At 35.3% G+C, this 60,948-nt stretch overlaps 3 protein-coding genes, 1 long non-coding RNA gene and 2 other non-coding genes across 7 annotated transcripts; 2 read left to right on the top strand and 4 right to left on the bottom strand.

Annotated features, from left to right (window-relative positions):
* The first annotated feature begins 4,729 nt into the window (after window positions 1-4,729).
* Window positions 4,730-5,546, top strand: LOC149413360 (uncharacterized). Its single transcript, XR_016304256.1, has 3 exons — window positions 4,730-4,813; window positions 4,913-5,092; window positions 5,301-5,546. It is a non-coding gene; the product is annotated as an uncharacterized LOC149413360 (long non-coding RNA).
* A 2,521-nt stretch (window positions 5,547-8,067) lies between these two features.
* Window positions 8,068-16,095, bottom strand: LOC149413359 (dnaJ homolog subfamily C member 30, mitochondrial-like). Of its 2 annotated transcripts, none has more exons than XM_089644870.1 (5): window positions 15,760-16,095; window positions 13,519-13,715; window positions 10,896-10,983; window positions 9,955-10,090; window positions 8,068-8,925 (listed from the first exon to the last, which is right to left on the bottom strand). In XM_089644870.1, exons 2-5 carry the CDS (start codon window positions 13,699-13,701, stop codon window positions 8,709-8,711), a joined length of 624 nt encoding a protein of 207 aa, XP_089500996.1. In that variant the 5' UTR covers window positions 13,702-13,715; window positions 15,760-16,095; the 3' UTR covers window positions 8,068-8,708. The 2 variants fall into 2 exon arrangements, with proteins under 2 accessions (XP_089500996.1, XP_089500998.1); XM_089644872.1 differs by having other exon boundaries at window positions 15,929-16,095.
* A 1,086-nt stretch (window positions 16,096-17,181) lies between these two features.
* beag (IC cytokine homolog beag) lies at window positions 17,182-32,481 on the top strand. Its single transcript, XM_089644914.1, has 9 exons — window positions 17,182-17,462; window positions 18,196-18,469; window positions 20,468-20,638; window positions 21,738-21,802; window positions 26,326-26,578; window positions 28,362-28,551; window positions 29,106-29,279; window positions 30,743-30,912; window positions 32,308-32,481. Exons 1-9 carry the CDS (start codon window positions 17,305-17,307, stop codon window positions 32,392-32,394), a joined length of 1,542 nt encoding a protein of 513 aa, XP_089501040.1. The 5' UTR covers window positions 17,182-17,304; the 3' UTR covers window positions 32,395-32,481.
* Window positions 32,482-35,398: 2,917 nt separating this feature from the next.
* Window positions 35,399-35,517, bottom strand: LOC149413357 (5S ribosomal RNA). Its single transcript, XR_016304483.1, has one exon. It is a non-coding gene; the product is annotated as a 5S ribosomal RNA (ribosomal RNA).
* A 323-nt stretch (window positions 35,518-35,840) lies between these two features.
* Window positions 35,841-35,959, bottom strand: LOC149413356 (5S ribosomal RNA). The gene has a single exon (XR_016304482.1). It is a non-coding gene; the product is annotated as a 5S ribosomal RNA (ribosomal RNA).
* A 5,555-nt stretch (window positions 35,960-41,514) lies between these two features.
* On the bottom strand, window positions 41,515-57,812 carry LOC149413355 (macrophage migration inhibitory factor homolog). Its single transcript, XM_089645325.1, has 3 exons — window positions 57,506-57,812; window positions 44,418-44,590; window positions 41,515-43,782 (listed from the first exon to the last, which is right to left on the bottom strand). The coding sequence occupies exons 1-3, from the start codon at window positions 57,611-57,613 to the stop codon at window positions 43,704-43,706; spliced, it is 360 nt and encodes a 119-aa protein (XP_089501451.1). The 5' UTR covers window positions 57,614-57,812; the 3' UTR covers window positions 41,515-43,703.
* Window positions 57,813-60,948: the final 3,136 nt, after the last annotated feature.

Here is a 60,948-nt window from a genome sequence, read left to right as displayed (position 1 = left end):
GGCGATAAGGTTTGAATTCCCGATTAACACAAGCTGCCTGTTTTGATTTATGCTAGAAAAAACATCACCAAATAGTGTGTTTTATTTTGAGAAATTCAGGCACAAATATTTAAATGTTTTTCAATTATTTTCTAAAGAAATTAATTTGCCACATTGTTTAAAATTCTTCACCGATTGCTTTGAAATTTTGACACAGCTTTGCATTCGAATACGCATGTGTTTTTAACTACATACCTATATTATATAGATGTCACCTGTGACAGGAAAAAAGAGGGGTTTTTTTTTGTAAAAGAGCGCCATCTGCTGTACGTAAAAGCAACTCGCGCTATTGTTTCTCTATCAGGCACATACAAACTAAGCCACAGCAATACGTGGCGGGGTACGTTATACAATAAAACCGTAACCGGAAAGGGGTTTGTAAGTAAGAGTAAACTTTAAAGCTTTTTTTATAGGCCTAATACTTTATTTTTCTCTGGTTTTATAAAAAAACTTTTTAAAAAAATGCTCGATTAATTTGAAGGCCGAGATGAGTTTTACTCGCAGTATTTAATTAAATTTCTAAGCAATCAAATTTTCAAATCAAAAACATGTGATTTTGTATTACTTCGTGGTGCTTCGCCTTAAATAAATTGCATAAAAAGTGTGTTTAAAAATTACTATGGTATAAATTAATTTATTAAGTTATCTTATAATGTAACACATCTTCTTTTAATTCTTAGAAAAGATTATATAATCTAGTTTTATTTGGATGTGTATGTGGGATGAAGGTGCGAGAGTTACTGATGTTGAAATTAAGAAAATACATATAATGGGCACACTTATATCTATTTTTATTTATTTATATAATAGTATGAGTGGGCTATAGGTCTCACAGTTAGAGTTGAGACAAAAAACGCGTCCTGTGTATTGGTGTATGCATTGCCGTCAGGCTTTTGTCTTGCTTGTGTCTACTCATTGTTACTAGCTAGACAAAGACAGCAGGTGTAACAATAATATAATTTATATAATAATATTAATCTTTTCATTCAATCTTTTGAATATTGTGATGTATGGTAATAAGTTGGGTATTCAAGCGATAGATGGCACTAGTCATAAAGCTTACTCCAGAGTCTGACAGATGTCACTAGAGTGTAGCAATTGCCTGTGGGATATTATTGACAGACAACAAGCTTCTAGAAACAGAGAATTACCAACCCTCGGGTAATGAACAGTGTAGCTAAATCCAGACTTAATTATTGAACGTAAATAAAGACAATTACAAGTAGAACCTTTTACTTTATCAAAGAGTTCCCAACACAGAAATCTGCAAGTAAAGCAGAGACATAACAAATGTTAATATTCAAAAAGCTTTTGGAATGTTTAAAAGCGTGTTCTTTTACTAATTATTATATACTACCACCTTACTACGCCCTTGAGGTGATTTCTCACAGAAAAGGCGCTATATAAATTAGCCAAATATTATTACCAGTGAAAAATCACAATATATCTGAATTCTTGACAAATCAGTTCCAATTTTGAAAACGCCAATTAACCGCTTTGTGCTTTTGAACGAGTCACGCTCGCGCGCTAAATGCGTTGCAATTTCTGCTAGCCAGAGTGACGCTCGCCGGTTTCGACTCGCAGCGTTCTATTTTTAGCTAACACGAGTAAGGCTTGTCAAAGTTAGCGATGTATTTTACGCAGTTTAAATTTGCCTCAGAGATCGGTCGTCTTTTTGAACGGCTTATATCATTTTTACCATATTGTTATAAAAAAAACCCTAGCATTAAGTGGTTAAAATATTATATTGCAGGTACCTACTTTATCTCATATCTGAATTCTTCCATACATTGATTCCAATTTTGAAAACGACACTTAAATTTAAAGCAAATTTGAGTTCATCGAATGAGATCTTATGCAGGAATTAGTAACACTTAATAGCATCACAAATATCCAAAATTTGTTTTTTTGATAGGTAGGTACCTACATTATTGCTTATATGAATCCTTCACATAATCAATTCCAATTTTGGAAATGATACTTAAATTAAAGTCAAATAACAATGTTAATAATTGAAACATGATCTACGCAAGCAATGCATCTGTGTTAGGAGGTACTTTGTTCAAGTCAACTCTGCTTGTGATACCTATTGATTTATTTTTAATTTAAGTTTGATAATAATGATGAATACTATTCAAAACGTAATTAATGATTAAAATAATGATAATCTGAATTATTGTTTTTTATTTATACATGTTCTCCGCGCTAATTTGTGAATAGTGAAGATTACAAATTTGAGGTAAAAGTAAGTATAAAAGTTCATGTGAGCAGTTTTACTGTTTTGCAACATGCATAAAAGATAGTTGCTGAACTGTCTGTAAGTGACGTTAAAAATGTCGATTGTCAATGCAGAATCGTTACGCAGTTAAGTCGCTCTGTTGATTGGCGCGTTCTGATTGACAAAAGTCCTCGCTTTCGGAGTATAAAAATATTTCAAGCTGTAAACATATTTTGTCGATCGCTCACGTTTCCATAATGTTATGTTTGCACTATATTGTGTAAAATCCGTTTTCTGAACCAGCGAAAATTCTGGCATTCTGAAATTTGCATGACTTTTTATATATTGAATTTCTAGGTCGAATCAGCTGTTTTTTTAATTTTCATTCCGTTGCATATATTAAATAAAACAATGTTTCTATTGAAAATATGATTTTTTATTTTTATTTATTAATATTATTTACAGTAATTACATACATTCATATTTTATTTACAATTTATATTATTATTTCTAACTAATACTAATATGTGCAATTTGACAAAATATATAGCAGATTTTGATAAATCTTTGTATAGCACAAGAGTCCAACTGCTGGGAGTCGAGGTGGAAAGAACCTGGCTATTAAGATCCGGTCACCAAACACATGTAAAGCCATTTCAAGCTATGTTTCGATTCTGATGGTGGTCTTTCACCAGAGCGTTTTTGATACTGTAAGTATCTACCACTTTGAATTATGCGACACAAAATTTGTAATGCACTTTTCATAGATAAAATAAATATGTTTACAAGTGACGAAATGACAAGCAAGGTTATTATTAAGATACATTATTTCATTGCCAAGCGAATAAAGTATATTTTAGTATGCTAGGAGCATTTTGTAAGGTACAAAGAATCATAAAATCGAAGACAGTGCGTTGAGATACCAGCATATCCGCTACAGGTATATTGGCACACCAAAGGTTAAAGCCAATGAATCCACCTGTGTTTCACCGAATTATCACCACCCAAATGTGGGTAGCGATCGCTCAAGGGCATTAGTGGTGCTACCCAAATATGGGTAGCTATCTCTCAAGTGCATTACAGTGCTACCCAAATATGGGTAGCTATCGCTCAAGTGCATTACAGTGCTACCCAAATATGGGTAGCTATCGCTCAAGTGCATTACAGTGCTACCCAAATATGGGTAGCTATCGCTCAAGGGCATTACAGTGCTACCCAAATATGGGTAGCTATCGCTGGAGTGAATTACATGCCAGTTGTTAGGTTTATTTTATTTTTATGTGATTCCTCACATCAGAACTAGAAGGACTATTGCAACCATAGTTTTTGAAAATGTTACGAGGCTGAAGGAAGAGGAAGGTAGTTGTACAGATTTGGTTACTAAACATAGATAAAGTCATTTTAATCGGTATTTAGGTTCTATAAATGATGGTATCTCACCAGGATAATATTGAAATATTATTATGTAGGTATGTATGATGAAAAATAATTCATTAAAATTACAATTGTGATTTTTTTAAAGATAGACTAAGGACGGGTTGTTTCGGAGAATTTGAACAATTCATCAAATTTCAACGTTCATTTTCGGGTTCTGTGAAAGTTCTATTCAAGTTCTGTTACCATATCATTATAGGCTAGTTGCTTAACATAACTTAAATAATAACAGAACTTGAAAAAATCTTTCACAGAACTTGAAAATTAACTTTGAAATTTGAAGAATTGTTCAAATTCTCCGAAACAATCCGTCCTAACATTCCTGGGTTACAAATAACCTGACAATATTTGAAAATCTCCTAGTACCACCACACTAAGCGGAAAATGTTGATTTCGTTGTGATGGATGACTTAGCCAGCCGAGGAATTGAACACAGTGCACCTGGGTGGGACCCAAATGCGATTCCAACTCAGCCACTGACCGCTTTTCATATTTTTTATCATCATCTCATTGAGATCAACATCACAATCACAACTCTTGGGCCCAGAGCAAAGCATCTTCATGTTCTGCCACAGACATAATCTTCATATTATTTATTTGAGATATTTATGATAATTTTAATCGACAAACATAATCTAGCTAATTAGATAAAAATAAATATCTTGAAAGCAGTAATATTTACATAAACATCTTAGTTAGTTTTGGGTGTTTCATAAAAAATCGAATGTAACGTTTTCATCAAAGTGCCAATCAGCCCCATTTTGTATTTTTGACATTTGTAAAGTCCCCGATTCTTGAATACTTAGGGCGAGTTGTTTCGGAAAAGCTGAACAATTATTCAGATTCCCGAGTTCTATTCAAATGTAAGAAAATCTTCACGTCGATTTTATTCAAATACAAATTGGGTTGTTTCAACTCCGAAAAAGCTTCCGTTATATTTGAATAATCCGTTCCAGTGTTCCCCGCCGAATCGGACAATTATTGCAGAGAGTTCGATAGGAATTCATTTTTAGGCCGCAACACTCACAAGTTGTCTATGGAAGGCGGGCAAAGGTCCGTCTTCTGTCAGATTTCTTTGCTCGTATGTTGTGCGTAATATTTTTTTACAAAATAAATAAAACAGTGAGTATAGTTTTTATTGGTATTCAGTTAATAACGTATTTAGTAAAGTTAATATGGTAATATGCAATCGTATTACTGATTTATTCTATCTTTTTCCAGGATGGGAAGTTCTTCCTAAACATAACCTAAAAGCCACTGAAGAAAATGGTGCTCAAATGACACCAGAATCGTGGAAACAGATAGGAAATCAATATAATGCCCAGGGAAACTATAGTTAAACCAAACTATAGGACTGTAAAACATTTAAACGCTGTTTATGTAGTTAAAACTTTGTGCCAGGTTGGTAACAATTGATATATACTTGATATTTCTAATGCTTTATTGAATTTCCCTAACGTTATTAATAATTAACGCCCTACGAATAACTTTACTGAGAGCACCCTCAGTTTCTTGTTATTATCTGACATAATTCTTAATTTTGTGTTTTTTTTTTATCATGTACCATATAATATATTACATTATATTATATTATTAATACTTGTTTTAGCGTCATCGCAGTCCAAGAGATAAAAAAATACATATGTACTGAAGGAATGCGACAGAGTTTATGATGTTATGACAAGTCTGTGTTTTGGATGATGGCTGTTCCTATGCAGAAACCAAATTATCTCCATGTGTCCATATCAACTCTCAAATTAAACGTTCAAGGGAAATGAACAAAACTGTTTTCGTCAGCAAGAACCGTATTATTATGTACTGTTAATTTGATATAAGTGCTATATTATTTTGATATTCACTCTCAATGTATTATGGCAAATAAACATTGTACCGTCTACCCACATACAACTACATATATATATAAAACATATTGTACCGATGTTACTTATAATTTACAACGTGGAAGTTTTTCCCCTATAAATAAATAAGCATTTGAAATTATATAACATGGTTTCGTTTTATTTCTTATTTATCAGAAGTTGTAATATTGAGAACAATAGTCTTTTTATTATAATATATTTATTTTATTTTTTATTGATACATCAGAATAACTTTTTTATAAAGTATGATTTGGTAATGTGAGCCTCACTCTGTACGCAACCCGTGCTGAGGCCCTCATTTCATTTAATAATTTTATGTATTTGTAAATTTTATACAGCCATGACTAGTGGTAATGAAACTTTGATATTGCTTCTCAACACATATTTTATATCTGAAATTAAAGAAATTTGTTTTTAACTGTCTTCTAAAAATTTTAATGCCAGTTACAGGTTTATGCTAATTATGCAACATCCCAAACTATGAAACATTCATACGTGAGGGTAACTAGTCTGTTCAAAGGCCAGACAGGTACGATTGTCCTTCACGCAGATATCAGCTTAGTATGACTGTGCCAGTCCGTTCATTGCTTTATTCTTTATTTATAAAGTGAACTCTTTCTGTGACTCAAATCCAGTGTAGGAAATCATGTAGAAAGGTGGGGTATATAATGAACATCCCGTGGACACTATATAATATGTAGTCAAATATTTATTAGGCAGACTAGCCCACAAATATTTTACCAAAATATCGTTGGAAGACATTTTATGGATTGTTGTTATAGTATAAAACCATTCCGCCATTTCCGCGGGGGCAGGCAGAGAGGACAGACTTCCAAACAAGTCGGTCTTGGCACAGACTCCTTGCCTCATTCATACTCATACATCGTCTCGTACATACTTTTCTGTTATTCCGGCTCTTGACATTCGCCGACTCAAGTATCTGTCTCACTTGATCGAAAATGTCAATCACATGAAGAATGTTTGTTAAAATATCAATTTTTTCAGTCGGCAATAGTTTCTGATACATTGGTAGACAAGAGAAACAAACTTGCACCTTATGAATGTTTTTACCAGTTTTTTTATCATTTTCAATCACTGAAACCAACGATACAAAAGCGAATTTCGACAATATTATGTGTAGAAAAGATATCTAAACTTCTTCCCACAAAACCTTTAACTTCATAAATTTTAATCGTTAGGTTTTATTTGCGTTATTTGTCAAAATAGTCGGGTCGTTATCACCATTAATAGGTACATTGTATTGCATAAAATCTGTCAGATCGCAATTGTGACGTTTGCGCATGCGTCAATCTTTATCAAAATGGCGGATCGCGTTAACCGGCCGATTTTGGGTGATCATATTTTCATAAATATTTCGTTGAATTTTCTCTTGACGGACGATGAAACAACCCAATTTATGGAAAATTAAGTGGATTGACGTTGTGATGACTTCCTCACACGTGATTTTTTCCGAAACAACTCGCCCTTAGTTTTTAAGTTCCTAGAAAAATGTGTGTTGTTTTGAAAATAATATATGTACATTTGGAAACGGTAATTATATGAAATTCCCTCCATAGAAAAAAATCGCAAAATGCTCCGAAAATTATTAAAAACACATTTTATTCTGTTATTTAACATGAAATTCAGTGTATCTTTAAAAGAAAGATGTTTGCTCTGTTTTAAACAAGTTGTGTATTATTAAATACTAGTGGATCCCCTGCAATGCTCCGCTATTGTCTTTCTCGGGCACCTCTGACTTCTTCCACTTCTCACCATTCACTTTTTTTTTATTTTAGGCTGAATTTTTATATATTAAGAAGATGTTATTGAACATTCCAGACTATTCCCGAACATTCCAGAATGTTCCGAAATGTTGTGGAATGCTCTCGAATACTCCAGAATGTTCTGGACTGTTCTAGAAATATCTAGAGGGTGAAACTTCCAGCCCATATTTCTTCAAAAGCACGCCCTTCAGGTAAAAATGGGAACCTTTTCCATGGATGGGGGATAGAGGGCTACCACACCATATAACTCCCTTGATAGTACCGGGACTCGTTTCTGAGTTTTAGCGGGAGATACATTGTACACTTACTTTTATAATACATATAAATTGATTTTCACAATTTTCGAATTTTCTCTAACATTCATATTTACATATCTCCCTTTCAAACCATCTTCTTCTTCTTTTTGAACGCTTAATACAAAGCCTTAAATGTCATGTGTCGCGTGAAGTCATGTGCATCTGTAACCAAATTGCGTAAAAAGCTCAAAGTGCGTGGTGGTAACGACAAAATGTTTTCATTACTCAGCAAACACTAGTGAAAGCCAAGGAATAACTTTTCATTCGAAAATAGACGCATATTACTTATTATTTATATAAATAAAAATGTTCGTTTGTTCAAAATCTTAAATCTCCAAAAGTTCTTCACTGATTGCTTTGAAATTTGACACAATGTTGCATTTGGATATGCGCGTGGTTATATATATCTATATTACATAGATGTCACCTGTGACAGGTAAAAACATTTTAAAACAGCACCATCTGTGGGACTTATAAGCAACACATGCTATTGTTTCTCTATCTGCACAGATACACTGAGCCGCAGTCACGCGTGGCTGGGTCCAGCTAATTACAAACAATACAATTATTTCACTTGTTTACTGAAGATCTTAAGTTCCATTAGAGTAAGTGAGACAGCAGACGTAACGACACATACACATAAGGACAGTACTACTGGCAGTAGGTCGTATAGCATTCCGTATTCATATTAGTGCAAAGGAGTAAGCAAAGTGTCATCTCAATCACTCCTATGATGTAGAATATGGTATTCGGTGCAACTTTTAAGTAGATACGCAAATGCTGCTCAATCCTAATCTATTTCGTTCATACACACATTTATATTCTTTGTATGTCACACATGCCTAACGTTTGAATTAAGAATTTACTTGAAACGTATGTGTGTAAGTTACTTGCCATATTTTGTAAGACAATAACATGTCTATAAGTTTATAAAATCATTGATCAGTTGGCCATTTTGATGACAATGTTACATTTGAGTTTCTTTGAAACACTCCAACCTAATAAATGTTCCATCACAAAGTACTACGTAATTTTAAAAATATTATAACAATAATCATTACTCAAGTTTGTCGTTGACTTCTTCAGTTTTGTCGTGGTTATTCTTCATTCCAACTAATTGAAGCGCAATAAAAATGATACTTATTAAAAGGAAAGCAGAAATCTTCTGTAACTGGATATTATGGACATCGGCTTTGGCTTCCACTTTGCTTTCTTTGTAATTGTTCCTTAGCCACTGAGTGCGTTGGAATTGTTTCCCATAATGCTCTCTGGTCCTAAAACAAATAAATTATGTCATATTTTAACTTTGTCATTTTTAAGAGACGTGTTAAACATTAAACGTTATGATTTATAACCAGATTAAATACATTTTTTTATATTATAGAAACAAACAGTACATGATTTACGGAGATGAAACAATATACAGGAATAAGATATTTCATGTTGGGTACCTATGATATGTTTCCTAGTAATGTCTGCTAAGTGGTATGTTTATTCCTTAATTACCTGTTGACGTATGTAGTTTATAGGTGTGTGTGACGTGTGTAATGTATAGGTGAGTGTTTGTGTGTCTGTATGTATGCGCATTGAATAGTTTAAATTATTGACATGATGCCACATTTGAATTTGGGCAGTGAATCCGAAAAAATGTCGATGTTAGAGTTAAGACAAATATTATTTTGAGTATGAAGAGCTCGGTTAATTGGCGAATTAGATGCTGCATTTGTTTTATAACTACCGTATGTATTCCTCATTGCCCAGAATACTATAAAATGGAGGGAAATAATTATGCCGAGTCAGTAAATTTCTTCAATGTATCACTAAACAAATACAAAATATTGTTACTGAGGCAGTTAAGTTATGTATAAAACTGTATAATTTATACTATTCCTATGTAAAAGTTCCTAAAAAGGGCATTAATAAGTAGATAAATCACTAAAACCAATAGAAAAGTGTTTTGGACGTATGTTTCTGCCAGAGGTAATTCAATTTTATCTTATTTGTGGTGAAAATGATACAATATTTTCAGATGTTGAAAATCTTTAAAAAAATTTTTTAAGCGAATACTCCAAAAGACTCTTAACGAGTCTCTCGTACGCCAAAGGTACCCATTGGATACGAAAATTTGGTATCCGTTGAGGGCCGGCGTACCCAATTGGTAAGTCAATCTGAAGATAGCTGAAACCGGTAACGGTAAAAAAGTTTTTAAATTGTTTCAATATATCATTATAAAGGACATTATTTCATTGAAAAATTCTGTCAGTTGTGTAAAATTAACAGTAAGGGGGTAAGTGTTTACTGACCACGCGTCAATGTCATATAAGTTGGTTCTGCCGTCCGGTGGCCGTGTCCGCACATCGCCGGGTCTGCGCTCTCCCATTCCCGCAGCGGAGGTGGTGGAACTCCTGTCTTCAGATTGGAAGGTGGAACCGTAGACTCCTGGAGAGAGAAATCAATAATCAAGCTATTTTTAGCGGAAGTTGGTAGAGAGAATGCTAAGCTTCGTACCTCTTATGTCACTTCACACATCTGCAGGATGTTAAGGGACTTACTTCTACTAGTGATTTCTGACATTATTTGGTTTAAATAAAATTTAAATGAAATTTTGGAATCTGGTGATTTTGTTTTACCTTTTTTGTTCAAAATTTTATATTTCATTGTTGGATTTAAACCATTGATGTATTATACTAGATTAGCCCTGTTTAGTTAAATTCATTTTAAAAATAACGCCACGTAGCGTACGTCACAAATATGGAGATGAACTTAACAACCTAACTCTGTTTAAACTCCTTGTACAAGCGTTCAAACTCGTAAGCGAAACCACGGAGAATTTGTTGTCAGAGGAGGTGTAATATGGACATAATTCAAATTTTAATATTAGGAACTCGGTTATTTTTGTGATTAAAAAAATGAACTTGCCCAGCATAGCTGAGAAGCAAAATAGACCAACAAAAGGTAAAACGCAATGCATAGTGCCCATTTCGCATTGCGACATAATGCGTGGGCCTTTTCATAAATGTGCATGTGAACCAAACCAAAATTGTGTTGGGGTTATTTTTAAATGAATATGCCGTGTCTAGTCTAATTTAATCTATGATTTAAACACTATCCAGTACAATTTGTACTGGATTCTTTCAGGGCACTGGAGCCAGTGAAGGTTACGAAGGTGTTCTGAAATGTGCAATAACATGCACTCATAGCAATACTTAATTATTAAAAAGAAATGTAATAATATGATTATTACCTCGATCATAAAGTCTCTTGGTTTTTAAATTTCCTAGCACCTCATAAGCTTCAGTAATTGATCTAAACTTCCTAGCTGCCTTTTCATCCTGTAATAATAAAAAAATAAGATTTTATTACGTGTAGACAGTGAGGTTAGGTTATCATTAGACTTTTTATTTTATTTTTATGTGCCTTGCAAGAGTTGCAAGGCTCAAGGCTCCAAATTTCTGGAGCCAGTTGGACTATGGTATCCACAACTGGGGCATGTTGTGAGGCTGAAGGGAGTCAATGGAATAACAATGGGAAGAGGAAGGTTGGGAAGTACCTGCTTATTCAGATCTGGTCACAAACAACAAACAAACAACATTTCGATTCTGAATGGAGGTCTTGCACCAGGGTGATACTGAGAGTATTTACCACTCCGGAAGGTGCCACAAATATACTACATATTAATTAAATGTTAATTTTATTTGATCACGCCGGGAATCGAACCCGCAACCACTGAATCTGTAGTCGATGATTTTAACCGCTAGACCACAAAAGCCCTCAGTATTTACTCATATCAAAAAAGTTCACAAATCTAATAATAGCATTGATAAACAGTTATCAAGATGGACACTATCAAAAGAATATTAGATATTTAAGATAAAAATAACATGGTTTCAAACAATCAAATCAAATCGACAATCAGCACCAATTCTCGATATTTGAACAGTACCCGTTAATTGCCGAATCTCAGTTTGTTTCAGTTTTTGATCAAATCGTGGCTGTCAAACAGATGATCGCAATTAGATCAACAGCTAAAACAAGGCGAGAATCTGTGTTAAGCGGAGACCACTCAAAAATTCAAAATGAAGCAGATTCTCAGTCATCAAATGTGACGGAATTTGAAAGAGAAGGCGTGAGAAAGTGACTGATTATCCAATGGATCTTTTTTCATTCCCTGTTAAGCGCCCTGGAGACATTAAATATCAATATCAAATGTCAATAACCTCAATTTGCGTCTGTGATGCGGTCGACAATTGCTAATTGATCGTTAACTGAGGCAATTGACAATTGAGACATCCCATTGACAGAGGGAATGATATGTATCGCTTCGCTGAGCTATTGACAATCGTTCACTCAATTGCTCTATCTATGGAGCACTTTTAAATTCAGTTTCATCGCAGAGCGAAATTTGTTTTACTTTTACGAGGACCATCCAGAAAGCAAGATTACAAAATAATTTTTTCCGTCCGTACGAGACCCGGATTGCACAGGAGGGAGAATCTTTTCTTGACTCTATCGTGACGTGGGATGAAATGTGGGTGTTTCACTACACCCCAGATTCTAAAAGACAAACACTTCAGTGGCGTCATTCCTCTTCCCCAGCCACCAAAAAGTTCAAGACGTCCCATTCAGCCGAAAAGTGTTTTTTGGGACCGTAAGGGGCTCCTTTTGGTAGATTTCATGCCTAAAGGGACTACCATTAATGCAGGGGATTACTGCAATACCCTAAAAAACCTCAGGATAGCCATTCAGAAGCGCAGAAGGAATGCTGACCAGCCTCCTGCATGACAACGCCAGGCCCCGCACCGCGTGGGTTTCATAGAAGCTAATATCGTTTGGATGGGATATTGTCACCCACCCCCCGATTTACCCGATTTGACGCCTTCGGACAATCACCTTTTCAGTAAACTTCAAGAAGTTTTTGGGTGGGAAACGTTTTCACCAAAGATCAGCAGGAAGCTGTGAAGAAGTGGCTGAAAGATCTGGCGGCGGAGGTTTATCACACTGGCATACAAAAGCTAGTGCCCTGACTACAGAAATGTCTCGATCTCGATCGCGTTGGCGTTATAATTATATTTAGAATAGTTTAATATATTTGTGAAAAATCCTATGAATTTCAATTAAATACAAGCATTTTTCAATCCTACATAAATTTTGTAACCTTACTTTCTAGATAACCCTCGTAGTTGAATTATATTGTGATTGTCAAGAGTTAACTAACCAACCATCACGCCGTTTCTCGACAGGGGGAGGCAGAGAGGACGGACCACAAAACAATTCGGTCTTGGCACATACTCCTTGCCTCATTCACATTCATACATTGTCTCATACATACTCATCTATTATTCTGACTCGCGACATGGCCCGACTCAAGCATCTGAGCGTCTCTATCTTAACCTTACTCACTACGCTTATTTCAGCCTTGCATTCTTTGCGGATCTCCACATTTCTCACACAATCATACATGGTTTCACCACACATACACCTGAGTGATCTCATTTCTACAGCATTCAGTTTACTTTCATCCTTCCTCTGCCAGTTCCATGCCTCACTGCCATACATCAAAGTAGGTACCAGCACTCTATTGTGGACTGCTAGCTTCAAGATAATACAGTATTTTACCTTTACCTATCTATTGTTTTAGCAGACATCAACAAAGCAAAAATATTGACAGGTCCATTAAATATCTGTCAGTCGCACATCAATGACGTAAGCCCATTGACAATTGACATTGATCATCAATGGACCTGTTTACTCGTGATAAAGCATTGTTTATTAGTCTGTCGATTATTTCAAAGATTACCCAATTCATAGTATAATAAATATTATAAAAACATTATAGTAACTAAAATAATAAAAGTGAGAAAATTTACATCATTGATATCAGGATGGTAGAGTTTGGACAGACGATAATAGGCTGTCTTGATTTGTGCCTGCGTAGCTCGGGGCGGTACCTCCAGTTCCTCGTAGTGTGTGGCCCGACTGACGGCGCTAAGGCTCAAACTCCTGGAGCGGCAGCCCTTCAGCCAGGACCGTTGGCACTTGGCCGAAAACATATCCGCTAATATGGCTGAAAGAAAGAATATGCTTTTTTAATAAGACCTTGAGGGACACTGCGGTGATCACTGCACAAGCTTCCGTAATAGACCCAAATTAAACACACTGAGGGAACACTTAACGTGTACACTGCACAAGTTTTCTTAAAAGACGGGTCATGTATAGTAAATTGTTGCAATGTCACTCATGTAGGTACTCCACACTGTAAGACAGGTACAGGTAATTGGGTGGAGGAATGCACGAACATGTGTTAAAAGGAGATGCATATAGATGTGTCAAAAGTATGCAAGCACTACAATCCGCCGCTTTCAATAACTGGATACTTGCCCAGTTTGTGGGGTGTACTGTAAATAATTCACTGAAGAGGTAAATGGTTGAGCCTTAAATAAGTTTAATATTCCTTACTTTTGATGTAAATGAACAAAAATTTCAAAATATCTAAATTCTTACTCGTGGGAGTCCAAAGGTTTTACGTAAATTGGCAACATCAGTTTTCTTTAGAATCGGTTTAGATTACATTTCTAGAGATTATTCAATCAGTGGATTTTATGGTCAATTAACACACTTCATGCAGATGGAAACCAATTCGAGAAAATGGAATATCTTTGAAAATATTACATTTAATTTAATTGTTTTTTTTTTACATAGTTCTAAACACACCCCAATTATAAAATTATTGTCTGAAATTAAAGCCAATTTTGAAGTACGACTCCATAAACTGAAGTTAAATTCAGCGCTTGGCCATTTTCATTTACTGATGTTTAATGTGTAAAAAGTGTATGTATTTTGTTACATTACTAAAAAGTGTACGTATTTTGTTACATTACTAAAAAGTGTACCTACATATTTTGTTACATAACAAAAAAGTGTATGTATTTTGTTACATTACTAAAAAGTGTATGTATTTTGTTACATTACTAAAAAAATTGTTTTCATTTTCGCACAAAACATTACAAAAAAAGTCCGCATCTCTGGTGCGATGTATTACCTGTTCCACCGATTTAATATGGTTTATTTTTGATAAAATATTCTTCCACACAAAAGACAAGACGTGGAAGACTCTGTTCACATTTAAAAAAAATATATATATATATAGATTGATTTAAAATTATTGGACAGTAATGCCTTTCCTGCCATTCAAGTAGAACTACCCTTAATTATTATTCTTGAGTTATTTGTATTATTTTATAAAATTAAAAATCGAAATGTAAACAATAATATCATGAAAGTGTGCTGACAGATAAATGCATAATTCTTGCATTTTAAACATTTTGATCGCACCGATTTAATAGTACCTACATAGTAGATAGTTGGTTTTAAATAACTGCAATTAATTTGCCCAATATATGCGCCCCTTTATTCTTTTAAATTATCTATTTCCGCTAACATAAACCAAAGACTAAAATCTCACTCTGATTCTGCTATTAGCTTGAATACATAGCTTGAATACTCTGGGAAATGTTTACTATTTAGACGCACTCTATGCATAAGGTAAATATTTCCCTAACCGCCGCATTTTCAATAGGCACAGATTATGGAAATTACACTTTCAACTTAATTGCTATAAGAAACAACGAATTATGTCAGGATAGATGGTTGAATATGCTTTACAATTACATTTTTATTCAATCAAAGTTCAAAATTCACCTCAGCGATACTTTTGCCTCCATTTTGTACTTTTCTTGTATGGATTTAACGTTTGCGAAGGTTTAGTTTCAATCTAAATTACTTAATTAACTCAAATTGCAGTAATTGTTAATACAAAGTGTGATTTCCGTAATTTGTGCCTAAGAGTGCGGCGGTTAGGGAAATACTGACCATTTTAATTAATTACACTATAAAAATACCCTTTCATAATATTAATATTTAAAAACAAATACACCAAAATGTATTTTATTTATTTCTGCAGATTATCTGATCCGTGGTGTTAAATGATTGACGAACACTGGTCTATAGTCTAGGCGATTTTGCACAAAAACGGCGCTGTAAAAATCATCTTAATATTATTATTATTGGGAAAAACTTTGGAGGTGTTGTTTTTAAAATGTTTTACTAACCTGTCAGGCATGTTATGGCTCCATGTCAAATGAATTGATCACACATTCTACAGATGTATTTATAATGTAATTATTACGTATTACAGTTTTCAGTATGAATTCGGCGACATAGGTGAAAATTCAACAGTCGAAAGTGCCTAATAGAAATCACCATAAAATAAGTACTTACGTAACTTATGTTAAAGTATTCGACATAAATGTCAAACGTTGTGTGTATAATATCGCGGATCTGAGATAAAACGTTGACATTCGTTGGAAATTGAAGGCCACACAATCTCATTAATCGAAATACTTTTGACAGTTCTAGACGGACAGAGCAGAACACAGGTTAGAAAATAGAAAATTTCAAAATTCTACGTCAGATCGCCAGATGCATAGATATTCACGTCAGACGTCAGATGACGGAAAAAAAACAAAGAAATATTTTCATTAATTTTTAGTACTTACCCAACCAAAAAATATTGTACATTTTTGATATAGCAACGCCGAGTTCAAATATGTTTCATGAACCTAAAAGCCCGCGACAGAGCATTATTATTGCAATTTGGTATGAATGATCTTGAATACTAGGGTGAGGGGAAATCGTCTGGCACAGCCATCTTGTATGGTAAACTTTTGAAATAATTTGTATGCAAAGTGGTATTAAAGTAAATATTTACCCTACCCGCGGCTTCAAATTGTTCTCGAATAGCTCTGTCCAGGACCTTTAGATTCATGATAATTTTTTTTCCATTATCTATTGCAAAATACATTATTTTTATGTGGAAAATGAAAATTTATATACTTGTGAGCTAAAGCGCAAACCGAGCCATGAATTATAAGGAACGAACCCGTTTCGGTTCGCGCCGTTAGTAATTGGTTCGTTCGTTTACCATTATTCATTGTTCAGCTCGTGCGTTGGTTTGCAAGTGTATCCGTAGCATTATCAACACGGAAAAATCTAACTATTTTGATTTGATTTTTGAATTTCTGTCGTTACTTCAGTAAGAGAAAAGATATTTTTGTGTTTCTATTCTATAGTGGCACATCCATGTGAATCCATGCACATGTCCTATGAACCTAAAAGGCCCTAGATAGAGCTATTCGAGAACAATTTGAAGGGAAGATGTATGACAAATGCCAACATCTACTTAATTTTATTAATGACATATCTCATTCCTTGTTTCATCAAATACCCAACAAAATCACAAGTCGTTTTAATTGCATCAACAATAGAAAAGTAATATTAAAAAGTTCATTACACAGTTCATTCACCGCTTTGCATACAAATCATTTCAAAAATTTGTCATACGAGATCATTTCGAGATGGCTGGATTGGAGATGGCATAAATATACCACTCTCGGAGATGGATTCATCCAAATCGCACTAATCTGGATATATTTAAATTCTACAATTGGCTATGCTGAATTTTGACAGCTAGCTGGTGAGTGCTTTATTTGGATATAATATCTATGGATATGGGAATGTAATAAACAGTCGTGTTTACAAAGTTAATTGATTGGTTTTAATAATTGTTAATTGGTAGATAATAAAAAGCAGTCAAGATGCCGCAAGATGAACATGTCGGGGTGGAGGAGACTCCGATGTCTCAACGCCTCACCAATGATGACTTCAGGAAGTTGCTGATGACCCCTCGCAATGCCTCTGGATCCAGTTCGTCTCATCCTGCTGGCTCTGTCAGGGAAGCTGTTGCAAATGCCAGGTACATTTTTCGCTACCTCAAACATATTCAAGGCCGGTCCTGTGCAGGCGCAATTGGAGCAGTCCGCTCCGGGCGCCGACTTGGCGTCGAGGAGCCAAGTCGCCGATAATACCCAACTCAGCGCCCTTGAGGTTTTTACCAACGCCCGGCGCCGTTTGGCTCAGGGCCGACCCTGAACATAAGACGAAGGTTTTTTAAATATACTTGAATTCCGCCTTACGCTTAGTTAATATAATCTCCGCCTCACGCGTATTACACAAAAAAATATAAATGACACTTGGTTTCTACTTAATTATTACATGAAACGACTATTTATGCATGGGGAGATGGTAAAAGATGCATTTCAGTTCAATTTTTTATCAATCAAAGTTATGTTTTGAAGGTTAGGAAAAATGCATAAATTATTATTATAAAACCCAAACTAACATCCTAAAAAACGAAAATAATTTCCTTCAGGGCCTATGTCATCTTTAGGGATGCTGTGTGGAGAGTCTTTTTGCGGGGAGGAAGGCATGAACATGGGTCTTGAAGAAACCTATCTTGTAGGAAGGAAGAAACACAGAGGCCAGCATATCATTCCATCGTGGAGCTGTTAACTCAACAATGAGTCGTAGACCCATTCTCATATCACGAATGTCCACCATGTACATATGTCGTGTGTGCCAAGACAAATATGGGTGGCGTTCTATGGATTCATTCGGGGTAAATTAATTATCTAATTAAAACATTTCAGTGCCATGCCTCCGCCCGAAACCGAAGATCGTGGTGAACTCCGGCGAAAGAAAAAGTCCTTCTACGCCGCATTGAAGAAGCAGGAAGACACTAAGCTCGCCGAACTGGCGGAGAAGTACCGCGACAGGGCTCGGGAGAGGAGGGACGGAGACAATCCCGACTACACGGGGGCTGAGGGGGCCAGCGCACCCGGGGGGGGCAGCGCCTACCGGGCCGTGGCTCCCGATATCAAGTCCAGTCTGGATGCCAAAGAGAGGCGAAGGCAGATGATTCAGGTTAGGAAATAAAATCTTCACTATATAGGTCGTTACCGCATGTACCTGAAGGATTTTAACTAGCTTAATCCTGAGCATATTTAGGTTGCCATGTATACCGGTCGATTGAACTCCAACATCCTTCCTCTCCTCAGAGCACGTGTTACAAGTCCTAACAAATGAGCGCCCACTCGTGTACCTGTCTCTCCGGAACAGGAGTGCTCCAGGCTGGGGTGGTTTTAATTTAACAATGTATTTATTTATTAAATAATGAATCAATTTACAGTATAATAGTATTACAGAGAATAATCAATGTTAACTAAAATAATTCATACAATTAGTTTTCACTGCTTTTGTTTTGCTTTTGAACTATGTCGCCACCAGGCTGGGAAGCGTTGTGAGGCAGGTTAAGGTAGGGGCTGTAGAAAGGGATTTATTAATGAGGATTTTAAAGAGTCCTGGATTATATGAACTTACACAAAACGAGTCGAATAAACGACCCGTTTTCATGTTTCTGAACTGGTGTTTCGCTTGTGTATTTCGAAATTCACCATTGTGCACCGGTGCACCGGGGATCAATTCTACTAGCTCCTTAGAGCGGGCTCCCTTAAAATACCCGTACAACAGACTCAGCATGCCTACATTGCATCTGTGCATTAGAGATGGCAATCGCTCTGTTGACAACGGATTGTCAATCAAACGGACCGCCGTCCTTTGCACAGAATCAAGTAGGTTTATCAAGTATTTTGGGGCTCCAGCCCAGAGGTGGCTCCCAAATTGTATAATTGCGCAAACTTGAGATTGGTACAGGGTTAACAACTGTTATGTGTTGTAGATTCACCAGTTTCCAGACAATTATACCCAGATATATGTTCCCATAACATTATAAAATGATGATTTTTTTAATGGCCTACATTTTGTAATAATCAACAAAATTAAATAAAATACTTCTGAACAGTGTGAAGGGCCGCAATATTCCCTACGGGGGGTCCATCGTAAAAAGGGTGCCTTGGAACAAATCGGCGTTAGCTCAGGTGGTAGAAATTGAGTTCCGTGTCATCAGGGGTTAGGTCAGCCAATTGGGCTTTTACACGAGGGACTAAAGGCCAAACAACCACTCCATATTCGTCAAAGGAAACGCAAAGATGGGATATGAAAGTAATTTCACAAAGCACATTTACATAACAGATACACAACTGAAAAGAGTCATAAACATCCTAAACATTTCTAGCTTTTCGTAGGAACAATCTCTCTCGGTATTTTAGGTTCTGGCTGGCAAGCTTTGTAGGTGAGCATGATTCAACATAAAAGGCACATAAAGGGAAATGATAGTTATCAGCTTACATGGGTTTTGCAGGAAGGATCTCGTACTTGTTGAACCACAACTGGCGGTTATCGGCTGTACTGTATGCGCCATGGCGCGCACAGTTCTCCATCGTGAATTGGCACAAAATAGATACAGGTTTTATAAAGTACTTGTGCAAAATAGTCGTTAATTTAGGCGCGCTTATGGTAGCGTCTGTGTTGGTGGCAACGCTCACGTGTTGACAAGGCCGAGGTCAGATGGCGAGAGGGGCGTTGGAGAGTGTGCCCGCGTGTAGAGCGCTGGGCAGTGCTACCAACCTCACTGTGCACGCATGCGCACAGCGAACAATGGTTACAACTGCAGCTACTAATTTGAATTCGCGGGAGTTTTGAACGTGTCAATTCGTTACGTGACAACAGTTACGAGATATATATCTGCGTTTATGAAAAAGGCATCGCAGCCTTTCCTCTTAACCTATATTAAAAACTTCTGAACAGTTACAAGATATACCTGCATTTATGAAAAAGGCCGTGCAGCCATTCCTCTTACACTATATTTTAAGAAAAAGGCAACACATCCATTCCTCTTTGCCTATATTTTATGAAAAATGCAGCGCAGACATTCCTCTTAACCTATATTTCTTGTTCCATATTTCATTGGATCTATCCATTCAACTAATAAACTATGTATAATTCCGTGTGTTTTGGTTGCAGGAGTCCAAGTTCTTGGGAGGAGACATGGAGCATACCCACTTGGTGAAGGGGCTGGACTACGCGCTGCTGCAGAAGGTCCGCTCAGAGATAGTCTCCCGGGAGACGGAGCAAGAACTGCAGCTCGAGGAGTTAGCCAACGGACAGGATGAAGAACGCAAGGAGAAGGAAGAGGTTGATTATCTTTAATATTTATAATTCTACATGCTTTACTTATTGTATTTTATTTAATTTATGTGAATACAGTAGACCCTCGTTAATTCGAAATCCACGGGACACCAAAAATCAAATTGCGAATTAACGAATTCCCACATAATTCGAAATTTTATGAAAAAAAAACGCCGAAAATCGAGTTTCTCAGCTGCCCCTTCAAATCCGGGTATGGGTTGGTGGTGAAGATTTCTTGGATGCCAGGGCAACTATAATGTCCAGATAAAATTTTACATTCCGATAATTCCTTCAGGTTTGCTATAAGCTTAAAAATAGCTAGTATTTTTTAGTTGGTGTAGGACTGGCAATGTTTTTAGCGCACCTCTCATTTTTGTGAGTACAAGCTGCCACTGCTTCTTATTTTTATTGATAAGACGGTCTGCATAAATCCCTTAAGCATTCAGGCCACACGCCCATTGTGCTATCGCCCCAATAGTCGCTAACGTTCTGCACCGAGTTGTCATTGGGCAATGGGCAACGTCTCCTGGTTAAGAAAAATAAACTTAAGAACTGTATGTAATTAAGGCGATGCCATACGTAGTAATGCAAAATCATGTGTTTTCGGTTTGAAAATTTGGCCGCCTAGAAATGTTTCAGATGCTTTAATTAAATAGTACGAGTAAAATACATCTTGGCCTTTGAAATAATTAAGTATTTTTTAGATAAGTCTTTTTATAAGCCCAGAAAAAAATAATGTATAAGGCCTATGAAAACTGCTTTAAAGTTCAAAATCTCCTATTTACAAACCCATTATCAGTTATGATTTTATTGTATAATGTGGGAAATTAAGTTATTTATAAAATGATCGAAAAAATATTATATATTTATGCCTGAACATCCCCAAAATAAAATAAAAGGCACTTTTTGGCCATGTTTTTTTCTTGCATAAATCAAAACAGGCGGATGGTGTTAAGCGGGAATTTAAACCTTATCGCCATCTACGTAAGGGTTGTTAGTGATAGCGGCTCAATTTAAAATATTACACCACGTAGTGCATCGTCTTAACCATAAGAATTAGTGATATGTAATAATTTTTATTGTTTTATTTTTTGTTTGTCAACAGGATGAAGAAATGGAGTTCAAAACAAAACTAGGAAAAGATATATATAAAACACTTGCAGCCCATAGGTAAGCCAATTATTTGTACTTTTCTACCACTAACTTTTAATTATTTTATTAGCGTTTTTATTAAAATAAGAACTACATACTGCTCAATTGTGTCATATCATTTATCCTGTTCAATGTTACTGTCAATTTCGGGAGTCAATCATAACCTCACATTTAAAACTACATACTATAATATGTAATTTTGTTCAGTGTTGCCATAGTGATAAAATATTTTGGTTTAATTACAACAAATTTCTACACTTTCTTGACGGACTGTACATGTACATATCACCCACTAAGTATTATTTTCTATTATTTGTACAATACTCCTACCAACATGAGCTAAGGAGTTCAATTTATGGAGAGTAAATAAAATGGAAATCTTTATTGATATAATTTGAATTCTATCAAACTTTCTGTTTTTTTTTTTCCGGAAACTCATAGTGCAAGCTAGAAACTAGTACATAATATACATGACAATTTGAGTCGATTTTGCGGAGTAATTTTTTTTGATTGGAGTTGGTATTTTTTAGGTCACATCGCTTTTGAGTTAATATCAGCCGATTAATGTATTTCAAAATGCGTTGAAGTTGGAATTTTTTTTTTAACCCTTTAGTCGCTGTTAAATAAAGGGCACAGTTATAACAGTTCAATCACTTTTATTATTCCAATATAATAATAACTAGCCCGGCGTTGCTGAACTTTTCTCTACTTTCTATAAATATAATATGCAAGTATTATATAATATGTGATTGCCCGTATTTAGAACAGGTAACTAAAATTAAATACTTAGTTATTATTTTTGACAGCAATTTGAAGTGGAAACAACATATAACCACTACAGCATACAAACTTAGAAAATTCATTTACTTTTATAGACAAACTCGCAACTTTCTTAACCTAAGCCAGCTCAAAACAATCTACTATGCAGTTTGTCAATCTTTAATAGAGTATGGTATCATAGCATGGGGAGGAGCAAACGCTACCGCCATTGATACCAATATCTAAAGCTCAGAAACTTATAATAAAGATTATCCTCAAACTACCAATCACAAGCAGCTCGGATGAAATCTTTAGGAAAATCTGTGTTATGGACATTAGGCAACTTTATGCCAAAAACATACTAGCATACCTCTTCAAACACAAAACTACTTTTGACAATGTCCAAACTGCTCGTGATACTAGAACCAAAGGACATACATAATCTCTTACAAATCCCTTTGCTAAAACAACTTTTGGCCAGAGAAATTTTAGATATTTTGCAACAAGGCTATATAATGCTCTCCCACTAGCCATGAGACTGAATTTTTTTCAAAATATAAAACAGACATCAAGTCTTGGATCATCAGCCAAGACAGATCCAAGATCAAAAAATTTATAATAATCCCCTCATAAGTATGTACTAGATGCTGATTAACCAATTTATCATTTATTATTATTATTTTTTATCATTTTCACATTGTCATTTAATGTTATGAAATATTATATGTATCAAATAATATGTAAACATTAATTTATGTACTCAATACGTCTGCCTCGACACACGTTTATCCTAGTGAGACAGACATTGAAAAAAAACCTGTAAAAAAACTTTATATTGTTAACCTCTCTGACAAAGACTATTATTTACTTTGTGTTCCTTTGCGAACTGTCAAAACGTGAAAATTTTTGTGATATTTACGAGTTTTGTTAAAAGCTTCATAACTCACGTTTTGGGAAACGTAGCCTCATTCTAAAAAATGTTTTGGAAAGATTATGAAATTCACTATCGTATTGTATTGTTATACGTAAATATTTGCGTTTCTAAATATACATTTTCTGAATATACTTTTTTCTGAGTATCATAAAGAAATAACACTTTATATATTGAAGAAATATAATTAAAAACTATTAGTCACCTCAAAATATTAACCGTCCAAACTAAAATATTTTTAATACTTAAATTATTTAGAAACGCAATAAATTATGAACGAACAAGATGACAGATCCAATCGACTTAGATAATGCACCTCTACATTCCATAGATATTCTTGAATACAGACGCGTAGCGTTATTCATTATCGATACTCTGTTTTTTAAATCATGGCAATCCGTATACTAGTGATGGAAATAAATCGATTTTTGTAAAATCTCACGCGTTTACGTGAAAAGACGTTCTAATGTCTTGACTGCTATTATCATATTTACGTATTTTGACGTTCTAATGTTCTCAGTGGTTATTAAAAAAATAAAAATAAAAAAAAGAACATGTATTGCGGAAGAAATTCTCTAAATGATAGTGAAAACCCTATCAAAATCCGTCGCGTAATTTATAAGAACTAACAGACGCGGCTAGCGATTTTATTTTAGTATAATAGAGACAAGCAAGGACCCCTTAGCCACAAGCTGTTGTCCGTTGAGAGTTGAAAATTAGAGTAAGTCAAATTTGTATATATTTTTTTTAATAAAGATAAATATTCCCGGGTTATAAATAACTTGACACTATTTGAAAATCTCCTACTACCACCACAGTAAGCGGAAAATGTTGCCTGTGTTGTGATGGAGGACTTAGCCAGCCAAGAAATTGAACACACTACGCCTGTGTGGGACCCAAACGCGATGCCAACTCAGCCACTGACCGCTTGAGTCTGTATCATAAACAAGAAATGGTTCAAAATGGTAAAACAGGTAGTTTCTACTTTCGCTCTATTGATAAATTAAAATGAGAATAGAGACATCTATTGACAATCTGTTGCATAATTTAGTGAACAAAATTTTGATATAGCTTCAAACCTTTTTTACCATAATCGTTTGTACAGATCTTTTAAAATTAAAGTTGCCGAAAATAATGGAAAAAAACTTTTTTTAATAATAAAATTGAAATGCTCAGAGTTCTTTGGGTTCTCTATGTGATGTAGATTCACCAGTTTTTCGCTTGTACTACACCTGAGTTTCCGGACACCATGTATACCTAATAAATAAATATATTAATTATAACCCCGTAAATCTGTATTTCATCATTTGCACATTAAATATGGGCTATGTTACGATTTTGACGAAAATTAGTTAAATATCCAGTTTTTTTTTTCATCTTTCTACAATTTGAGCCATTTGATAATAATACACACGGACATAAAAAACGAGCCATGTGCCATCAATCAAAATTTTGCATTTTAAATAAGAGCTAATTTGACTTCTTTTTAAATTATGAAACATTAAACACAAATTTAAAATCTTTGAAACTGGGAAAAAAGTAGGGAATCCTTTGACACCAATATTCTTTATAAATTAGATCAGTAGAATAATTGGCTAGAGTTGCTTCAACGCCGCGAGAATGGGTGTGTTCCTCCATTGCCTCTGTATACCAAATTCTGGCATTTGCAATAAGTGTTATTAACACGTGTCATTCAAAGTCAAATAAATGTACTTTGCCAAAATAGTACAAAATTATTTTAATAAAAAATAATGTCACATCATCTGCATACCACTACACAATTCAAATTGTTATGGTATGTACACAACATTCACATATATTTTGTGATAATAAAATCTTACATAATCCCACTAGAAGACTTACAATATAATTTCTTATTAAATACTCTAAAAATACACACATTGGAAGACAGGCGTAAAATAAACGACTTAACTTTTTTATTCAAAATTCTAAACTCTAAATTCGACTGTTGCGAACTTCTACAACTCATAAACTTACGAATACCTACAATAACAACACGACAAAATACACTATTCCACTGCAACACACATAAGCGCAATTACACTGCGAACTCCCCAATACAACGGTTTCACACTATGGGAAACCAATAGTTAGGTGATGTCGATATATTTAATATTAACTTTGCGAATTTTGTGGATCACGTAAAAGATTTATTTCAACACTATTCCTAAGTGGAAGTTGTATTTTTGTAAACAAGTCAAATTGCTGTATTTTTTAATTTATGTTCTTATTATTTTTATTTTTGTTTGTTGCATATATTATTTTTCAATGTAATTTTATTTTTATTATTTATTTCTCATGTTTTAAAATTGTCTGTCATCAAAATTGTACCACCTACATGTAAAAGCTCTCTGGGCGTTAAATAAATAATGAATCTCTTTAGCACTAGACTATGGTCTGGGTGTCAAATTTGAATGAAATATTTTATTGCTGGTATTAAAAATGAGCCATGTGAACAAAATTGTGCATAGAATATGAGCCTCGCATAAAAATTTCTGTTATAAAATAATTAATGTTCTCATATTAAATAAAATATATTTTTCCTACTTTGTTCATAAATGTTTGCTCAAAATGTACTCAGAGTCACATAGCTCACATTTTTTTTTTTTTTTTTAAAAGAAAGACAAACATTCCCGGGTTACGAGTAACCTGACAATATTTGAAAATCTCCTACTACCACCACAGTAAGCTGAAAATGTTGCTTGTGTTGTGATGGAGAACTTAGCCAGCCGAGGAATTGAACACACTACTTCTGGGTGGGACCCAAACGCGATGTCAACTCGGCCACCGACCGGCCACCATTTAATGTGCAATGACAATATTTTTCCAGATCAAAGCACGTAGAACGCAACGAGCTTTTCATCCCCGGTCGCATGGCGTACATCATGGAGTTGGAGGAGTCGGCAGAGTGGGACATCCCGCTGACCCTGATGCGGAGTAGGGCCGAGCTGCCCAATGCCGACAAGGGCCACCACGCCACACCAGCGCTCACCAACAACGACATTGTCATCAACAAGCTGGCGCAGGTGCTGGCATACCTACGCCAGGGCGGGAGGCATAATAAGAAAGCTAAAAAGAATAAGGTAATTATTATAATATAATAATGATTATAATGAAAACAATGGTATAGCTTATGAATAAAGATAGCGGATCCAGGAGATACTGGCGGCAGTTCCAGGGAAAGAATTCCAGTTGGCTCCCCCTAGATGGTGTTGGGGAAAGCAACTCCAGAGGATAATGTTCAGGAAAGCAACTACGGAGGAAGAAGTCCAGTTGGTCACACCTGATAGTGTTAAGGAAAGCAACTGCAGGGGAAGAAGTAAAGTTGGCCACACCTGATAATGTTGAGGAAAGCAACTACAGAGGATGAAGTCAAGTTGTCCAGATAATGTTGGGGAAAGCAACTACAGAGGAAGTAGTCCAGTTGGCCGCACCTGATAATGTTGAGGAAAGCAACTACAGAGGATGAAGTCAAGTTGTCCAGATAATGTTGGGGAAAGCAACTACAGAGGAAGTAGTCCGGTTGGCCGCACCTGATAATGTTGAGGAAAGCAACTACAGAGGATGAAGTCAAGTTGTCCAGATAATGTTGGGGAAAGCAACTACAGAGGAAGTAGTCCAGTTGGCCGCACCTGATAATGTTGAGGAAAGCAACTACAGAGGATGAAGTCAAGTTGTCCAGATAATGTTGGGGAAAGCATCTACAGAGGAAGTAGTTCAGTTGGCCGCACCTGATAATGTTGAGGAAAGCAACTACAGAGGATGAAGTCAAGTTGTCCAGATAATGTTGGGGAAAGCAACTACAGAGGAAGTAGTCCAGTTGGCCGCACCTGATAATGTTGAGGAAAGCAACTACAGAGGATGAAGTCAAGTTGTCCAGATAATGTTGGGGAAAGCAACTACAGAGGAAGTAGTCCGGTTGGCCGCACCTGATAATGTTGAGGAAAGCAACTACAGAGGATGAAGTCAAGTTGTCCAGATAATGTTGGGGAAAGCAACTACAGAGGAAGTAGTCCAGTTGGCCGCACCTGATAATGTTGAGGAAAGCAACTACAGAGGATGAAGTCAAGTTGTCCAGATAATGTTGGGGAAAGCATCTACAGAGGAAGTAGTCCAGTTGGCCGCACCTGATAATGTTGAGGAAAGCAACTACAGAGGATGAAGTCAAGTTGTCCAGATAATGTTGGGGAAAGCAACTACAGAGGAAGTAGTCCAGTTGGCCGCACCTGATAATGTTGAGGAAAGCAACTACAGAGGATGAAGTCAAGTTGTCCAGATAATGTTGGGGAAAGCAACTACAGAGGAAGTAGTCCAGTTGGCCGCACCTGATAATGTTGAGGAAAGCAACTACAGAGGATGAAGTCAAGTTGTCCAGATAATGTTGGGGAAAGCAACTACAGAGGAAGTAGTCCAGTTGGCCGCACCTGATAATGTTGAGGAAAGCAACTACAGAGGATGAAGTCAAGTTGTCCAGATAATGTTGGGGAAAGCAACTACAGAGGAAGTAGTCCAGTTGGCCGCACCTGATAATGTTGAGGAAAGCAACTACAGAGGATGAAGTCAAGTTGTCCAGATAATGTTGGGGAAAGCAACTACAGAGGAAGTAGTCCAGTTGGCCGCACCTGATAATGTTGAGGAAAGCAACTACAGAGGATGAAGTCCAGTTGTCCAGGTAATGTCGGGGAAAGCAACTCCAGAGGTAGAAGTAGTAGATATAGTTAGATGAGACCTAAATATAGTTAGCCATCGTTCGAGTTTAAATAAATTTGAAAGATGTGGAGCAAGGAATGTATTGCAATCTATTACTCTGCCTATTGTGCTGTGTCAGAATAAAAGACACAATAAATAAAAACTTTATTATTCCAGGATAAATCGGGTAAACTGCTGAAGCCTCAGGACGACTCCATCTACGGTGAACTCGGAGACTACGTCCCGGCCAAGGACGGCGGGAAGAATCGGGAACTGTACCGGGACAATAAGGACCGGGAGAGAAGCCGGGATGATGATAAGAGGAAGTCATACTTCGATAAGCCGATCGAGAAAGAAAAAGAAGATGGTAATGGTTTTTTCTTTATTCTATACTTGGAAGCCATCAAACCACCTAAACTATTCCTCTGCCGCATTTATTCGTGCTATAAACTGTTGTGTCCAGGAGTGATGAATATATGAATCCATGCCTTCCCCTGAGGTGCAAGGTGATGGGTCGAGAGTCCGGCTAGAGGGGTCAGAGGGTCACCCTCCACCGGCCTCTACCAATCCGGCCCGCCATGTAGCATAGGGTGAACTACGGCAGAAGTGTTGATTAGGAAGGCATTACATATTGCTTTCTGTTGTTTTTAAATTATGTCATTAATATTTCTCTGCGATGAAAAGCTTTAGTAATTATGTGTATATGTTATTCATTATGTTTTGTAATGATGTGTATATGTTAATCATTGTGTTTAGTAATTATGTGTATATGTCAATCATTGTGTTTAGTAATTATGTGTATATGTCAATCATTGTGTTTAGTAATTATGTGTATATGTCAATCATTGTGTTTAGTAATTATGTGTATATGTTAATCATTGTGTTTAGTAATTATGAATACATGTTAATATTTGTGTTTAGTGGTTCCGGGAGCTCGTGTCCGGGCGGCGTCGCTACTGTCCAAGCTTGCGGCCGAACCTGAGGGTTACGCCGAGTGCTACCCGGGCCTGCGCGAGATGGACGACGCCATCGACGACTCGGACGACGAGGTGGACTACAGCAAAATGGACATCGGGAACAAGAAGGGACCCATCGGTAAGTTACATTGAAATATATATTCAATTTTTTGCAAATTTTAAAAAGTAAACCATCTACTAAAACCTCATAAATATCAAAAGGTTATTTAGATTCAACTATTTACAACAACAAGGAATCATAAAGACCATACTGAAAGTACCCGTAAGAATGTCTTTTGGTGTATCAAACGTACAACAAATCTATGCTAAGAATATACTACTAAAAAATACTGATTCCTCTACAATACTGGGTATACACACCAGATCAAATCACAATAACATAAAAAATATTCCAATTCATAAAACCACATTCGGACAAAGAAACTACATTTATTTTGCGATAAAACTCCGCAACATGTTTCTCCAGATATAAAGCGAATAGAAAATTTGAATGATTATAAATCAAGAATAAAAATCTGGCTGAAAGAGATTAATGAAAAAACTGCTGCCGACATATAAAACAAATAAAACAGAAATGAATAACTTTAGTCCGCCTCAGCACAGGTCACCCTAGAGAGAAGTGAGGAGGACTAAGAAATACAATTTGCTATACATATATTTAACATCATATTTTATATATACAATGTTTCAATAGTCGTTATAATAAAAATAAAAAAAACCGTGAGAGTGATATCCGTACAAAAAACTTTGATGGTATTTGGATGTGTCAAAGTACAACAACTTTGTCCGCTTTAACATAGGGACGTTCTTAGCATGGCGAGCGAAAAATACTCTGATGATGACGATCTTGAAAAAGGCTGTGACAGGTTGGTTACATTCCTGGATAGTCCAGTTTTGTGCAGGAGAAATTGCAAATGGAGTATTTTCAATTTTATTATTATCTAAAAAAAAAATTTAAAAATTCCATTCCAAGATTGAAAATATTCCGTTTTTTATTTGCTGCCAAAACAACATGTTGATTTTAGTTCGTAAATTCGGCGACGTTGACGTCACGCCGAGCGACGTTGATGACAGCCGTCTTACCAGACGATGGCGGTTTCTGTGTCATAAAGACGTTGTAGCCAGTTGGAACCGTTTAGAAATGTGCGGTTTTATATCGTTTATGAATGATAATATTAAAATTAAATATTTTTAGTACGATAATAATAATCAGAAAAATAAACCTTAAATCTTTCACGCATTTTTAACAGTATTCAGTTTGTAAAACTATGAATACTCTTAAAAAAACACAATGACAAGTTTGACTTGAATTTAATAAGCCACTATGCTGAAACATAAGAAACCTGTGGGATAACCTTTGTTAGGCCTAAACTTAGGTGACCATACGGTGTGACGATGAATTCAACCTAGAATTAGAACAGGACAAATATTACACATCTGCCCTGATGATGGACACTAACGCTGTCTGAAATGTTGGCTAAAGGTGGAGGTAGAGCAATACAGCATAATACCCCAAAAATAAATCACAATAATTATTGTTTTATCATTGTAAATTTAGATTGAATGCACTCTTCATTACAGGTCGTTGGGATTTCGATACGCAAGAAGAATACTCCGCCTATATGAACCAGAAGGAAGCACTACCCAAGGCAGCCTTCCAGTACGGACTGAAGACCATGGATGGGAGGAAAACGAGAAAGACCAATCGTGAAAAGAATGACAAGGCGGAACTCGATCGCGAATGGCAACAGGTTCGTCAATATTTGGCTGATTTGCGTAGTGCTGTTTTCTTGAAAATCACCTCGAGGCCACTGTACAAATATATATATTGCATTAATAAATATAACTGGCTTACAACTAAGATTCATAATATTAAGTAGTGACTTACGACTAAGACTTATAACTACTGACTTAACCCTAGATAACTAAACTGTTTTCATTGTTTCATTGTAACTACACTTTTGTCAAGTGGTCTACGCAATAAATCACTAGAAATAAATCAAAAATATTTTTATTGATAGGAACTTGTTACATGGCACAAAAGTAAGGTTTATAATGAACAAATAAAGTACAAATTAATATCAAAATATCAGTCTACACAGTGACCACACATGTCGACATTATGTGGACCACAAATAGCCTTTCTACATCTGGTGCAACGGTGTTTGGTCATCCTTGGATGGACACAGGTAGCTAATTTTACGCACGTTTGACGTAGATGGAACCGGAGCTTCTATTGTAGTAGATTCGCCAACATTAACAATAAATATAAGAATATATGAATGTACGTTCCTTAAAAATAAAAATTGTTGTTATAACTAAACTTTCATCCAGCGGACGACGAGATGGTCATAGGGCACGTCCTAGTATGCGTGTGGCCGCAATAGCGTCACGTGCTGAACTGTTTACTCAAATTAAGAAGGTAATGAAAGAGTCTAGGTCGGGGAGCGGGGGGAAGTAGGTGATTTAGAATTTCGCCGAGTAGCGCGTCGTCGCCTCGACGAGCGATTAGTTATCTAGGGTTAAAACTAGTGACTTACGTCTAACACTTATATCTAGTGACTTACTACTAAGGCTTATAATTACTGACCTAAACCTCACTTCCATCATTTCACAATCTTCCCCACACTTCAATAATGTGAGAAGATAAATGCTCATCTCGTACATGACTCCACTGTGAGACAGCCTGGGTTATCACTGCCTCGTAAACTCTGGTTCTCCATCCATAGGTTAAGATGCTCCCACACCCACATGATTATTATTTTATTTTAAATGTACATTTAATGTTCACATAACTAATGATAAATATAAATTAGATTTAGTTGAGTAACTATCTATCTGACCTGTACCCGGTGTTGCTCTACTTTTCTCTACTTTCTATAAATATAATATGCATATATTATATATATATATATATAAATCTTCCGGAAGAAATTCTCTAAATGATAGTGAAAATTCGTTTTTTAAATGAATTTTAGATGTACTAAGGAACAGACAGACGCAGATAGTATTAATATATTTTTATACAAAATTGGTTTTGAATTCGAAATTCGTCAACTCTTAATTCATTGGTCATCTCCCCTGTGTCTATTATTTATGATTTTATCTGTAATAATTTATTGATTTGTGTTTTTTCATTTGTGCAGATCCAAAATATAATCCAGAAGAGAAAGACTCCCAAAGAATCGGCGAGAGGCAGCGACGAACCAGAGTTTAAAGTACCTAAATATTGAATATTTTATATTTACATTATTAAAAATATTAACGTTTCCTTTCCGTGACTGTATATTATTATGTATGTACATATATTAAATAAGTGTGAAGAAATATGGCTTTTTATTTAACTCTTTTGTAATGTCTTCTAACTTATAGTTTTAATACTGTGCAAATGAATGACATCTGTGTTTTTGACCGGACATTACATGCTCATCGGAATGCGCAAAAATACATACAGGCGCTTGCGTACCAGAACCGCACGGCCTATTAGCAGTTCTCTGCTATTATAGCAGACAAGAAGAATCTGAACACCATCTCTGCCCCAGGTCTGTTGGCAACAGACATTCAAATTGATTGACTTTTCCTAAGATGAAATCCGGGTATCATTTCAACGAGCTGCAGGCAAACCACGTGACAATATTTTTAGAGGGTTTGACAATGCTTTGAATGATCTATGACATCAGTCGTACCGAAGAACGCATATTGAAATAACCTGATCAAAGTTAAGTTCGCTAAAGTAAGGCAACCGTTTGCAATGCAGTCCACTGTGGGACCTTTCGGTGATGTTTGTAAAAACAGTTAAAATACCGAACTGCCTTCAAATCAAAAACCGAACTGCATTCAAACACATTTGTAAAAGTGTCTGTTGTTTGTTGGAGTTTTGCATTTATGTGTACATATGGAAACTTTATCGGACCCAAAATATGAAAAATCTTTGCTTAACACAATCATTACAGTGTGACAAGTATGAGCCAGTAAGAGTCAGTAAGCAATCAACAAAAGGAATGAAACAAGACCCTGCGCAGAAAATTAAGTTCATTATAGCAAGGTAACGATCTGCAGCGCATTTCAGTGTGCAACTGTTCTGTGCAGGGTCTTGCAGCATTGGGTTTATGTCGATTGCTTACCGACCCGTGGAACGACGGGCTTGGTTGGCAAAAAGGAGGGTGCTGTGGTCTATGACATTACCGGAGATGTGCAAAATGGGTACCCAAAACCATTTGAAATGCAAAATGAAAATGGGTCAAAACTTTTCCATTTGAAAATGCAAAATGGTTTTTAGAAAAGCATTTCAAATGCAAAATGCAAAATACCTATTTTCAAAATGCATTGAAAATGCAAAATGGTTTCTCAGGTTAAACAATTAAAATAATAATAGATTTTTTAAACAAATTTATCATTTAATAATGGACATCAATGTAGAACAAACATATTACATGATGGTAAATCCAAAAACACCACGACTACAGATTATGAAACCACAAAAAATTTGCGCGGGACTAATGTTGCCAACATAAAAACATAGAAACTGCTATCTAATATTACAGCGTCATGGCTCCATGTTCAGTATTTTTTGTAATGGTATCACTCAATTGCCAGGGCTCCTACCAGGGAGCAACTTGACAAATGTAAATTATCTCTCATAGCGAGGTTGAGGACCGACTGATATTTGGGGCTTATGAAAAAAAGATGAGTGGAGATAGTAGGAAGAATGTTGCAAAAAGCATTTAAAATAGAAAATGCATTGAGAAAAGCATTTAAAATAGAAAATGCATTGAGAAAAGCATTTAAAATGCAAAATACCCATTTTGCATTTCCATTTGAAATGGATTTATTTGAAATAAAGCACATCTCTGGACATTACAATAGTAGGTGTGATTGCCGGATTAAAATGATGAAAGATATAGTGTTAGTTCATGTTTACACCACTGCCAACTTATGTTTGTGACTCATACAGATAGTTGCCATTCGAGAAAAAATAATATTTTGGGACGGTACTTACGTAATTATATCATGCAAGGTAGAATTCCATCATTCTACCTTATTCATTTAATGATTTAACCTGTATCTATAATTTATTTTCTTTCTGAAATAAAAATGCTTAACATGTAACTGAGTTTTTCATTTTCCCGTCGTGAGGTAATATTTTGAAATTTCAAACATTTTTATTTTAAAAATATTTTAGGATAATAAGTAGGCTCCGAACGAGAATTGTACTGTCTATACACGGTGTCCGGAAACTCGTAGTACAAGCGGGAAACTGGAGAATCTACACCACATGGGGAACCCAAAAAAACATAAAGTTTTTTGATTTGAGCATTTTCAAAAAAACAAAAAAAAATATTTTTCGGCTATTTTAGGGTTAAAGTTTTTTCTGGTGTTTAGGGTTGAATAACAGATGTTTTAACCCTGCAGAGCAGAAATATTTTATGATTACACCGGGTTAAATGAAGGGTGATTTCAAAATAATGCTTCAAATCCGAGTTTCTTCATTTGTTTTACTTTCAAATAGTTTTAATTAGTTGGGTACTTTGATCTTCAGTAATAATTTATAAGAATTTGATTAAAAAAAAAAAAAAAAAAAAAAAAAAAATCAACTTCAAACTCGATTTACTCGATAACGAAAGCTCAAATAAAAAAAAATATACTACAAAATCGACTCCAAATGTGATGTAGATTCACCAGTTTCCCGCTTGTACTACGAGTTTCCGGACACCCTGTATATTGGCATATCTATGGTTAAATAAAGGTCCAATTTGTTTCATACAAAAGCCCGAAGATATCGATCTACTAGTGAGTGGTTTATTTATGGATCACATATTATATGAAAGCATTTTGAAGTGAAACTTCTTTACGCGCGTCATGCAATTTCGTGGACCGGAGTAAAACCAACTCATGACCGAAACGAAAATGCGGGACCGATTAAAGTTCATTTGATCTAGTCAAAGTTTTGAAGTAAAATATAAATGCTTCTTAGCTCATCTCGACAACTGGCGTTGGTGGTGTAATGGTCAGCATAGTTGCTTTCCAAGCAGTTGATCCGAGTTCGATTCTCGGCTATGGCAAATTATTTTTTTGTTTTTAACGCCTTTTTTTTTTTCAATGGTTGACGATAATATCAATCCACTAAGTAATATTTTAGGCCTGTAGAATAATTGAAAAGTTAAAGAATGATATAAAATTTTTTATGATGTTAACGATAAAAAAATAAAAAAAAACATAAAATTACCATAAAAAATGGGCCAACGGCACGCGGTGTTCCCAAGCGGTCACCCATCCAAGTACTGACCGCGCCCAATGTTGCTTAACTTCGGTGATCGGACGAGAACCGGTGTGTTCAACATGGTATGGTCGTTGGCAAACGCTAAACAATATTAATTTCTATTCTACCTGCAAATAAATATATGAAAATTAGTATAAAAAAGCCCTAATAATACTGAAAACATTAGCAAGGTGTGTGCGACGTTGATAAAAATAATCATTACATACGCGCTTGAAAAAGATCGTAATTACATCCATAACTTTGTAGGAATTTTTTTTTTCAATGGTTGACCATAATATCAATCCACTAAGTAATATTTTAGGCCTGTAGCATACTTGAAAAGTTAAAGAATTTTATGATATTATTAATTATAGTAACGATAAAAAAATAAAAAAAAACATGAAATTACCATAAAAAATGGGCCAACGGCACGCGGTGTTCCCAAGCGGTCACCCATCCAAGTACTGACCGCGCCCAATGTTGCTTAACTTCGGTGATCGGACGAGAACCGGTGTGTTCAACATGGTATGGTCGTTGGCAAACGCTAAAAAATATTAATTTCTACTCTACCTGCCAATAAATATATGAAAATTAGTATAAAAAAGCCCTAATAATACTGAAAACATTAGCAAGGTGTATGCGACGTTGATAAAAATAATCATTACATACGCGCTTGAAAAAGATCGTAATTATATCCATAAATTTGGAGGAATTTTTTGAAGTGAAACTTCTTTACGCGCGTCATGCAATTTCGAGGACCGGAGTAAAACCGACTCATGACCGTGACGAAAAAAAGGGATCATTTCGCTATAGGAGCCTAGCTAATATTATATACCTAGTTTAACTCACTCTCCTAACTCATCTTCGCTGTCTACAGGCAGAGCGCACGACTGTGGTCGTGAAGAACCGAGGTTCGATCCCCGCTTTAACTAATTTTTTTTTTTCTTTTTTTATAACTTTTAATTTTTTTTATCACATGCTACTTATAAATATGTCAATAGACAGAAAAAAAGAGAGAATGAAATGAAAAGAGAGAGAGAGAAGAATACTAGAAGTTTCACTTCTGTCTTGCGTAGGCTTGACACACCCATTTTTTTTTAATTTGCCTTCGCTGTTACCGTCAACGATTCATCTAAAATTCACAATATATCAGTAATACACATTCACAATCAGTAATAAACACATATTATTATTATTTTTTGGAATAACTTAATGAGTAATTAAAAAATTGTAATATTTAATTATACAAGACAATATTAGCGATTCTTAAACGAATATTTGAAACAGAAAAATCTAACAAGATACGGTCAAATCTAGGACATGAACCCAGGACCCTCGTCTTGCCGGGACTCGTCTTGCATCCCGGCAAGACGAGGGTCCTGGGCATAAATGAACCACTCACGTCCTGGGTTCAAGTCCTAGATGTGACTGTATCTTTTTCCGATTTTTCTGTTTCAAATATTCATTTGAGAATCGTTAATATTGTCTTCAATAATAAAAAATTACATATTTCAATTTCAACATAATATAGTTACGTAAACCAATGACAGACAACAGATGTCAAATAATGTCCATCATTTAAACTGTACCAAAATAGAACTATTCATTTGTTTTATCCCAAATCCATATGAAATGTAGACCCATATAAAAATGAGGAACTTTTAACTAAAAACTAACTAACTAACCATCACGCCGTTTCCCCGCAGGGGTAGGCAGAGAGGACGGACCGCCAAACAACTCGGTCTTGGCACACACTCCTTGCCTCATTCACATTCATACATCGTCTCATACATACTCTTCTATTATTCTGACTCTTGACATGGCCCGACTCGAGTATCTGATTCACTTGATCGTGCCATGTCTTCCTCGGGCGTCCCCGACTTCTGCTACCATTCACATTTGCATCATATATCCTCCTTACACTCCTATCTTCGCTCATTCGCTCTACATGCCCAAACCATCTAAGCGTCCCTTTCTTAATCTTACTCATTACGCTTACATCAGCCTTGCACTCTTTGCGGATCTCCACATTCCTCACACGATCAAACATGGTTTTACCACACATACGCCTCAGGGATCTCATTTCAACAGCATTTAATCTACTTTCATCCTTTCTTTGCCAGTTCCATGCCTCACTTCCATACATCAAGGTAGGTACCAGCACTCCGTTGTGGACTGCTAACTTCGCTTCTTTGGACAATTTTTTGTTAGCGCCTACGGCGTTTAGTCCTCCATTAACGGAATTACCTGCATTTACCCTTCTTTCGATATCTCTGTCAGCCTTCCCATCTCTCGTAAACATACTTCCTAAATACACAAACTCATCCACCTGCTCCAAATATTCCCCATTCACAATTATATTGCACACTGTTTTCGTACTCTCTCTTTCAAACACCATTACTTTAGACTTACTTACATTCATCATTAACTCATTCTTCATGCATACTTCGTTCATCCTAGACACGAGAGACTGTAGATCATCTATACTATTAGCAATCAGCACCGCATCATCAGCATACAACAGGCAACATACTTTAAAATTATTCAAATTCGCGCCCAATCCCACCTCTTTCAATTCTTGCATACAATTATCCATGTATAGATTGAATAACCACGGTGACATTACGCAGCCTTGTTTAACACCTTTTGTGATATCAAACCACCCCGTAAAACCACCGTTTACCCTAACACATGCAACGCTTCCCTCATACAGAGACGCAATTGCCTGAATCAGATTCGTATTCACTCCATACTTGGACAACACCTTCCATAGCTTTTTCCTGTCGACTCGGTCGTATGCTTTTTGTAAATCTACAAAGGCACAGAAAAGTTTCTGGTTTTTTGCCAGAAACTTCTCAGTGAGCATACGCAATGAGAAGATCTGGTCCATGCACCCCCTTCCACTCATGAAAGCACCTTGCACATCCCATATTTTATCCTTTGTTTCCTTTCTTACTCTTTCAATCAAAATTCTACCATACAGCTTGCCAACTGAACTAAGCAGGCTAATAGCCCTATGATTCCCACATTCCATACGTGACCCTTTACCTTTGTATAATGGCATGATCACAGCCCTTCTCCAATCTAAAGGCGTGTAACCTTCCTTTAAACATTGGTTAAAAAGATTGCACAACCATGTGAGAATTACACGGCTACCTCCTTTAAAATATTCAGCAGCAATATTGTCAAACCCAACAGCCTTACCATTCTTCATACATTTAATCGAGCTTTCTATCTCATCCATGCTAATTTCGGTAACATTCACTCCATCGTCATTCATATCTGATTCGCCACTGGAATCACTGTCATTCACTTCGCTTTCGAAGACTTCCTCGAAATAATTCATCCATCTCTCTTTTATTTTTTCCTCATTCGTCAACATTTTTCCATCTTTTGATTTTATCACTTTCATGCTTCCGTTTTCTGGGCCACTCCGGGACCTTTTGACTTCTTTCCAAAACAACTTAATGTTTTCTTGGAAATGGTTTGTCATTTTCATTCCTTCTTCCTCTTCCAGGCGTTTCTTTCGTTCTTTCACTCCAACTCTTACTTTTTTCTTACATTCCTTATATACTTCTTTCGCTCGATACTTCTCTTCGCTGGAAGCACTGCCAGCCGCAATCAGACACAACCATGCTTTCTTCTTTTCTGAGACCAGTGCTTTGATCTCATCATCCCACCATGCATCACCTTTCTTCCTACCTTGCGTACTTATTCCACAAACCTCCCTAGCAGATTCACAAAGACACACTTTTATGTGGTTCCATGTTTCGTCTATGCTTAGACCATCCATTTCCTTCGCATTCAATCTTATCTCTGCACAATTCACATACTTACTTCTCACATTATCGTTTTGCAGTTTTTCTATTTTGACTCTTGTCGGAGCTGGTACCGTTTTCACTTTAGAGCGCCAACCGCGAAAGAGGTTTACTCTCGACACTACAAGAAAGTGGTCAGTTTCGACCTCAGCCCCTCTGAAAACTGAGGAACTTTTATTAGTAAAAAAAAGGCTTTTAAAATATTCTTAAGAATTTATTAACCGGTCAGCAACGTAAGCAGATATACACGATAAAATAACGATAGCAGTCAAGTACAATAAGCGTGTTTACACGTCAACGCGTGTGTTTCCACAAAAATCGTCATAACTCCGTTATTCTTCTAGTGACATCCCTAAAACAAAAAGTAGAATATTCGTATTGAATGAAGCTTCACATCTCTATTCAAAGTTATCCATAGAAACCCGTAAAAAGACCTACTCAGTGGAAGCAAATTTTACCCGCCAAATCGTCAAACGACGCCAAGAAAGCCGTTTGACGTGCCGACCCGCCTCGCAAGTTTAATTATTTTTTTAAAAATATATTTTGTATGAAATGGTCAAAAAGTGAAGTGACAGAATTGTTTATTGTACATTTGTACGATGAAATAAGTGTTTTTTTTTACATTATCCGTGATTTTAGTATCGTTTTTACATAAAACATTACAGGTGAGTCATTTTTACAATTTTTTCATGTTTCCATTCTAAATTTAAATATTTACAAATGTTAATATTTATTTATGATACAACAATTTGAAAGCCTATTTTGTAACCTTTCTAAAACAGTTTTTACTATTCGGCTCCGTTCAGTAATGTTTCATTTATAGAGCTTTGATTGTGAGGCGGTAATAACACAACGTTTTCGTGAAATTGACATTTCGGTAAAGACATCTTAGCTTCAAGTTCGCGAAAAGTCGGAGGGGTTAATTAGGCATATTGATAATATCTATCACCATTGATATCGAAGTTGCTGAAACCACTTAGGGGCCGTTCAAGTATTATGTAAGCACTATAGAGGGGCAGGGGGGTCTTTGCTTTGCTTATTTTTGATGACATGGGGAGGGGGGGGGGTCGAGATAGTGATTACGTCAGCACTGCTCAGCAGTAGTTATTTTTTTTTACACATTGGCAACCCACACATTGTCTATGTTTGAAAACCGAAAACATATTCGGGGATTCCCACCGTGTCAATAAAGTTTGTTTAAATGAATATTATTATGTAGTCTATTTTATAAGTGCTGCTTATGAATCAATAAAAAAACAGAATACATTAACAGAAAAATGCATATAGGTTCCAATTTTTACGTAAGCATGGGAGGGGGGGTAAGAGCTTTGCTTACTTTTGGTGACAAGGGGGAAGAGGGGGTAAATAATTGTAATAAATCTGCTTACGTAATAGTTGAACGGCCCCTTACTGCTTGCCCGTATACTGGAAGTAGCTACACAACACCGTTCCCAACCCATGTTCAGGCGCCAATTGAAATGTGTACATGTAACGGAGCACTCTCAGTATCAAGCTTCGTACTTCACTCGGTTTACGTCGTTTCGTTACCGTCGCACGAGGGAGCCACCTATATAAAATCTAATCAAATGTTTATCCAGTGGAACGCCAATGGAGAACATGCGAGCATTCTAATATGATCCTTAGAATAATTTGCTATGCGATTTTGACATTTTTTTTATTTCTGGCTTTCACCCTTCAAGGGTGTTCTTGAACATCGTTTAAAATTATGGAGAAACAAAAGGTAAATTTAAATATTGATTTTATTTAATTAAGCAAATTTCAAAATTATAATGAAAATTGGAGTCGAGTTCAGACTTAGAAGAGATGAGATGTTGAATGGAGGGGAGGCAATTTTAGATAAGAAGAGAGGATATTTGTTTAGAGAGGGACAACCAAAAAATATGTGATCTAAAGTTCCCACTTCTAGACCACAGAATGTACAATCTGGGGAGTCAAGGACGTGAATTTTAAAAAGGTGGGAAGGAACGGAACAATGTCCGATCCTCATTAGAATAAGTGAAGAAATTTCTTTTTTAGAAAAATGGGGAAATTTTTGAAACCACGGTTTTTATGAGATAGTCCTTTGTATTGAGGCATAGCAGGCTCCCTTGGATTGACTAGCAATGTGCCAATACTCTGCCCAAACATTGCGGGATCTATCTTTGATGTTGGAAAAAAGATTTTGACATTCATGCTTTGAAAAATTTATTTAATTTTTTTTTTTAAATTTGAATGCAGGGTACATTGAGGTTTTCAGATAAGCAAAAACAATAAAATAGTTAAGAGTTTTTTTATTTGTCATTTGTGTATAATGCTATATTTACATGATGAACTATATTACTTTATAGGTACTTTCTGCATTACATCGCAGTTAGTTACACAACACCTATGATTGCAAATCGTTTCCTGACATTATTATACGATGATATAAGAGGATGTTTAGCTAGCAGTTCACAAAATAATCATGTTTAAGGCGATGCACCACGTTGTAACATTTGGAATCGGGCCGCTAACAATAACACTCCTTATGTAGATGGCGATAAGGTTTAAATTCTTGCTTAACACCAGCCCCCTGTTTTGGTTTATGCAAGAAAAAACATTGCCAAAAAGTGTGTTTAGAAAAGTTCATCCCTTTGGATATTACTTCTACTGGGTTTGTTAAACACAAAAATCAAAACGTTAATTTATCAAGTATGGTATTGTATTCGTGTTGGTCTTAACAAAAATGTTTTTATGTTTATTAAATATTCTTGCCGGCTACTGTGGGTTAAAGCAGTTATTATAGGCTTGATAAATAATTTTTTTCTGGGCTTATAAAAAGACTTCAAAAGAAAGCAATCAAATTTCAATACCAGAAACATGATTTTCCTAGTGACTACTAAATCCCTTGATTTAGCAGTCACTAGGAAGTCTACTTAAAATTATGTAGAATACTTTTTAGAAGCAATCGCTAAGGCAACAGGAGAAAGATAGGAAAATTGTGTAAAAAAAAAATCATTTGAAAGAGTTTGTTCAATTTATATTGGTGCCCCAACCCATCAGGATAAATATTATATAAAAGAATATTTAGATTTGTCTCTTTTTCCAATGTGATGATTTGAGAGTCCTTTGACATATTTAAAACGTTTATACATTTAAAAGAGATATCACTTTTATAAATTACATATTTCTAATTTTGAAACTGTTGATAATTCATTGTAGAATTCCATTTTAATAAGACTTTTTTGGATTAAGACACCTTTATACCTTTCATGAACACCTTTATATGAATTTATTTAAATATATACCATCGCGGACTTTTCTGTAGGCCTTTTTAAGGTATACAATTCCGAAGTACATTATTTTGATATATTTCATAAGGTTTAGCATGCTTTAGCAATGTAAGCGCCCGAAAATATATTTTTTACGACTTGATTACAAAATATCTACTCTTCTCTAATTTCTATAAACATAATATGAATGTATTATACAAATAAACTTTCCGGAAGAATTTCTTTAAATGATAGTGAAAACCCTATCTAAATCCGTTGCGTTGTTTAGAAGAACTAAGCGCACAAACAGACAGATGCGGATAGCGACATTATTTTATACTATTTAGAGATGTTCTTATTTCATATGGGGGGGTCAGGGGGGACATTTAAGTCGGCGAGCCAGTCTAGGGCCTCAGGTGAAGCCCGTGGGCCTCATGAATCCCTGCGGGGAAAGAATGGAGCGGGCATTCGTTGACCACATGTTCGGTGATCTGCACCGCACCACATTTACACTGAGCCCAAGAACGGCTTATTCTATTGACAGAGGTTCAGAGGCAATGAGAACTCAGACTGCCTCTCGATAAATCAAAACAAGTGGAATAAAGTTATATGTTAAGTGTTTTACTCTAAAAGAAGTCATCTTAAATATAACTTGATTATTTTTTTTAAGAAAGAAACATTCCTGGGTCACAAATAACCTGACAATATTGTAATTCCTCCTAGATCCAACATATTATCTAGCAAAGGATTGAACTCTCGAAGCCTGGGTGGGAACCCGGTGCTTTGGATCACTAGGCCATCAACCAGTCTCTCACTACTTGGTCACATTGCGAGGAGCGACAAATACAAAATTACCCAATTGATAATCCAGGGAGAGATAGATGGAAAATGTATGACATTTTCAAGCCACGGTTTTGAAACTGTGAAACCAACGTGACTGGTACAAAAGTACAGTCCTGCTGGTTTGTTCCGGGCTGCAGCCTGAACTGAAGGATGCTCCGATGATAGTCAATCTCCAATACGAACGGGCACAAGGCAAAGAAATTAAGGCATAGAAGTTGGCCTTGAAAGAGCGGGAATTAGCACGGTATCTGAGGAAAGACACGGAGAAAAGGGAATGAATGAACTCAATAAACAGTTGCCTAATGCGAGACTGTTCTAATGACTGAGGAAGCGCCCGATAACCTTAATAATAATAACTAAATAGTCATTGTTTATCCGAAGATGTCGTGGAAAGTGGTGCCATTGAAGCCCATCTCAGCAGGCGTGACATCTTGGAATGTGATGTACATCCTGAAACAATAAACAAGTGTTATAAAAATTTTATCATATAGGTAATACAATAACAAGTCAACATTCGTGGTCCGTATCCCCCTTTGGGACTCGCAGGTGGCGATATGGCAATATCAATATCAATATCATAACTTGTTTCATTGGTAATACAGTAACAAATCAACATTTGTGATCCACATCCCTCTTTGGGACTCAAGAACAAAGCGATATTTGACTGGCATTTCCCTCTAGGTGCGGCGTTCCGATATATACGCTAGGCTATGAAAAATATAGCGACTGAATAACTTAACATAATGACAATTTAACATACCTTTAAAAGGTAGTATAAAGTCATGAAAAGTGAAAACCAGAACTAGGTTAAATGGGTTATGTTTAGGTTTACAGGTTAATTTTTAATGACTATTACTTGATTTGTCATTGTGTTGAGTTATCATGGAACCATAAATGTTTCATTATTATTATTTTTTACATTTCTGTATGTCAGAAAAACAGCTTCACAATAGATTCAATCGACAATATGTTTGAATATAATTAGAAATCAACTAATTCGACACTTATTTTCGAGACGTCACTCATCAAAGTCGCCTCATATTACAGTACTTATTTAAGAAGCATAGCAGAAAGATGAGAATTACTTGGTGGGTGGGATGCCAAGCTCCTTCTCTACGTGCTGGAAGAGCACCTTGGCATGCTTCTTGTTCTCTTCGGTGCCGAGCTGGCCAATGGACATCAGCGTGGCGATGGCACACGGGGCCGTATCTCCGCCCCACGCCATCTGCACCCCTCCTGTTATGGAGCACACGCAGTACTGGGGGAAGAATTGGTAAAGCATTAGATTGATTAGGAGCTGAATGTTGTGTAAAAAAGTGCAACTGTCATGTTGATAAAACTATAACCTAAAATTAATAGTAAAATAGGTTTTAGCATCAAGATCCAAATCAATAGACTTGCCCTAACATGAAATCTGGGTATCATTTTGATGAGCTGGAGGCAAACCATATATTTGTCACCAGGAGGGTTCAAGAATGCTTTGAATATACTATGATATTAGTTGTCAATTGAACATCTAATATCACACATTGAAATAACCGTGAGTAGAAAAGTAAAGTTCACCAAAGTAAGGCAAAAGTTTACAGTGCTGTCCACTGTGGGACTTTCTGCGCAGGATCTGAATTTGCGTTCTTAAATGAATTGCCTGGCTTAACAATGCTAAAATTGAGTGAGGTGGGTAAATTAAAACACATTTTATTAGTTTAGTTTATTCTGGAATTAACAATTATTATTATTATTTTATAAAAGTGTCTAACTAAATAGCATAGTAAAATATAAAAATTTTCAAACAAGCCTGAACGTTTACTCAATAATTTGATACATATAGTTAAGTTTGGTAATTATTCAGGATCGCTGGTCACACTTAATACCAGTGGAGGTCGGTGACTTTTTGTAGAAGGGATGTTAGAAAATAAATGTATACCTACACTATCAAATAATTTATTTATTTATTGGTAAAGGTAAGAGACAAACAGCTTATACATAAAATATAAATATATACATGTTAAATACAGTCAAGCCAAAAAAGTCTCCTATATTAAAATTGATTGGAGAAGGAGTTTTATTGCATAAAAAAAATATATATAAATTTTAGGTGAGGAGGGGAGGAATAGGAATTTAGGATGAGGATAGGAGATGCTCTGGATACATTCCATACTATTGTATTAATTTTCGATTGTACGTGTTACTTCTAATCGATATTTGTGAAGGGTATTGCTAAAAATGTCTATGTTTTGAAATTTAGTATTATTTTGGGCACATATACGTGGAATTGGTGAATTTTTTGTAAAGTTAGTTCTATATGTAGGTAAATGAAACAAATGGGATTGCCGTGTTGATCTTGTTGGAATATGAATATTTATTAAATTGGTTAGCTCTGGTGAGTCGAGGCCATTGTTAAGAATTTTAAATAATAAGATTTGGTCAAAAATCAAACGTCGTGTATGAAGGGAGTTGAAGTTGTGGTAATTAATAGAATCGGTGTAATTTGAGAAATGTAAGTTTTGTTTATAATTAATGTGTTTAAAAATTTTTTTTTGAATTCTTTCGATTCTTTCAATGTGAGCTTGGTAAAAAGGAGTCCAGATCGGTGTGCAGTGTTCGAGGTGGGGACGGATGAACGCTGTGTAAAGGGAATATAGAGTCTTAAGGTTGCGGAAAGGTTTTGTTAAACATATTATAAATCCTAGTATTTTGTTGGCTTTGTTGATGATTGCATCAGTGTGTTGAATGAAGTTTAATTTCACATCCAGTATTACCCCGAGGTCTCTGATAGATTCTACTTCTTTGATATGTGTCCCGTTTAATGTATAATCAAAGGAAATTTTATTTTTGTTACGTGTAAATGATAATTTATTGCACTTTGAGGTATTTACTACAAGTTTATTTGATTCACAGTAGTCAAAAAGACGATTGAGATCCTCTTGAAGTTTAATGCAATCTTCGATTAATTTGATAACTAAGTAGATTTTTTTATCGTCTGCATATGCTAGGTAATTGGCGTGTAAAAAACATCTGTGAATATCATAAATATACACATTAAATAATAATGGCCCTAAATGAGAACCTTGAGGTACACCGGAGGGCACGGAAAAGAAACTGGACTTAGTTCCCGCAACTGATACATATTGAAGTCTGCTCCGAAGGTATGAAGTGAGCCACCGAAGTAAGTCACCATGGATGCCTATTTGACTTAATTTTTTAATTAGAATAAAATGGTTTACTTTATCGAAGGCCTTAGAGTAATCAGTGTAGATTACATCTACTTGGTTTCTATTGTCCATATTGCTCGTTAAATATTCCGTGAAATTTACCAAATTTGTTAGTACCGATCTTTTTTGTAGAAATCCGTGTTGTTGGTTTTGTATGTTGCGAACAATTGTTGTATAAATTTGATCGTAGACAATTTTTTCAAAGAGTTTACTAAATACCGTTAGAATTGAGATTGGGCGGTAGTTTACAATGTTGCTTTTAGAACCTGTTTTATGAATAGGGATTATAGTTGCTTCTTTAAACTTTGTAGGAAATTTTCCTGCTTTTAGTGACATTCTAAATATATTAGTTAGGGGGTAAGAAAGATTTTTTGCACATTTTGAGACAAAGTATGGCGATATACCATCACTGCCAGCACCCTTACAAATGTCTAAATTCTTCAGGTATTTATTGATCAAAAAATTGTTTATTTGTACGTTCCCAATCGGGTTATGATTATTCATATAGGTAAAACTATCGACTATACTGGGATCATTCGTGTCCTTATCATTAACATAGGTGGACTGAAAGTGTTTAGAGAATAGTTGACACACTTGTTGAGCACCGGTGCCTGACTCATCTTTAAGGTGCATGATTTGTGGGATGCCATTTGTTACATATCTATCCAATGTACATATCTATTTTTTTATTATTATTTATTGAGTTAGTTTATACAACATTTGAATATAAACAAGATAATATTTCATTTTGTAACCTTCATTCTTCAGACTTTCGGGCATTTCATCATACATCTTTAGTCCTTTGTACATTAGGTAGTTCTGTGATTTTGATTTCTTCATATGTGGGAATCTAATTCTATTTACATTTCTGGTTTCGTAATTATGAACATCTCTATTAAAAACGATTTCATCGTTAAAATATTTTGGCATTTGGTTGTTCACGATTTTATGCACAAAAATTAACACATTAAATAACAGTCTCTTTTTTGTTGGAATCCAATTTAGCTGCTTTCTCATTTGATTAATGCTTGCGTATTTGCCTTTTCCCAGTATACATCTCATAGCTCTATTCTGTATAGCATCTAGTTTGTTCAAATTTCCTTCATTGAGCAAATATAACATAGTAGAGAAGTAATCTAAATATGGAGCAACTATAGTTTTATAAATGAGCTATGTAATGTTTCCATTTAGTTTATTTCTTAATCTATGGACTATTCCACAAACATAATGCAATTACTGTCAAAAATAATATGCCAAATTAATGTACGATTAATAATTACAGAACCAAAATTAAATTAATTAAATAGGTAGGTATAAATTGAATAATAAGATAAATTGAAGGTTTTTCTATTGCTTCGCTTGAGTAGAATACAAATACAAAAATAAATTATAGGTCTTGAAAAAGTCTAAATGTTCAGAAAAGGTTTTTTTCTAGAATTTTGTTATTTTTAAAATAATAATCCGAAAAACTATCAGACATCAGTGTCACCAAACAGAATAGAACAGAGCTTACTATAAAATCTAATTTATCTATAGAAAGCAAAAGAGCGGTTGTTATAAAAATACTAACAAGAAAATCCCTGGAAAATGGACTTCAAAATTTCAGTCCGTTCGGCGCCATAGAACAAGGACGGTTTATTTCAGAAAATTTGACCAATTCATCAATTTTCAAACTTAATAATAAAGTTCGGTGAAAGTCCTATTGAAGTTCTGTTATTATATCAACATGGGCCAGTTGCTTCACAGAACTGAAATAATAATAGAACTTTCAGTCCTTAAAAATTAACTGTGAAATTTGATGAATTGTTCAAATTTTCTGAAACAACCCGCCCTAATATTTCAATAATTTGTCTTATACAAAGCAAATTTAAAAAAATCGCATAAAAAATTCATAAATGAACTAAAAATACAACAGAGATCCTGGGGTAGATTCCCAGTTGAGAACGTTACCTTCTTTTAATTTTTCTATTAGTATTATCTTCTTCTTCAATGTACCAAAAATAATTAACTCGGTTCCTAATATGTAGGTATGCAATTCTGTGCATTATACAAGACGTTTTTTGTACCTTGGATGCTCTTCTCAAATGCGTTTACAGCATCCGAAGACTTTGGCAGGCAGGACTAAATACGCATGCGCGAATGTCATATACGAGGGTGGGTCAATAAGTCCTTAGAAAAGCCGACAGGTGGCGCGACTAGTACTGTAAGCGGTTTGTTTTCATGCAGCGGCACTACCGATTCAGTATGCTGCAAAGTTTCAAGCAGATTGGTCGGGTTGTTGTGTGTTTCTCGTACATTTAAAAAAAAAAAATTTGCTTGTTTACAAAAATGGAGAAAATTGAGTTTAGAGCTGTTATTAACCACTCGGAACATTAGAACGTCAAAAGACGTAAATATGATAATAGCGGTCAAGACATTAGTACGTCTTTTCACGTAAACGCGCGAGATTTTACAAAAATCGATTTATTTCCATCACTAGTATACGGATTGCCATGATTTAAAAAACAGAGTATCGATAATGAATAACGCTACGCGTCTGCATTCAAGAATATCTATGGAATTTCGAGGTGCATTATCTAAGTCGATTGGACTTGTCATCTTGTTCGTTCATAATTTATTGCGTTTTTAAATAATTTATTAAAAATATTTTAGTTTGGGCGGTTAATATTTTGAGGTGACTAATAGTTTTTAATTATATTTCTTCAATATATAAAGTGTTATTTCTTTATGATACTCAGAAAATAGTACATTTTTCACAGCTTTGAAATAATGGTCAGCGATTTTTACATATTTTTGACGTTTTCAGAAAATGTATATTTAGAAACGCAAATATTTACGTATAACAAAACAATACGATAGTGAATTTCATAATCTTTCCAAAACATTTTTTAGAATGAGGCTAAGTTTCCCAAAACGTGAGTTATGAAGCTTTTAACAAAACTCGTGAATAACACAAAAATTTTCGCGTTTTGACAGTTCGCAAAGGAACACAAAGTAAATAAAAGTCCTTTTCTGAGAGGTTAAACATTTTAATATAAAAGGGTTAACAGCAAAGGAAATAAAAAATGAGTTGGATTTAGTTCACGGCACATCTGCTCCTTCACTTGCAACTATTTATAACTGGTTAAATGAATTTAAACGTGGTCGTACATCAACAAAGGATGAACCACGCTCAGGACGTCCTGTAGAGGTGACTACACCAGAAATGATCAATAAAATCCACGATATGGTGGTAAGTGACCGAAGATTAAAGTTGAGTGAGATAATTGAGGTTACAGGGATCTCAAAAGGTAGCGTCATTTCTATTTTACATGACAAATTGGGCATGGAAAAAATTTCTGCAAGATGGGTGCCGCGTTTGCTCACAGTCGACAATAAACGCAATAGGGTGGTGGCCTCTAAAGCCCTGTTGTCGCTCATGCAACGCAATCCGGATGAATTTTTTCGTCGCTTTGTGACTGTAGATGAAACATGGATACACCACTATACTCCCGAGACGAAAGAACAGTCAAAGCAGTGGATTGCGAAAGGCGAACCATGTCAAAAGAAGGCGAAAACCGTAAAATCAGCTGGTAAGGTTATGGCTACTGTATTTTGGGATGCACATGGAATTATTTTCGTTGACTATTTGGAAAAAGGAAAAACAATAACAGGGGATTATTATGCATCTTTATTGGACCACCTAAAAAACAAAATTGAAGAAAAACGGCCTCATTTAAACAGGAAAAAAATCCTCTTTCATCAGGACAATGCCCGTGTTCACACATGTTTACGATCAATGGCTAAAATTGAAGAATTGAAGTTCGAATTGGTCGACCACCCACCGTATTCGCCAGATTTAGCCCCCAGTGACTTTATCCTTTTCCCAAACTTAAAAAAATGGCTAAGTGGACAATGTTTTTTTTCAAATGAAGAAGTCATCGATCGGACAAATGCTTATTTTGAGGACCTTCCGAAAACTTATTTTTCTGACGGTTTAAAAAAAATTGAGAAACGTCTAACCAAGTGTATTGAGCTCCAAGGAGATTATGTTGAGAAATAAAAAAAAATACAAAAATACAAACTGTTTTAATGCTTTTTTCTAAGGACTTATTGACCCACCCTCGTACTTTGGCACTTTGTGGATTCGGAATAAAGATAGAATCCACACTGCTGGTTTACAAACATTAATATGTCCTTTTACTCGCTCTCTGAAATTTGCAGTAGTGCTGTTTTGTTTACGATTAGAAATTAAATAATATAAATAAATAATTGTCATTATTTTTTACTTTAGAACACAAGAGATGCGGCGCATCCAAAGCATGTTTGAGGGGACCGCGTATGCTTAAAACATTTTTTTTTTTAATAAAACCTTATGATTTACCTTAATTTCTATAAAAAGAAACTGTCTGCATTTGGGAAATTTTTAATTTTGGCATTTCAATTTTTAATAATGCAAGTTTCCTGTATACTCAGATACTGAAAGATTCATTTCTTGACACAAATCACCAAAAGTGGGATGGTCTTTATTTTCTCATACTTATTTTGGAAAAATGAATGAACTGACATTTATTTATGTTTAATGCTAATTTGTTGATTGAGCACCATTCCAAAAGATATCTCAAGTTAGTTTGAAGTGTAATACAATCATTAATGTGGTAAATCTCTTTATAAAGTGTCATGTCATCGGCAAACAGTAGAACGTTTATGTCAGTAAATACATCGTTTATGAATATTATCAAGGTTTGAAAATTTTTTAATAAATATTTTTATGGTATATTAAAAAAAGTGAAGTGAAAATAATTTTTATAATGCCTTTGTCTAATTAAATGTGTTTCGTGTAAAGTAGTAATAAAACCACTGGTAAATATTAAAAATTAAATATGTTTCGTGTAAAGTAGTAATAAAACCACTGGTAAGCGACTTTAAAAACTTTGTTTTCTTTCAATTAATATTTTTAATTGCATACGTCAATTTGTAATACTAAAATCTGAGAGAATCTTTCATTTGCTTATAAGAAAAATATTTTATTTTGAAATTTGTTCAAAAACAGCAAATTTATCTGAAATCGAATGTAATGTGAAAATATTTTCTGCGCAATCTGCATTCTGACAGTTCTAATATGAAAAGTACATTGCAAAATGTCACAGGCTTTATGGGTTAGGATAAGTACTCTAATCTATTCTCGATCCAAGTTAAGAACGTCCTGCTAGCGTACTAAATTAGGTTTGTTCTGCGCATACCACCCCCCCCGCTACGTTTCTTCACCATCGCTCGGCTGCGATTCCTGTCACCGCTCACAATTCAGTATGTCCTTGGCTTTCGTTCTGAGTGCCCGCGCTTAGAGAAATTAACCCTTTCAGACCCTGCGATAAAATGGATATTCAGCCGATATGTCCAAATTCATTATAACCAATTACGAAAAACAAAAAAGGACAGGTACACATTATTTATGTGTTATTTGTATGACTATTCGATTTGCAACAATGCATTTTTATAATTCAAGGATATAGATAGGTAATTTATGTATAAAATTTGTGAATATTGGTGTTGAACGGTTTTATTTACGGAGTGGTCAATGGTTAAACAGCATGTCAAAGTAAACAATACAACCCTCAAAATAAGTGACGCAAGACTACTAATGCAAGAATGTATCGAAAAAGTTACGCCAGAGCATTGGAGTAACTTTGTTCGACATATTATTGGTATCGAAAAAAATATTTGGAATATCGATCACATTGTTGATGAACTCGAGGACAATAATAATAATTCGTTAGCTTTTGACATTTTCAACTTTGGATTGATTTCTTAGCCGATTTGATAAATCTGATGCCAAATCAAGTACAATGTATATTGTAATACTATCATCATCATTATTTGAATATACAAAATGTTTAAATTTTTTGTCGGTAGACAAATAAAATAATATAATTAATTTATTAAAGTAGTGGGTCTGAATGTGTTAACGCTCGTCCTTGTAGATGTGGGGAGAAGGGGCGGAGACATGCGCCTCCACGGGTTGTTCTAATGTTGGACCGAGAATAGGTGCAATCAAGATAATAATATAATATGTCGATTAGAACCAAATGATAAGGTTGAAATAATATAGATTAACTTATTAAATATTGTATCGTCGAGATGAGAAATCAAAATATAATATAAACATGATAAGGAAAAACCAAATAATGATAAACTTGATGAATTCCGCTGCACGCTTAAGAGTGATTGTATACCTGACAAAATCAACTATTTTCGACACACACGAACTCTGTTCTTCATTTTCAAAACAATATTTTTTCTAACTAGAATTTATTTTAAAAACGTTTGCCTGAAAACAGTAAGATGGCGGTAGTGTAAATCTTCGTTATAAAAGTTATGAATTTCAGTTACCAGATGGCACTATTTTTTTGTATTATTTATTTAATTAGAATATAAACGAATATATACAAGGTAACATTTAATTTAATTGTATGTATTTTAATATTTTTACAGAAAGCCTGACATTTCTTTTTTTTTATGCTTCCGATTTTGTTGTCCGGGTTAAATCTTCCCCATAGGAAAAACTAAACCCTTCCACTCACTTTTCCACAAATGATCATCTAGTCAATCAACATTATGTAAGTGCATTATATAAGCAAAATAAATACAAAACAATACAAGAACAACACGTCAACTCACAAAAGATCAAATGGGAAAATAATTCACCGACTCCAGATATTTTCATATCAGAGGGTTCGGCTCGGTAGAACTTCTAACAGGGCCTATAAATCCTACTGATCCCTCAACATAAATATTTAAAAAATCTTTTGTTATCCTACATGTATTCAAAATGACCGACTTTTGCATCTTTATATATAATTTTTTTGAAAGATCTAATACGCCTAAATTTTTAATTAGAGAGCTAGGTATAATGCCAGTAGCCGAAATAACGAATGGTAATATTTTTATAGTCTGAGAATGCCAAATTCTTTTTATTTCATTTCCTAAATCTGTGTATTTTCTTATTTTTTCGCTAACAGATTTTTGAATATTACAGGAATTTGGTATAGCGACATCAATGATATTAGTTAATTTTTTAAATTTTTTCATGTAAAACTATATCGGGTCTATTATGACTAATCGCTTATATTATTATTATTTCTTCATACATCTTTAGTCCTGATTTTCCATATTATGACATGTATGATGATGTATGTGCCAATTTCTTAATTATGTATATCTCTATTAAAAACATTTTGGCATTTGGTTTTACATAGTTTTATGCACAATAATTAACACATTAAATTCAATAGATAACAATGAATTAAATGAAATAATATAAATAAATAATTTTTTAAGTACTTAAAATTTTAAATACCAAAATACTTTTAACAAAATAAAATTTTATTGATTCTGTGGTCCAGAATAAATATCTAGGTTCAGATATAAATGCTAATACTTCTTTATTTGCGTACACCGGGTTCGAACCCGCGACCTTCGGAATGTGAGTCTAAAGCTTCACCACCGGACAGGCCGGCCGTCAGATGCACGCATTGTAAAAAATATACCTACATCTGGTCAAAAAACAGAGTACCTCTGTTCGTTCTACCTCGGTCAACAATAACCGTTATAAATAACATTATTGTTTTCTAAGGCCCAAAGAAACGCCATCGGGCCCAAAATTCGCTTGTATTCAACAGTCCTTGGTGAAGCAAAACCTCAGATTTGGCAACATTCAGTTCATTTACAACGATGCCACATAGCACTCAGAACTAAAAAGCGCCTTGCGCGGGTGGACATTTTTGTAAGTTGTTTTACAGTGGACGGTAAATTGATATCCCGACCTAAAAATGTCAGGTTATTTGTGTTTTGTCTTTTCATTCATGTTTTTTTAGAATAATTTACAAAAACAATAATAAATATCGAGATATGGCCCGACTCAACAGGATGACGACCTCCGTGACGTCGCGGGTTACAATCTTGGCGTGCACGAATACCAACCTACATTTTATTTTAATAATTTGTGTTATTTCACAATGTACATAAGTATTATATTTGCGGCATTTTCCAGAGCGTTAGATACTGTCAGTATCGCCCCGATGAAAGACCACAAATCATTATTTAAATTTAGACCGCAGAACGGGTATTATTTATTGAATAAGTGAATCTACCTGGCTATTCAGATTTGGTCACCAAACACGGGTAAAGCCATTTCAAGCAACGTTTCAATTCTGAATGGTGGTCTTACACCAGGCGATACTGAGAGTATCTTTCACTATGGAACGTACCGCGCATATACCATACGTATATTAATTCATTAATTGTGAATAACACAAATTAACCAAATAAAATTTACTTGCCCATTCCGATATTCGATCCCGCAAACTTCGAGGCGAGAGTTTTACAGTATAGTGTACAGAATAGCATAACCTAAGCCAGTGGCCGTTTGGCTTGAATAACTGAAACCGATTTATACGTTGAATATTGGCTTATGACATGGGAAGAGTCAATAGCGAACCATGATAGCGCCATCTGTTGGGATATTTAAAAGAAGCTTTTAGTTCGATGTTCTACCGTATTTAAAATTTCAAATAGGCGCCAGCAGACGGCCTGTTTTAAAAGTAATTTAAAAATCTAAAAGTTCTTTCTTAAATTGTAGTATAAAAAATATTAAATTAACTTTAAAAAATGGAAAAATATAATACCAGTAATTTATCGTTTAGTTTTGTTAAATAAACGTATCCAAAGTTTTACAATCTGCATTTTAAAAACAAGTACAATTAGAGTTTATGAAAAAATTAAACTACGAACCTATTTTATTTATTTTTTAGTTTTTTTTTTCGTACGTTTAAAGAAAACCCCTTCAGGTATTTTTTGACGATATTCAGCCTTTAATAGTATTTTTTAAAACGCACGTATTACGGTCTGAAAAAGGTCATATTTTCGATTTGATTTTGATAATTACTAAGCCTATGTTAATTTAAAAAATGTATAAAAAAAATTTTACTTGTTGAAAACACTATCATAATCGATTTGCTTAATAATATAATCATTATTTTAAATTAATAAAAAACTACACTCGGCCTTAATACACAAAAAAATTATAAATAACACTTGGTTTTCATTTAATTACTACAAGAAATAAGTATTTATGTCTCGGGAGATGATAAAAGATGCATAAACATGGACAAAACGTTTACCTCTCTAAAAGTAATATAATGAAGACCAACACAGGCACTAAGTATTGATCACCTAAGATACAAAGGTAGATACTAAACTACAAAACATATTGTTCAATGCAATTTTTAAACATAACCATCAATGACAGTGCAATGACAAAAACAATTATAACTCCAATCCTGAAATCGGTACAGTCTGCCATGACCAACTCCAGCAATTACGGCCAATATCCTTAGCAAATATAACTGCAGATTATTTGAAAGGATAATTCTAAATGAAATACAAGATAAATTAATGTCTAAAGATAACCAGATGGGCTTTAAATGTAGATTATCCACTAATATATGGCAATATACACTGCAAAGCAAATAATAGAATTCTACAAGAAACGAAAAACTACCGTATACGGATGCTTCCTACACCTAAGTAAAGCCTTCGACAGGGTCTGTCATGAAACATTATGGGAGAAATTGAAAGCTAGGAATATACCTACCATATATATAAACACACTATCCCGATGGCACTCCTAGCAGGAAAATGTAGTACGATAGGCAAGTACATACTCCCAGCCGATATACTTGGGGTCATGAGTACAGCAAAGAGGGTGTATGTCCCCCATCCTGTTTAATGTATACATGGACTAGTTGTCAAGTTGCCTGGAGCAGGCTGTCGTATTAACATGCATATGCATAAATCACATAAGCTATGCAGACGACGTGATCATCCTAGCTCCGTTGATCAAGGGATTGAGATTACTGCTAAATATTTGTAAAGAATATGGAAAACAGCACAATATGATGTACAACCCGAAGAAGACGGAAATGATTCGGTTCCACCACGGAAAAAACATAGTGTCACTACTGAACTTGCTCGATGGAACGACTCTGAATCCAATATAATGAAGCCTGTAGAATTATATTTGGATTTATTTTTTTTTATTTTTTTTATATTAACTCCACACAGGAGGCCCTGAAGAAAATAATTTCCCTCAGGACCTATGTCATCTTTGGGGATGCTATGTGGAGGGTCTTTTTGTGGAGAGGAAGGAGTGAACATGGGTCTTGAAGAGTCCCATGTTGTAGGAGGGAGGAAACACAGAGGCCGGCAGTTCGTTCCACAGCCGAGCTGTTGAACTTAAGAACGAATCGTAGAAGCGACCCGTTCTCATGTGACAAATATCAACCGTGTACAAATGTTGGGCGCGTGTTTGGTGTGTATCCCTACTACGCACCGGTGCCGAAGGGATCAATGACGCTAGTTCCTCAGAGCATCTTCCATTGGATACAAAAGATACAGCAGCACATCGACAATGTTCACGGAATTTGGATTAAATTAATTTTTCAGCCTGATGAGACACCGGGTCACTGGAGCCAGGATGCGTTGGCGACCGCAGCCTACCAACACCATGCGCCACACCAGAGTGAGCGCTGGGCCCAAGCTCACTCAAGACCATGCCCTACGTAGTTGTCCTTAATTGCTAATTTATCTTTCTTTATCTATTTTTACATTTTCACTTATCTATTGTACAATAAATGCGTATATAACCTCCCCACATATTGGAAAAAAATGATTATTATTGTTAAAGTTTCATTTTTTTCTCAATCAAAGATAAGTTTGAAGGTTAGGAAACTAACAACCTAAAAACCTATTTTGTGCGTGTTTACTTGAACCCCCAACTTAAATAGTGGTCTCCATTGGATATTTAAGTTGGAATCAAGTGTTTTTTAAAGAGCCTTTGCATGTAGCGGAATTAGACAAGTTTACCTAAATTATAAACATGATAAAAAAGTAAAGGAAACGGCAAATAATTTTCATGAACTTACGCTCTCAGGTTTTCCCAAAGCCTTGGCTATTATCTTGGTAGTTCTAGCGGCAAAATCCCCAGGGATCTTTTCGGTGGAAAGGTTGGTTTCGATTTTGAAGTGCGGCATTTTCAGTTATACACAGTCTATTACAAAGCGGTGGAAAATTCCTTTCGGCTTTTCGAGGGAGCAATCAAAAACTAATAGCTGATAATAATATAATCTAATCGTTGTAACATAAATAAACCACTCTCGCGTTGTAAGTTTCTGACAGTGACATTTATTTTTATTTTGTGGATTTACCCGAAACAGCTGATGTTATAAAAAGTTACGACGTTTTATCCGTCATCTCGTTCGGTTTTCATAATAAGTGAAAGAGATGCAATAATGTTGTCAGGTCATCATCGAGTAAAATATTTCTAATGTGTTGCCATGCTACATATATGTAAAATGCAAGGAAGAACTTTAAGGGGAACGGTTGCGTGAGCTTTTTCATTAAAAAAAACTTAAATTTGTAGCAAAAATCTAATACAGCTACTTTATTTATTCGAGTTTCAAATTATATAATATTGGCAATTAAAGAAATCGCTTTATCACGGTTTTATGGGCAAGGTTGGTAATTATTTGTAATTTAATGGTAATAACTGAAAAATAATCTTGACCTTTTTACAATACTAATATAATGAAGCATAAAATAAATAATATGAATTATTAAAATAATCTGTTTTGACGGGTTTAAATTTAATTTTAACTTAATTAACGACCGATTTATGTTAGAACACAAATTTGTCGTTTATAAATTTTAAATTCCGACCATAAAACGCCTATTTTACGATGTTTTATTTATATTTCATTGTATTTACGTAGTAGGTTGGGATAGATTTTTTTTATAATTATCATTATAGATATTTGCTGTAACTTTTGATTTAAAAAACAATGTTATTCATTTTGGTTTAGTACAGGGTTTTCCAATAAGAGGTGTTATTTTGAATAGCCCGCTATTTCGGTAGATGTTACTTTTGAAGCTCTCTTTTTTGACATTTGACAAGTAGAAACGTAGAAACTACGCCATTAAAATGGAACGATACACGCTTCAACAACGCATTGAAATTATTAAAATTCACTTGAGTGAATCAAATGCAAATCATCTTGAGTGATGAGGCTCATTTCCACCTCGGTGGCTTCGTCAACAAGCAAAATTGTCGCATCTGGGGCTCGGAAAACCCAAGAGTTATTGTTGAAAAGCCTCTCTATCCTCAACGTGTGACTGTTTGGTGCGGTTTATGGTCCGGCGGAGTCATTGGACCTTACTTTTTTTGAAAATGAGGCTGGAGCAACAGTTACGGTGAATTGATCGCTATCGAGAGATGATTAATGATTATTTTATGGCCGAAATTGGATGGTATTGATCTGGACAACGTTTACTTTCAACAAGACGGCGCTATGTGCCACACAAGCAACGAAACCATTGGATATCAAAATAACACTTCTTATTGGAAAACCCTGTATTTTGACCTCAAATCCAAATTTATGTTTTGTATGAAGAAGGCCTCGCAGCCCTTGCTCTTAATGACTCACAGAAATAGGGGTTGGTGGTAAAATTATCTAAAAACCACAATGGATTTTATTATTATGAATATTTGAAATATCGATTTAGGAGTCAAAAAAATAAATTTTAAACTAAATTTCGGTAGTATGGCAAATGGTAAAAAAGGCTGTTTGTATATACACCTAAATAACTCAATAACCATCACGCCGTTTCCCACAGGGCAGGGCCAGCCCCAAGCCAAACGGCGCCTGGCGCAAGTAAAATATTTTGCCCAACTTGTTAAAACCAGTAGACGCCTAGGTAGGTGATCACTGTAATCAATAATATTCGGATGATTTGACTGCTCTAATTGCGCCCTCATGATGCCGGCCCTGCCGCAGGGGTAGGTAGAGGACGGACCGCCAAGTCGCCACACAATTCTTTTATTTTTATTTTATTTTATTTGGGAAACAAACAGTTATACAAATATATTTTAATACAAATCATTTTTACCAAGTTGCATAAACCAGTAAAGTTTCCACAGAAGATTCATTGGTAGAAAAACATATGAATATAAATAATACAATACAATATAAATACTAACTAGTAGAAAAGGAAAATCTCCAAAAATATAGAAAGACTACAGATTCAACCCATACAAAAACAATACACACACTAACACTACTAAGTTTCCCGCAACGATCGAACGCTACTCTCTTAAGCTGGGTCCAGACATGTTCTTTTGTCCGTACCGTACCTCCGTTTCGTACCAGCGTCGCGATCCAAAAACTCTGGACGCATCATCTTTTGTCTGTACCGTACCTCCGTTTCGTATCCGCGTCGCGATCAAGAGCCCGTATCTCCGTAACGTCGCTGCGATCATCGCGTGTTCATTTCCTCCCACCATGTCGTCGACTGCGGAAGTGTTTGAGAATTTGACGATTGCTTGCGCGTCCTTCATTGTTATTCACAATAATATAACGAAAAAAAACAAAAAAGGCGACGTTGGTGGGAGTTAGAATTGTTCAAAAACAGAGAAAGATGTAAGACGCCGCGAACACGTCCAGACTGGCGCCGACCCGTACCGTATCGCCTTTGAACGGGTCGAAAAACCGACTCGCGATGGATCGGAGCGTACCTCTATCCGTATCGAGACACCGTACCACCGTACCGTACCGAACGGGCGTCCAAACTAGCGTTCTTGATCGCGACGCTGATACGAAACGGAGGTACGGTACGGACAAAAGAACATGTCTGGACCCAGCTTTAGGAATGCTATGAATCCTGCGAGGCTCGTGTTAAACACATCGATATTTGTGCATAATCTATTAAAGGTGCTACAGCTTCTTCTTATAAATACATTTTCAACATAATTAGTATTGCTCTTAGGAATATAAAATGTGTCCGGAGATCGAGTTACTCTTAATGGACATCTGAAATGAATATTTTGTAAAAGGTATGAGCTATCAATAAAATAGTGGATTATCTTATATAGCATTACTAGGTCTCTGATATCTCGGCGTTGATCAAGAGTTTTAAAGTTCATGGACACATTGTTTTCATCATTTCGCATGCGATAAGAGACATATTTCAAAAACTTTTTCTGAACTCTTTCTATGTTTGATTTATATGTAGAATTATGAGGGTTCCACACTGTTGATGCATACTCTAGGTGGCTTCGGACGTAAGATATGTAGAGAATCTTAAATGTTTGTGGATTTTTGAAAACTGAACATACTCTAAGTATAAATCCCAGCATTTTCAAAGCCTTCGACGTAATATGCTCGATATGAGATTGAAAAAGAAGCTTACTGTCCATTAGGACTCCAAGATCTCTAATCACATTTACCCTGTTTAAGGGTTTGTTTTTAATATTGTAGGGATATAATATTGTGTGTTTCTTTCGAGAGTAAGATATGACGCTGCATTTGTCTGC

This window comes from Hesperophylax consimilis, chromosome 22, assembly GCF_061612785.1.
Source record: "Hesperophylax consimilis isolate HC1 chromosome 22, BYU_Hcon_1.0, whole genome shotgun sequence".
Taxonomy (NCBI): Eukaryota; Metazoa; Arthropoda; class Insecta; order Trichoptera; family Limnephilidae; genus Hesperophylax; species Hesperophylax consimilis.
Note: the sequence above shows the minus strand (reverse complement) of the source record. Positions and strands in the feature narration are given on the sequence as shown.

What these genes read in the sequence shown, in the direction of transcription:
- LOC149413359 (XM_089644870.1), bottom strand. Translation starts at nt 13,701, where the DNA reads ATGTTTTCGGCCAAGTGCCAACGGTCCTGGCTGAAGGGCTGCCGCTCC. An exon ending in ACCATCCTGATATCAATGAT is followed by an intron (nt 10,984 to 13,518) that starts GTAAATTTTCTC and finishes TTATTATTACAG; the next exon opens with GATGAAAAGGCAGCTAGGAA. An exon ending in CAAGAGACTTTATGATCGAG is followed by an intron (nt 10,091 to 10,895) that starts GTAATAATCATA and finishes TTCTCTCTCCAG; the next exon opens with GAGTCTACGGTTCCACCTTC.
- beag (XM_089644914.1), top strand. Translation starts at nt 17,305, where the DNA reads ATGCCGCAAGATGAACATGTCGGGGTGGAGGAGACTCCGATGTCTCAA. An exon ending in GAAGCTGTTGCAAATGCCAG is followed by an intron (nt 17,463 to 18,195) that starts GTACATTTTTCG and finishes AAAACATTTCAG; the next exon opens with TGCCATGCCTCCGCCCGAAA. An exon ending in TCGATCGCGAATGGCAACAG is followed by an intron (nt 30,913 to 32,307) that starts GTTCGTCAATAT and finishes TCATTTGTGCAG; the next exon opens with ATCCAAAATATAATCCAGAA.
- LOC149413355 (XM_089645325.1), bottom strand. Translation starts at nt 57,613, where the DNA reads ATGCCGCACTTCAAAATCGAAACCAACCTTTCCACCGAAAAGATCCCT. An exon ending in CTTTGGGAAAACCTGAGAGC is followed by an intron (nt 44,591 to 57,505) that starts GTAAGTTCATGA and finishes TTCTTCCCCCAG; the next exon opens with TACTGCGTGTGCTCCATAAC. An exon ending in CTTGGCATCCCACCCACCAA is followed by an intron (nt 43,783 to 44,417) that starts GTAATTCTCATC and finishes TTATTGTTTCAG; the next exon opens with GATGTACATCACATTCCAAG.